Here is a 72089-nt window from a genome sequence, read left to right as displayed (position 1 = left end):
CCTGAATCAACGTAACAGTTTTGACTAGTTGTTTTATAACATGCTGCTTTGCCACAAAACAAGACAACTCCTTTGCCAAATAGGAGTGAGTGTAACAGTTGTTACCTTTCAACAACTCTTCATTTCTGATCAAAAGATAAGGAGGTAATTTTTTGAAATCTGTTAATCCAAAAAAGCTTAGCTGCTAATAGTTCCCAGAATCCTTTCTATGTGTATGCCATGTTCAGTTTTTGCAATGATCAAAAGTAAGGGAACTCTCCTGATCAAAAATAAAGGAACATGTTATTTTGACACTTTGAGATAAACTTTGCTTTCTGCGCTGATGAGAATTCAGAAATTGTACATCACCCTACTACAATTCAGTAACTGTATTAAAGAATGCAAATCTTCAACCTTGTAAAACATCCACAGGGAGAGAGGACTTTGCATTCTCCTTCAGGAGGAGAACAGGATTTCAAATCCTGTAAATTATGTATGGCTAGATAGTATGTAAGGAAAATATTTAATGTTTACACTTAATGTGAAAAAAAAAAATAGAAATGTGAGTCTCGCCTCAGGTAAATAGTAGCTCTTGACAGAATTAATTCTGTCACAGGCAGAGTTCATATTTGCCTTTTAATTTTTGGTGGGGAGTGAGGTAGATTGAAATTATCACTGAAGAATGACTACATGTGGCCAGAAAATAGGATTTCTCTCCAGCCATTTCGAGGAGAGCAGTAGGTCTATATCTACTGTAGCTGGAGTTTGTTCAGTGCGGTATAAGCCAAAGACATACTCAGTTACCACCTCTGCTCACATACAACTTTGTAGTAAGATTTTTCTGCATATATCTATACAGCCCTACCACAAAAGCCACTCTATGCTTATATAGTTACATTCATACACATCATAGCAGAGATTAAACTCATTTTTAAAAATTCTCACAAAACCATTAGAAATATCTGACAGAAAACGCCTGCATGAAAAAAGCCTGTGACATTTCGGGCATATGAGAAACCAGTCCTGACCTTTCCCTATGTATTGGTCGATCAAGGTGAATAGCAGCTCCATTTATACAAGATCTCTGGTAGGATACTAACTGTATATTATCCTATGTAGCTTCTAAGGTAAAAGACCAGTTAATTATTTGGTCAAATTTCTGAAGCTAGTCTGGCACCAGCTGATATTGGTTTCTGTTCACCTTCAGATTTATTTAGCTGTCTTGGAGGAAAGAATAAAGGTCTCATAACTTGATGATTACTATCATGAGCTTGGTGGTGGACTTTCAGCTTCTAATCACTGAAATGGGTTTCTTCTCATTTGTTCAGATAGTTAGATGGATCTGACAGACCACAGAAAGATTTTTTTTTCTTTTTAGTGTAATTTTTTTTTTCCAAATCAGCAAGTGGAACTGGCAAAATGTTTATGTCAAAGTTTTTATTTCTAGGAAACTGCATGTGTGGGCTGACCAGAGCTGCTCATGAAATTACATTTATTTCATACATCTATTTCTACTTATGCCTTCTTCTCTATGTTTGAATTATCTGTCACTTACCTCATCGTGGAAACTCTTCTAAATTAAACTGTCCTCATTCCTGCTCTTAGGAATTGCTGTTGTGGATATTTTGCTAACATCCAGTGGAGCTACGCTTACAAGTGACTGCCGAGCTGTGTGTAATTTTGCCTCCAGTAGCTCAGCACTATCATGTTCCCTCCTGCCTCTTGTCCCTCTGCTCTTCCCAATCCTGTAAACACATTCTCTTGATTTTCAGCCGTGTGTGCCTGGAACGATCCCTGTGATCTCATATGCAGACACCCTCTCTCTTCCTTTGAATTCCTTGCTGAAACATTTCTTCAGACAATTATTTCTACCCGTTATTTATAATCAGTGATCTCTGCTGAACTGTTGCTTCTTGTCTTGTCTTGTTTTTGTCTCATATCAGATTATAAGATCTTTGAGTAAGGGAATATGTCTTGCTATGTCTTTGTAAAATGCTTTATAAACTTACAGTGACAGCAGTGGTAATTCACGGTATATTTCCACTCAGATCAAGGAATTACTACTTACTTATTCTGGGCAGCACACGTTCCAGTGGGCTAGTGAATTCAGGTTTATCAGGACACTAGACTGTCCTGATAATTAAAATTTGCTGTTGTGATCATCAGAAGTTGTGCAACTCTTTGTTGCATTAATTCACCAAAGTTCCTCCTGACCTAAATACGTCTGTCAGTGGCACTGATTCAGCTGATGCAGGGTACGCTAGCTTGCTGCTCTCATAGGGGTGGGGGGGGAAGTAGACAGGAGAAAAGGGAGGCAGCTACTGCCTCTGCATGATTGTTAAACATGCCTTTACTTTTTTTTTATTGTACTTGAAATATAATTTCTGTCAGATGTTAAGAAAGGCAAGGCTAGCTTTTGCCTTCCCTCTCCAGCTCCATGGCAGGGGCGCTGCATGGAAGCGACTAGAACTTCCTTCTAAGGCATCATTTTCTTAACGAAAATACAGAAAGGCCAATTGTTCTCTGGGAATGAAAAGTTGAAGAGATATCCTGCTGTACAGTTTTAATGGCTGTATATGCTATTTGTTTTATGTTATTTATCAGAAATTCAGAGCTCATGCCAAGACATTTCTGTGCCTTGCCAGAGTTTCACTACAATTCCAAAGAGGGAGGCTAATAAATTACAATAAAACATTATATTGTACCTCCAAGTTGTCAGTGACTGAATGTTTAAATTGCAGTAACTAGCAAGTGATATTTTTCTTTGTGGAAAACAACAGAATTTCTCTCCTCGGTATTACAGTATGATGTTTATAGCAAATCATGGGGTACATTGAGTACTATAAATATAATCTGCTAGTAATACATATTAAAGTCCTCATTAAACATTTAAGAATACCTACAATATTTGCTGTGGAAACAGCTCTCTTCCCTCTAACCTGTTTCATCTTTTATCCATCAGCAGAAAGCCGAGTTGAATCTCTTCATAAAAAGAATATACCCATTCCCCTCTCCCTCCCTTGTCCCCAATTCTTCATTTGCTACTCAGAAATGGAGCAACCTAAGAAACCTAATCTAAGGTCCCTAATCTAAGAAACTCTGCATATACTACTGTTTTCCAAATGGCCTTGTAAAGTGTAACAGAGACAAGGGTACCTTCTCAGCCACATTTTGTCCCAGTAGAAACCCATATCAAGTATTTCATTGCAAACCCATTAGTAGTGATTTGCAATAGTCCAATTTAGAGGTCACTTAAGCATGAAAACAGTGTACAAGAAAATGTATAATGAAACAATATCAGTAATAGCATATTTAAATGAACAATATCAGTAATAGCATATTTTAAATGTTTCATTAAGTCTGAATTGTTATATTGTAGTACTGCTGTGAAATAACTACTACTTTCTGTAACAAGATTTCTTTTATATATGTATGAGAGCATGCATTTGCACAGAAACCAAAGGATTATAAAAGTCAAAATATTTTTATTAATCATGTGGTTTAGAACATTTGTATACCGGATTACTTATTTTATATGTCTTTATATAGTCAATAATCCTAGATTAGATCCAATTAATATAAATTCGGTGTCTTTTTTTATGGAGGCAGTGTGAACATTTTGTAGTCTCACATATTAAATTAAAACAATTAAAATACTTTTTTAATGCTTTCAGAAAACTATTATCACAGGAACATAGATTTTCAGTGTCCTGATCTAAAGGAACGAAATAAACAAAAAAACCCATTATAATGTATATATTCATTTTATTCTTGCTAAGCAAGGATGTCCAATTTACTGGTGCTGTGCTTTCAGTATCGCTGAACAGCACCAGGCAAAATGTCACTCCCTGGAGAAAACTCCTGAGTGGGACATGGTGAAGACACATTGCTTTCCTTAATGCATACGTTGTGGTGGAAGAGAAGCAAAGTATTGATTTGGAACGCTTCTTCCAAATTTGTTCTGCAGAGGCCTTTGGTTCTTTCCAACTTCGTTTTACCCTTCATGAGCTAGTAAAACAGAATCAAGCCCATAGCCGAAACCAAAATTTTATGAAATGGCGTGGGTGGCACTCCCTCATTTATAGCAATACCCAAGTTAACAGTATATTAGCTGGATTGAATTGTTGAACAGCATAAACTGATCTGATTCCATTAATACAGTATAGTTATGTAAGATTCTACTAGTTTAGGATCTGGTCTAGTAAATCTTACATTCTGAAGACTTAATCATACTGTTATTCAAGAATACTGCAGTACTGAGAACTGGTTAAAAATTGTGTGGGTGTTTTTCTTTTCTCCGGAAAAGTCCAGTGCAACAAACCCCCATAAACTGATTTGGCTTTTGGAAGCAGTAGTTTTTAATCTATGAGCTGCTGAAAACTGGCATGGTTTCGGCTGAAAACTGCTTCAAAAGAAAAAAAAAGTCTAAAGCCCTGGACTACATATATTTCTATTTTTAGCTTATATGTAATAAAACCAGGGTAGATAGGAAGACATGCACTTTCAGAACTAGCAGAGAGGCTGGAACTTGTTCTGGTTACCTATGCTGATTCTAGATCCAAAGTAATGTTTGTGTGGCTCCTCACTAGGTGTTGACCTACTAACTCAGGTCAGTGGTGGTTTAGGCAATTCTGTACTCGCTCCACTGTATAATGACATAGCTTTATAGAGAGAACAGAAACTGACAGAAAACCTACATGAAGTGATGGAGATTTTACTGTATCATCTAATAAAAATACTTGTATTGTGTTGTCAGTTTACCCTTTGCTGGCTCCAAATTCCACATCATCAAATCAATTTTGCTTTCTGCTTCCGGGACAGAGCAATCTCGTAAGCACTGTCTCAACCGCATGACAAGTGCATGCTGAGTTTTCTTGTCTTCTGATCATCTATTGCAGGCAATCAATCAATTCAATTTGCTTGAATTGCTCTGATTTCATTTTGGTCTGGAGCTCCACATTTCCTTCCCAAGGAAACCAGGGGAATGAAATGCCAGGAGGTTTACATGTGAAGCCAGAATGTTTCTGCTCAGCCTTTAGTCTCACCAGTTAGAGATAACTGTAATTGCGCTTTGCTTCTTATATAGTCAATTAAGCTATACAATACTAGCATGGTTCCATCAAGAAAAATAAATAAATAAATTAGCTGATGTCTATCAATATACATTTCAACAGTCATTTCAGATTGCAAGATTCATTTTGTCCTTAAATTAGTATTTGTGTGAAATAAGAGCTTTCTAGAGGGCCTAAATCAAATAGGAGTATCATCTGCCCAGTGTCTTTAATTTTTCAGTAATTAACTTCTGTGGTTATGTGGCTGAAATGTAATGTTAAAAAACATTAACATGGATTTTTCTTGTGTGTTTTAGCCCACGTGATTGATTGGCATGGGAGAAAAAAAAATTAAAAAAAAAAAATCAAACAATACAGCATTTTGGAATTGTTAATTTTGTTGGACGTGTTTTATCATGCATCTCTGACAAGCAAGGTTAAAAAAAAAAAAGCAATATTGAAACTGCAAAACATTTCTGCTCTTATCCACACCTAATTATACTATCTTTTCACTGTACTACATATCTGAAAGGACCATGGATATTATTGGTGATTTATCATCACCACATTGACGGTGCCACGGCATTACTGCAGGAAAAAAAACCCCAAATTCAACCTTTAGGTTATACCTCTTAAAATTGTGTGCTGGTTAGAATCACTCTAATGGCCTTGTTTATGATACAATAATTCCTGTCCATTTGGGCTGCATCTGCTAGACTTACCAAATACTTTTTAAGGAATTAGTGCTTTATGTGTTTCAGTCCCCAGGAGCAGAAGCACATAACAGCAGTGCCAACTGAAGATTACCACAGGGATCTACTCAAAAAATAGGATGTTTTTCTCTTCCGAGGGTGAAAGGAAATAACGACAGTGACAGGCTGGAAGAGGATGGATATATTTGTAAACTGTGACAATAAAAGTTAACACTGTAGCAGGAACAAATCAAGCATTCAAGCAGCAACTCTGGCAAATGCACTCTAGCAATACTGCACTAGTAGAGTTTGCTTTCATATGACAATATCCAGTGCCAGATTTGCAGGCTAAGAATCCTTTTGTTCCACCTGCCTGTACAAGACCAAAACATAATATTTATTACTTGTATTGAACTGCTTCTACACATCTCCAGTATGAAACTTCCAAATCCACTTTTGTAAATAATTGATTGTCTAAATAGGCACAACAGAGGTAGAAGGGATGCTATTAAAATGTATACTTTACAGATGGATAAATGAAGTTAAAATTTTAAGGAAAGCTGGCACAAAATAACTGCCACAGACTACAGCTAAAATAAACCTTGTTTTTTCTAGAATATCTGGGGTTTGTATCCAGAAATTCTGTTTGGGTGAAGTTTGAAGATGGTGCACAATTTTCTAAGATTTCAGAGCACCTGGCCTGGCTCCTAACAGTCCAGAAATCCCAGACAGATTTCCAGTGACTCTGTACAGCACAACTCTAAGGCACTTACGTAGCAAGTCTGAAACTTCTGAAAGCAAGCATCATGGTTTTGTGTACATGCTGCACAGATGGTCTGCATGTTTCTGCTAAATCTGATGGATTCGGAATGCATCAGGCTGAGTGCGCATGCACAGGCCATCTGTGCGGTGCAACAGTAGTACATCTGACACTTTCCAGGAACATTGGACTCAATATGCATACACGTGTAGAGCACAAGGGCGTATTCTGCTAGGAAAATCCTGTACAGAAAGATGTTTTGAGTATCTAAGTGAGGAAATGTGTTTTACTGAAGTTAGAGGCAGAGAAATGAAGCCAAAATCTCAGTCCACCAAAGCCACCACACACACAATTTCTAACACAACTGCAGCATGATTCCCAAGGTCAGCATGGATTTAATCTTCTCCCTTACATCAGACCTTTCCCTCACCATTCTTATGCCTCCTGCTCTGCCACTTGCATATTTACAAAACCATATTGGTTTATTTGTTTCTTTTTCTCTCTGACCTGCCATGCTTTCTTTGATTTGACCCCTCCTGAATGATGCCTGGGTGTCCTTTTTAATCAGACCTTAGAAAGCCTCATGCAGCTTGGCTGAGACTTCACACTATTGCTCAAGGCCCTTCACCTCAAAATACTGGAAGAGACCAAATAGCAATGAGGCAACACATGCTAGATATGTATGTCCTGCCACTAATGATGGTGGGTAGCTATTATATGGAGGGTATACTTTCTGATGCCCTTGATACATATACGGTAGGAGTCATTTTCACTGCCAGCTTATCTTTACAGTGTCAGACTTTCAGCTTTAATAGGCTCATTAATCATCGGTGTCACTCACTTTCCATTCCTTCCCTGAAGCTGCTCAGCAAAAGTTCTGCTGCTGTATTTTGCCAATACCTTGGTGTTTTGACAAGGGAATGTAAATTCCACTATCTAGCAGTTGCTGAACCAGAGAAAGGTTTAATTGGGTTCAATAAGCATCAGTCTTTGGATGCTTATGAAGAGCAATAATGTGTTTGTCTCTAAGATGGACCCAAGGGAAAGCAGGTTCTGTTTATCATCTAAACTTCCCCATTCTGAACATGCAGTGTTGGATCAGGCCTTGTTTTGGCCTGTCTGCTTGGGATATTTCACCCTGAGCACCTTTCATTTCCTTTTGAGTTAGCTGCCTGCACTATTTCATCCCAGTTTGACTAGTCTCATATATGGTAGGGTCTGACTCTCTCAAGATTGATGTTCTCAGATTTCTACCTTTAATTTTCATTCCTGTCTTCACATTTGACCTAATAAAAATATATTTACTGGTTCTCAGTTTTCCTTTCACATTTGTAATCAATCATACCTGATGTATTACTTAATCCTAAGTCTAGTATTACTCACTCACTTTGCAGCAGACCCGTGTACTAATAGTCTTATGTTAGAGCAGAAATCCAATCAGCAATGTTAGCATTTCCAGTGTACCTCAATCAACATTTTTAGGAGATTTTACAAATACCAATACTTTTACCCCTCTGTTGAACTATTTCCATCTCATGTATCTTGTTTTCCATCTTAGCGGTATACAATTTCACTGTTTGATTCTTTTTTATTAATATTCTGTTCTACCTTTATTTTTCAATGAATAAAAGCTGCTGGAGGAGGCTTTCACCATAGGAAAAGCTACCTTCTGATCTTAACAGTCACCTTTACAATTCTTCTTCCAACCCTCCTTCCTGTCTTAAGCACGAAGCCTCAAAAAGACCCAGTATTTTATTGAAAATTGCCACACAAGAAATCACCAATTGATTTTACAACATTGAGTCTCTTGAATTAGTGCCCACAGATACTGAAATCAGGATGAGGACTGAAGGTCCTTTAAGTCAGGCCTTGCAATACCTACATTTTAGTTACCGATCCCAGGACTGGAGTGCAGATTTAAATGCCTCAGTTCACAGGCATATCCTCACATAGGACACAGGATGACAGAAAACTTAGGGTACCATCCAAGACAGCCGGAACAAACTATGGGTACCCAGAGAAACCTACAGGATAACCCTGAGCACAGAGGGTTTATTAAAGGTTTTAGGGAGTTGCCTTAATCTATCTAGGATCCAAAGCCCAAAAATTGCTCCTGAATAAAGGCACCAGTATCTCCTTCCCTATAGTCCTCCTCCCTCCCCAGAGGGATAACAGTAGGAGGAGCCTTCCCACACACTTCCTTAATTGCAAAATCAGCAAGATAAAGATACTGCTGACCTGGGAGAGGTCATTCAAAGCTCTTACTTGTAAGAGAGTGCCCCAGCTACCAACTCAGGGTGGTGACATCCTGTCAAAAATACCTATCTGAACAGAAAATACTTCACAATTCAGCAGCTTAAGGACACAGAAGAGGAATACTTGACAGTGCATCATAGCTTTTAGAGCATTTCTTTAGAAGTACAGAAATCCCCATTAAATTTCTAGTTAAGGTTAAGCCTCAGTTGAATAGATGAAGAGAACCAGAGCAGCCATAATCCATCTCAGTAGCTCTTAGATCCTTGTACTAAACAAAGATCTAGGTCTTCCCAGCTCCGGGTTTAAGCTCTGATGGCAGTAAGATCAGCATAAAGAAACCCGTCTTAACTAATTGATCTGTTCTAACTAGATACCTAGTTATGAAGCTTTTGGAAACCAGCATCGACCTACTTCACTTAGTCTTGAAAGCAGAGCTGACTTCTATGCTATATGAGCTCATTCATCTTCCACAGGATTTTTAATGCATGGCTTCTAAAGATATCATTTGGTTCTGTCAAAAACATTCTAAACTCAACGCATTTTAAGTGGGTTTGAAGTTTCTGCTGGATCTGATGAATTTTTGAAAATTTAATAAATGTCTCACTTTCTATACACATATTCAAATAAATGTTTGTAGCAGTGGAAAACTGAAGTGTCAAACACTTCTAAGCAGTGAATGCTTCATTTCAGCCATAAACATATGTTGCCAAAGGTCATTAACTTCCCTATTGTAATAGATTAGGCAGTTTTTCCTACACTCTGTGAGCTAACAGCATCTGTTTAATCTATGCTGGACAGTGAAGTCCTCATAGGAAGATTTAAGCAAGTACTGAAGGAATGAGGTGGTCCACAGTCACTTCATTCTTTAGTCCAGGGTTTCCATACTTCATTTTAAATAAAGTGCTTCATCACCTTGAGGTGGAAGAGCTGTGGAATGCTATTTCTCAGCATTCTCCAGTTTTCAAACACTTAAAACTCCCTTCCCATTCATCTTTCTTTCTTTTTATGCCTGTTGACAAGTTTAAGAACTATCACTTTTCCCAAAAGTTGAAAGATAAGTGACTTTGTTCAGTGCCCAGAAGTCATCTCACTGTGGATAAGGGTTCGCTGAGGAAACGTATGACAAAAGACGCTCAGGGATAAGCAAGGCCACTGAAAAGCATGATGAATTTAAACAGATCTGTTAAAGAAAACAGAGTACATGCACAAGACACCATATTGATAATAGGTGTTTGTAATAACCATGAGTTATAATGGCATTGGTTCAACACACAAGAAAGCAAATATAAAGTAAAAGCTAATTAAAAAAAAAAAAAGATAATTTAAAACAAACCAGGAAGATCCAGCTTCTTCTCATCAGCCCTCAGTCTTTTCCCAAACCAGCACTAATTCAAGGATTCCTTGGGGAGGGCTGGGGGTTTAAAGTATTCAAGACAAATTCCCTCTTCTAATGCGTTCCTGTGTTCAGAAAGAATTGGGATTCTCAAGAAGTACACTGCACAGAATATATTTTTCACTAGCAAGTGAAGTTAGAGGCACTAAAAAAGAGCCAGTGACTATTCAATGGACAGTCAAGAATGAAAAGTAGTCTAGGGGGAAAAAAATCCAGATTAGGTCAGGTTTTGTATTATTGGTGAAAGAGCAGCAGGAAGAATAAGATTAATATCTTCTAGAATGTGTTCTAATAGATATTCTTTTGATTTATTTTTTAATTTAAACTCACTGTTTTACAGTTGCAGGAACTATTTTGTTTGACTGAGCTTGACATGGTCTGTGGTTAATGATGTACATTTTCATGAAAGGTGTAACTTAATATGTGCTGTGATTGAAGGAACTGAGAAAGTACTGCTTATGTTTTCCGCAAAGTCTTAAGTAGGAGGGATGTGAGCTTCCCATAAATGGCTCCTGACTCATTCCATATGTTTTACAAGGCATTTAAAGTAGCCAATAAATGCCTGCCTTGGTGGGAACGTAGCACTTGGCCATTTTTTAATACTTTACACCAAAAGGCCCCTTACTATATCAATATCCTCGGTGAGGGGTAGTAGGACTGCGCAACATCAAGATGGAATAATCCACCTTTTTTAATTACACTGTAAGCATAAAGTTAAGTTGAAAGGAAAGATGGTGTCTTAACTTTGACAGGACAAACTTAAAAGGCCCAGCAGATGCTCATGTCAGGGTGGGTTTCCAGTAAATTAAAACCAATCCTTAAAGTAGGGGGAACTTGATTTAGCACACATTTCCTCCTTTCTTTTTATTATCATTTTAATTTCAAATGAAACGGTTAGTGAGATAAGTGGCATACCAGTTTCCTCCCATTCTGAAATGACAAACATTTAGTCATTTCTGTTAAAGGCAGGATTTAAAAAAAGAGTGGTATTCTTTCAGCTGCCCACTCCTGATAGGTCCCTCCCCAGAGGAGAGCTGTGATGCTAATCAGATAATCTTTGGGAATAACTGGAGCAATGTGTCAGCCATGAGAGGAAATGAAAGGAAGAGCTGCGATTGGATTATGCATTCTTCTCATTACCCAGATTCAAATGCCTGATGAACGCTGTATGTGCAATGAAAGGAATGTCAATGTTGCATATAAAGTAGCAACTCAAAGTGTCTGCAATTCAGATAATGCTCGACTGTGCCTTCAGGCACAGCCCCAAGCAAGGGGTGCTCAGGAAGCTGCCCCGTCCCTCAAGAAGCCCAGAGAGACATTGCCTCTCCAAGCCATACTCCTCCCAGGTCTGCTCTGCTCCTCTCCCGCTCCAGGGAAGGAAATAAATGATTGCAGCTGACATTCCTCTTCATGCCTGGCCAGCTATTCTGATCATTAGTAAGCAGTGGTGTGGAGCCAATTCTATGCCCATTCTCTGCCAATTCCTTCACAGGGGGAAGTATCTGGAAAGCAGAGTCTGAATGTTACACTGCTGCTGAATCCAAGATTGGGCAGGCATTAGCCAGTCGAGGAGAAACTCTGCTTGACTGAATAAAGCAATAATATCTAGAGAAGCTGATAGTAGAGGGCATGTCATTGCCAGCTGAATTGTCATTTATATCTCGATAGAGTTACATATCTCGGTGAAGTGACAACAACACGATAGTGCTGTTGCCCAGGATGACTAGGAGAATATTATAATTTATCTACCGAGATGATCATCTTTGTATCAATGTGGGTAATCCAGACTTCTGAGGAGGATTTTATTCAATCTGCCTTCCCTTAGGGTGCAGCTGGGAACTTGAATCTGGTTGTACTTGACAGAGAGATATCATTCCGACATTCTTGTCATTGAGAAGATTCTTGATGAGTATTTACTAGGACTGAACAACACTCCTGAGAAAAGAACAAATTCTGTTCTTACCTTAGGAGTAATTTATTTGTAAAGGCAACCAGCTGTTGTTGCAAAACTCAACTTCTTTTATATTTGAAAAAAAAATTACAAACCCCCTCAGCAACAATAAGTGGGCAAGGAATAAAACCTCTCTGGTCTGCTGTGTTAGTTTAACATAGAGAAAGACAGCATGTGCCATAAAGCAGGTTTCTGCTACAGTAGCATGTAACTTCTAGTACTATTTCTATCTAGCTGAATATATTGACACATATAGAAACAAATAGCTGTTTTCCCTCTTTTGTTCTGCAGGTAAGTGCTGAAGCTTCAGGGGTGTTTTGTCCTGAGACTAGAAGCAATACACACAAAATTTCAACTTTGGGATCTCACCAGCCACGACTGAAATTGAACTCCAATATGCAAAAGTGGCCACAGAGGTACTCTCAATACAGTTTAGAACACACTGCAGCCAACAGAAGTCTTTTCTTTCGTATTAGAAGCTCTAGGTGAGAGACTAATAATGTGTGTGGAGAGAAAAACAAATACCCTAAACATTAGGACATAAAAATTAAGTAACATTAACTGACCTTACCACAACAGCATCTGAGACTTTTGCACACGTACATGGTGCACAAGTTCAATAGGTCACATGAAAAATGTCATCTAGTTATCAAAAAACTGCTCCTCCTTCAAAAAAACTCAAGAAAGTGACCTTACATTATGAGCAAGAAATAAATAGAAATTTCCTAATAAATGCATAGATTTTCTATTGCTGGATTATTTGAGAATTACTAGCTCTTACTGGCACGTTTATAACATCGAAGGCTACGCTACGCTATCAGTTTACTTGTTACTAATTGCTATTGGTCATCCTTTCAAGAAATAGTAAATTTCTGTAATTTCTTTAGCACACAAATCCTTGCAGTGGAGGGGAGTAAAGCATGTGCCACCGCATGAGGTAGAAGCCAGCTGACATGGAGCCCTTCCTGTGAAACATTGTAATTCTGCTCTACCTTGCTTACTCTTTTCTGGTATTCAGTTAGAAGAGGCAGCCAGCCAGAAAGTACTTATTTGTTCTTTGCTTGTTAAATGGGGTCCCATCAGATCTTTTATATTCTTCTCAATATGCAGATCAATATACAGATAATGCTGTCTTCCCTGTTTTGGGCTGTTTTTTAAAGCCAAGCTAAGTAGCTTAAAACTTTGTTACCAAGTGACAAACAACTTGCAAGAGGGAGAAGATTGTGTAGTTTGACTGATCAGTGAACTTATTAAATAAGAATACCTCTCTTACAGCATTCATTTCTTGCTAAGACATACAGTATTTCTTTGCTTTAATTCTTTTCCTCAAAGGCTGTTATCAGCTGACTGACTGATGTCTCAGGCGCAATTTTTCCGCTATATACATACATTACTGCAGTCAGATGTGTTGAGCCTGTCTTGGATTTTTGGACTGATCAAATATTTGGTAACTTAAGTTAATAATAAAAAAGCTGTTCTGGATTGAGCTCAATATCAAACATGCAGACATTTTGGGGGAGAAGTCTCTCCACAGGATGAAATAAGAAACATTTTTCTGTACTGATGCTGATTATAATCCTGATGTACTTAGAAAATGGCGTTAAGTGAATAAACTTTCAAAATTTGTGGAGATTTACCTAGATAAATACCCACATGCAATAATTATTCTCTTTATGAGGCTCAAGAGACCCACCTTTTTATGTAAGCATCCTGCAAGCAAATTGCTAGCTAGTTTATACAGGTGCACATAAAAAAAAAGAGAATTGTTTTATGGAACCAAAACAGAGATGTTGAAATCACGCCAAACAAGGAAGGGGCAGCCCCATCCAGCAGACTAAGCAAGTGATGCTATAGATTCAGAAGCAAGTAACTAAGCCACCCACACTGCTGCATAGTCTGCCAAGAAGACAGATGGTGCTACTTGTGAAATATCTTCAGATGTTCTTCATAGTTTACAGCATACATTTTATGGTAGAAATAAATGGAAAAAGTAGTCTTTGAATCCTTACATTTTATTGGCTACAAATGTTAGGTTATGCCCTTTTAAATCAGCCTACAGAAAGATCTGCACTTAATTAAACCCTTTAAATAACTGGTAGATTTTAACTTGCCTGTGGAGATTTGATGTCCATACTTGCAATTTAATCTCAAAGGCTCAATCCACATTTAGTTTAGTTAATCGTTTTTATAGGCAAATGCCCAATTAGGAACTCTCCATACCTTTTGGGCCTCCTCAGGCTCAAAATACCTGTGCTAAATAAACGCACTTGAAAAAAAAAAAAAACCAAACAAAAAAGAGTGGGGACTGGCCTACTTTAATGGTGTTTGACATTCTGCCTCTAAAAGGTGATAGTTTGACAATTATATTATAGATTTCAATGGATCGGCTACCTGTGCTTGCATTCATAGTTTTGGGATGAGAGTAAATAGCACAGTGAGGTCTGCAGATCACTTTGAACTTGGAAGATTTAGGGTATCATCTCAACTATAATGAACTGAGTTTCTCTATTTCTAATAGCTTATGCTGTACACTTTTCTTCAAAATAATTTAGTTTAAATATCAGGTCATTGGCACTCATATGATTAAGCTTTATAAGCACAAGAGAAAATAAGTGAATTTTTTTATATCTTCTGGTTTTTTTCAAGAATATATAATACTTATCAAGTGTACGATACAAAAGGATTTTAAACAGAGAGATTCTCGGGTTCAACAGAAGTGATAAATTTCATGGAAGACAACCAGTGAAAACTTAACAGAATCCCACAACGCAACAAGTACCAAACTGAAGGTGCGATAACTCTTACCTCCTGCCTCATGGCCTCAATGCGAGTAATGGCCCTGCTTCCTCTCCAGAGAGAGGCAGCCATTGAACTTGGATTCAGGGTGTGATGGCTGCCAGTAACTGCAGGTGAGAAGCCAGTGTATTAATTCAGCGACAAATGCTGTGTGACCCACAGCTCAATTACAGAATCGCTGACTCCGCTAACTAAGTCGTTAGGACTCCATTACCAGAACACAGAAAGGGCTGTGCTGCAGCTCTCACAGCACATCATCGCTTTTGTAGGTGATGTGAAGGACCGGTCAGATCTGACAATAAACCAATATGGATTCAAAATGCTTTTAAAATTGTTTTTCCTGTTTTCATTCACATTTTTCACATTATAATCTCTTCCCATCCCTCCTTTTGTCAGCACTGAATTCAAGTTATTAGCAGCATTCAGTAGAGAAAAAAAGGGCATGTGGCTCATCACTTAACTTCATCCTAGCATTATCATTATATACAAGTAATTTTGTTTTAGAAATCCATACACATTTATCACAATCACACTCATTTTTTCCACCAAAGATGAGGTATAGAGGTAGTTCCTATTTTTCAGTCTGTTTTTAGTAATGGGTTTTCATCTCATAAACACTGGTGAGTAGTTTGCAAGCTTTATGTCAAAGACTTGCATGAAATATCTCCATATAGAGAAAGATACTGTTCTTTTACTTTAGTGCGTTTTGTTGATGTTACTTTTAATATCAGTTCAAGATCTCTTACATCCCCCATACTGAATAGTTATAGATGTATTTAAGAGCTGAAAACCAAAATTTCAAAGCTCAGCTTAGTCACCTTTTAAGCTATTCAAAGAACATTATTTTCTCATTTTCCCATTTTGAGGAGGTTGGGTAGTTTTTTTCAAACAGTACTTTTTTACAAAAAAAGGTATTGCAATTTGAAAACCAATTTTCAATTGGTGAATATTATTCTACTCCTTATGTTTCTAGGAAGATTGACATGAAAGGAGCTATGTGACACAATCTGCTTTTGTGTTTTCATACCAGCAGAGCTCACTGAAGTCCCCTCCTTCAGAGTCTCCAGCAATCACAAATCACACCATCCAGCACAAGGGTATCCTAGCCTTCCTTCTCGTTCTTTATTTCCACTTCTCCTGAGCAATCAAAGTTCAAAAATAAGAATAAACAAACAAGCAAAAGAATTATAATTACAGTCATCCAGCAAATATTTTTAAAGGACTAGTCCCAAGGCCTATTTTCTATTTAATGGTTATTTAGCCTATCTCCCCAGAGCTCAGCTGTCTGATGGGAGCCTCACGGAACCATCCAGCTGTTTCCAGTCCCCAGCTACCATGGAGATTTCTTTCTTTGTCCTCCCTTTCAGCGGGCAGCTGAGCTAAACTCTCACTAGACTTAATGCCTGTAGCAAGACAGGGTTAATTGGCCCTTGTTAACCTGCTCTGAGCCCATATGGCATTTGTAGGACCTCATCTCTGTATGCGTTTGTCTGTCTCACCACCAAAAAGTCTGTGCAAGTTTCACCTTTTTAATGAAAGCCTTGATACAAATTTCTTCACAGTGCTTGCACCTCCCCTGTCACAATCAGCCAGCCATAAAAGTGCTAATCAGATGTTACAAATAAGACTCATTAGAATATTGGGTGCTGGTTATATCTACTTCAAAAGAGGGAAAATTGCTGGAGATTCAGGATTCATATTGAGTCCCTGCTTAATAATTTATCTTCATAAAAGACAGGTATTAGGAAGCACTTACTCTGCTGGGTTATAAATCCACTGTCCTGAGCACTCATGGGCATCCATTACGCTATTTCACTTTTCATAAGAGAACGTATTCAAACTGCGAGGCAGATTTAGACACATTTCAACTTACTTTCATTCTCTCTCCCCCTATTGCAATTCAGTTAGCTGTATCTTATATATCCTTGTACATCTTCTCTTCTGAATAGCATATGGAACTATACCCACCAGCCTGTGTATGATCCTACTTTGTTTGTCACGTGCTTCAGTTTAAACTAGCCTTGAATAATCCCTTACTCTCTAGGTGCAATGATTAGAACTGTGTATAAGCTCTGCCAAACAGTGTAATACAAAGGCAGAGTCCCTCTCTCCCAATGCAAGGTCACATATGTACATGAAGGGACTGCCACAATTTGCCTCTGTGAATTCTTCCAATATGTTAGCTACCGAAACATTTCAGCTAATTAATTCAGACATAATAGCTTGGAAAAATCAAACATTCCTTATTGCAGAAGAGTGGCTCTATGGAGCTATAGATGTTGGCAAATCAAAATAATGTTATATGTTTAAATGCTACTGGAAAACGCAAATTGACAGCCTGGAGATGAAAAACCTCAATTCATCTACAGAAGGAGATGCAACAGATCCCCTCTTATTTGACTTACACCAGAACAAGCATAAAAGCACACTTAGTCACTATATTTTTCAAGGTAGGAACAAATCAGCTGCATTCTGCTTACATTTATTATCTATCTACATGTTTTGAAGCCTTCTCAGAACTGTGCTTGCTTTTGCTCTCTTTTGCCATTGCCTTTAATTCATTTGCTCACTTATGTTGCCCCTCCCATTTGACATTCTTTCTCCTACTTCCTTAGAAAAATTATTGGCTAATTACTGCTAAATGACTGTACTGATTTCAGGAACTGCCCGAGTGAAAACCAAACAAGCAGCCTCAGGAACATGGAATTTCCTTGATCCCCTGATTCTTCAGACAGTGTTTCCTCAGCCTTTTTCTTCTAAGAAGACACTCTTGATGAAACCTGTTACCTCTGATATATTTGGAGGTAGGAGTGATACCACCTGTTTTCAATCCAGCTCCTACAATGCACGATGGAGGAAGCGACTACCAGTAGTAACCACTCTGATGTCACATCACTTCAGCTGAAATCAAAACTGTAAATTCAGAAAAAGGAAACTGGCTATTACCTGTAAACCGTACCAAGGCCTGCATTTGCCAGTCTACTGTGCCTTCATTAGACCACTGAAATAAGTGGCATGCGGAATGGAGAGTGAGCTCTCTCCTCAGAGCAGTAAAAAGCACTCAAAAACTTGCAGAAAAAATGAGGCTTGTCAAAGCTTTTAAGAAATAAAAACTACTCCATACGTTCTAAAAGGCCAAATGCTGTTTCCATGAAGAATCTTAGCTAATTTTCACATAAAACAGCTCCAAATATTTAAAAGTAGGGAAAGAATATCTGTTTCAGCAGATACATACTTCTAGTAGATTAATTCTGTCTGTCTCAGAGATATAACTCTTATTTTGCCAAAGCCTTGTAACGCATGGTGATGAAAAATAATTTCACCTTTCAATTTTAGTCACAGAGTATTATAACTGTCTTACGATAATTTTGAAACATAATGTCTTTTTTCAGGCCTTTGGTAACACAAGTAACAAAGATTTGTATTTGGAATTTATTTTATTATATTTCATGATTATGCAAATAAGGTTGTACATCAGCATTAATCACACTAAATGAAGCTATCTGTTTCAGTTTGAAATACTGAATAATTATTCATTAACAATGACTGGCGAAGAAGCTTAAATCAAATAAACTTGCACTTTAGAGAAGCAGTTTTGCAAAAAAATACTCTTTGGGAGGGTTGCTTTTATTTATTTTGGGGAAGTGTGTAGGCACAAATATTTAAAACCAGATATTATTTCTGAGAAATGTTAAATTCATTCATATTTATAAATCCAGTATCTGAAGTTACAAGGAGGAAGCTAAAGTGTAAATATCACTTATTTTCTTTATATTTCAAAAAAGAAGATGAATTGGCATCTGTCTCTTCCTAGTAAATAAGCTATTTCTAATTAACTCACCTATGAAGGAAATTTCTAAATGAGCATTCTCAAGAGCAGACCAGTTACAAAATGAGATTGGTTCCTGCCACTGAAGCTCTTAAGTGCATCACAGCCTCAGAGCTCCGCTCTTGCCGAGTACAGCTCATCAGGTCACTCTGATCTGAGGCGCTTGCTGTGCAAGCGCTGGTTTGTATGTCTTTCTCAAAATGAACTCTGTCGCTCAGTTCAAATGGTTCAGCAGCAAATTGATCTCTCCAAGTTCATACAAACCCAAACTCCTAGAAGAATTTCCTCCTTTCCTTAAACCCTGTGCCTTCTTCATTAACTTTGATATAGGCTCCCTGCCTCACTTCTGCTGTTTCTTGTGCTTATCTTTTTACAGGGTAGTCGGCAGCTTCACCCTTTTAGCTGGCTTAGCCAAGCTCACTCTCTAAAAGCTCTTCTCATCCCCAACTAGGAAGAATCACTCTGTATCAAAGGTGAGGCACGATGCAGTCAACTCCCACTGGCCAGTCAGGCACAGGGAGCTGGCAACTAGTGCTCTTAATGGGGATGTGGACCTTGTCTAGGCTAGAAAGAATTCCTCTCTGCTAGTCTCTTCCAGACAACATGCATTTCATTTTGACAAATGAAGGGGTTTTTTTGCAATAAGGGTTCTAATCGCTATGTTATTCCTTGAATAAGATAAGTCACATCATCAGTGGGATGGGGTTTCTTTGCCCTTTAGAGTTTATTTGCTTTAGGGAGGAATTCGCTCTTTTGCTAGGTCATGTTAGTCACTTTGGCTAACAGTTACAGGTCTAACAGAAGGATTATTTTGTAGTCAGTAACACAAGAGAGGACCCTCCAAAATCTGGTTCATCTCATTCAAACATAGATGGCCAACGCTGGTGTAAGTGAATTCACCTCCGGAATGCCATTCCCTTTCACCAGACTGAAGGGCACAGATGTCTAACTTTGGTTAGACAGGTAAAGTTAGCTCAGGCAATTTGTATCCAATTATTTTGCCGGTATTGTGAGAGGCCTAACATAGCCATGCTCCCACACTTCTGAGCGTGCCATCCTCTGAATAAACTTCAGGTAGGCTGCTTCACGTGCCTCTCGGCATGGTAGCCAGCAGAGCTCAAATATGAGCCATGTTTAGATCTAGATCAAAACCACTCTGTCATTTAAGCTCGCTGCTTTGACTTTGTGCTGAAATGGAGCAGAGGAGCCGGGCTTAAACTGCTGTGAATAGGAAAGCAGCAAGCAGCAGAATAGCCTTTGTGCTGCACACAGGAGCCAGCTCTTCTCTGGGATATTGTTCCGCTATCGTTTTCCAGACTTAGCTGGGGCAGCTGGAGGAAACTTCCAGATCCTGTTATTTCCTACCTGTATTACAAATTGTGGGTCAGGGCAAAGTTCTCCCTCATGATGTACAAACACACACCAAAAAGTATCACTAAACATCTTGGAACTTGATGAGTCTGGGGATGCTGCAAGGGAAACTAAGCAATGGGAATGTCTCTCTGGCCAAGAAACATAAGACAGATGAAAGTTGGAGGGAAAAGGAAGCAACAGAGATGAAAAATGATCAGAGTCCTTGGTAACAAACATCCTGTGAACTCTGTTTCTGTTCTAATCATCTGGCTTGTGGCTGTCTCAGGGGTTCTTTCTTCTTTTCTCCCTCTGCCCACATCAACCTTTCCTGTGGACAGGTTTCTTTTTCTGGTTTTGTTTTGAGTTTTTTTTATTATTATTTGACAGAAACTGGGTTTTCTGTTTGTAGACTTTGGGGACCCTACACCATTTATCTATGCTAAATGATTCAGGACACTATAGGATTTTTGGTTATTTGACTTCTATTTTAATATTAGAAATAAATGTTATTAAATAATAAATTTGGTTGTCTATTTAGATGTGTTTGTCTCCTCAAGCCTAATGTTTATGTCTTGCTTTCTTAAATCTTTCTTGCTAATAATATGACATGTATCATTGGAAATTGCTCACTACACCAGAAGCAGATTTAATGAAAATCTTTGCACACACTCAACGACAACTGCTATGCGAGGAAAAATTAAGAGCTCTCATTCAGACTTGTGTTTTCAAATACGTAAGGGAGTTTTCTTAAAGAAGTTTCCTGCTTTTAAACATACACAGAATGTAGTTTTCTGTTTCACTACCTGGGTTTCAGAAGTAATAGGATTTCGATACAGCGAAGTTAGTACAAGGATTACAAAAACATTTTCAGTGCTAATACAAGGGGTTTATTTCTGGTATTTTGTGAAAAAAAAATCGATCAATAAAAGCCTTTAAATGCATTACTGTGAGGAAAAATAATTTGTATAGAAGTTACTGTGAGCTTTAGACTAATGGTCATAACTGTAAATGATATTGAAAAACAGATAAAATTAAATAAAGACCTGTGAAGTATAAATTTGCTGCTGGCAATCTAAAAAGGATTTTCTTGTTACTCACCCATGGGATTTGGGGTTCTATCAAGGAAGCTTTCCTACTTGTCATACATCATTTCAAAGAGACATATATAGCCTGGAAACTGCTTTAAGGCAGCTGCAAGCAAGTGTCACTTTGAGTTAAATGCATTATTAAACTGTTGGGAAATTTCACATCATGGGTCATTTATCTATGCTAAATGGGTCAAAAGCCTCTACACATGCCTAGATAAATGAGAGAGAAGAGCAAAATTCTCCCTTGGGAAGTAATACGTTGACAACCTCTTAGAGTTCATGTTGTTATTTTTAGTAGATATGAGGAAAAATGACTTGCTAAGTATACTAATTCATAAAACCAGGTGCCAAATACCCACAAGAAAAGGTTACCAAATATCCCCGTATTTTGACATTGCTTCATGAAAGGTGTCAGCAAAATGAAATATAATACGCTTTGGTTCTCTGTCTTTAATGGCTGATTACCTGGTCCCAAAAGATGCACACTGAATAATGTGTATATTACTAGCTGGGTTTCTTTGGGAAGAAACAGTGTGTGCGCTTTGAAGAAGGTGTATGGGTAATGAAAACAGAGCAACACAAAGTTACTCTAACTTTGACGTATTGTTGATATGCGATTTCATTTAGTTACAGAAAATTCTTTGGTTTAGTAAATCCTATAATGCCTCTGGCATGTTGCTGGGCGTTCCCAGGTACCATGACATGCATCATCAAACAACTTAGAAGCTAACCTGGTAGCCAATTTTAGGAAATTAGCAGCAACGTGAATCCACATGAGAGAAGTGAGCTAGAAACAGTTCTTCACAGTGCATTGGAATTCTTTCATGTTGAAAGATTAAGTTTTCCATCTCCTTGCACATTTGCCTATCGAGCAGACCAGTCAGAAAAATAGTTGAGCCAACAATTGCAAAGGGAAGGCCGTCCTTTTGATTAAAAGCAATTTTACTTTCTTGGTAGCTGACAGAGGGAAAAAAATCTTTGTTATTGGTATCAGTTCATAGCTCTGAGCCAGCTGAGCGTACATGAAACTCAGTGTGTGCTTCTGGATGAGAGGCACCGAAAGCACAGACCCCTCTTCTGCTAGGCGACCTCTACAGGTGGATGGTTTCAGATAAGGTCAGATAAGTCTCTTTCTCAGCCAGAAGATTATGGGATATTTTATTAAATACATTTGAGATAATGGGGAAGAATTCGTCACTTTAACACAAGAAGCAGATTTACACAAGTGCTGATGTTAATGACTAGATCTGTGAAAATAGCATAAAGCCGGTTTGGTTAGTCCCATCTGTGGAAGTGACATTTCTATCAGTACACTGGCCCCAGCCACCAGTGTAGTCAATCCCGTGGCCTGGGCAGCTGATTATTTTCATATCCTCTATTCTTTTACCACTATGGCCAAATCAGAGCAACCTGAGAGCATCAGCAATCCAACAAATTCAAGGGGTGATTTTCCTGTCAAGCTCCATGAGAGCAGCATGATGATGAAGTCATCAGAGTTATTTAATTATTCTACACAGCATGGTGAATAATGGAAGTTTTCAGTGTATTTCTGGCTCTAAAAATCTGTGCACTTTCTTGGCAGTCGAGAACATTTCAAAATACACATAATCCATGGTGTAAGAACTACTTTGTCAGCGTTCATCATCAAAAAGATCTCTGTTTGACTGAGACACCTACAAGGTTCTTATTTGCCATAGCCCAACACAACAGCAAAATTCAGAAAGAGCTGATCCAAGAACTGAATTTAGTTGTATTCTAGTTCTTTAGGACATACTCTGTAGCAGAAATTCCTGGAGGACCAACATCAAAATTTTGAGAGAAAATCTGATGGCAGCTTTTGCAACCATGTTTCTCTCTTAATTCACGAATCATACTACATTTCGTTCTGAATGAGCCCATAAAACTCATTTCTGGATAGAACTCTGATGCTTTTGCATAAAATCTTTCCACATCTCGTTCTGGCAAAAATTGAGTACAATGTCCATTGTCTGTGTAACGTTATGGGACATTGACTGTCACGCGCATTCATAAAAGGCTGACCAACATTCTAACTGATTATACTAACCTTTCTATCAGATCTAACATGTCATACTTGTAATAGCAATGCAATAGGAATTCTCAAACTAGTTGAAAATCTAAAAAAAAAAAACCAATTTGAAAACCTTTAATAGAAGGACAATGGCACAATTAAAATATATTTGATAGTCTTCATATCATTATATTGGCTCAACTCTTCATGAGCTTTGCTCTGAAACCTCCAAAGATAAAGTGTATGTCCTTAAGAGCTGCCAAAATTCATCTGACTTCATTTCAGCGGGAAACTATCTGCTTTCATATGATTTTTTACCATCAAGCACAATTATTTAAACTACTAGCTGTAATACCAGTCATTTTTGTTAACTTTCCCTAAATCAGGGTTCATGATGAGATCATCACTGAAGTTCTGTAGAGCTCAGAGGGCTGATTTTTAATCACATTTGACAAATTTAATACCCATCAGTGTAAATGGAGTTAGTCAAGATATATATATAGGCACAAAGTCAAATCCTTGCTTAAGTGATCCTCTAGTTACCATTAGTCCCTTCATTTTGTGTATCATTCTAAGTTTCTGCTTAAAACACTGAATATTTCTCAGATTGTGACTTCCTAACCTCAATCCTCTAACCAGCAGGGTCAGAAATTCTCCAAAAGATGCCTTGAATCTTAAAATAGTCTTAAAATCTGAAACCAGCTCTGAGAAAGTCGGTTTAGATGATTCCTGAAGTTTCAAGACCCCACCCCTAAATTTCTTTCAGTATCCAAAACATGCCTTATTTTTAAAATGGTTTTACTTTTCAGTGAAGAATGGTTTACCTCTTTTGAATTTTAGCTGATTTACGTTTGAAAAACTTTTAAAAAATTAAAATGCTTGAAAAACATCAAAGATCAAAAATTACTACTTATTTTAGTTGACACCACATGTAAAAAAGAACTTAGCCTCACAAAAATCACTGAGAATTTCAGCTTTTACTAATCAAGCTTGATGCAGGACAAAGGCAAACTATTTTATTGCACTGCTCACCTAGACAACTTTCAGTCTATAGCATTTATAATTGTAAAATCAAATGCAAATTAAAGTTACATGAAGGTAAGTTTTCTCTTTAACTATTTTTCATATTTATTATTTCGTAAATTATTTTCATACAAGGAAGACCTATTAAAACTTCAACGTGTTAAAAAATTGATGAACCAAGAAAGCAAAATGTAGCAAGATGTTTGGCTGATGAACCAAGCAAAGCAAAGCTGATCTGCTTAAGCCAGCTGACGCTGCTGGCATCATACCAAAATGTACAAACATAGAACCTGACCTATCATTGCATTTTATTAAGATGTCACTGAGAACAAAATTAAAACATCTCATTAAAAATTTTCTCAGACATAAAATTAATGTATATATCAAAGCCATGACACAGGTTTTCAATTAATTAATTAACCTACTTCAAAGTACAAAATCTCTGTGCTCAGGTATTCTGTCTATTGAAAGTTTCTGACAAGGTCCCCAGCCATCCTGATAGTCTTTTAAGCTAAATTGTGTTAATAAGGTAAGAATAACCTATATCACTATTAATTTCTTACTTTACTCCTCTTTATAGATTTACCAGGATGAAATGAGACACAGATATCATAAAACAGCTTCATCGCTTGGAAAATATTCCCGATGGTGTTCACCATGCAATGTGAGTAAGATTTCCTTATAGAGATGCTTTTAATGTCGTCGTCTTCTTTCACCCACAGCTATTTTTTGTTTGTGTACAACACTTGTTGTCATAACCTGCATCAGGCCATTTACAGTATAAACAATGGCTCTAAATTAAATAAGCTGAATTTACTTAATTTGCTCAGTAATAACAATATTACATTATTTTAGCCAAACGTCGATGTCAAACTGAACAGAAATAAGAGGAAAGCAGTAATTAGTCTAGGTTAAAATATATCCTCAAAGGATATTAAATATGCAAGAGCTCATCCATGAAAATTAGACTGCAAGAGGTTACACCATGTATTGGCTTATTTTGTTACATACCAAATTATCTCTCATGAATAAATATATCTAATAATGTTTAACTCTATAATTTAATAGTGCCCTATTAAAAATACTTTCTGAATCAACCAAGCTGTGTATTTGATTTTCTACGATTATCAGATTTTAAGTACACAATAATTAAATGTGCAATTCATACTGACTTCTGCAAGCACAATTAAAAGGACTATGCTCTTTAATCCCTGTAGCAGATAACTTCAATAAATATGAATACTAGGACCTAAGACTTCCGTTGGATAATAGTATAAGTTAAAGAACACAACAAGATGTGAAGTTTGCTAATAGGAGAAAAAGGATAGTTTAGATCTCTTTGTTTATTTAAAGCAAAAGAAACAATTCCTGAACTATTAAATTAGAGTTTGATGTGCTTTACAAGACGAGCATTGCTGTAGTCCCTCTTCCACAGCTCCCAAGACCACAGCTTGCTTAAAGGACTTGAAACTGCATCTCATCTCGTGTGAAATCCTCTCCTTGCTTGTCACTAGGCAGTGACACAATTTCCCTGTCAAACAGCTCTGAACTTGACTGACCCTCAAAACCTTCCCAGAGTTACCCAGGGCTGAAACGGCGGTGATGGGTGTAACCTCACTGCCATTTGCTGCCACAAAGCACTGAGGGATACTTTGAAAAATGAACTTGGTTAATAGGTGTTGAGGAAGTGCAGGTGAGTTACAAGTCCCCGCGTGCAGCATTAACCCAGAATCATCACTGCTCTCTCCTGACGAGAAATGATAGGAGGGACTGCGCCAGTTGCCATGGTGAACTCTACTCAAAGATCCTATCTCTCTCTCTCACTCTCTCCCCTTTTCCCCAGAGAGGATGAAGATCTTGGAGGTTTTGTTCCCTTTTTCATTGGTTCCTGCCCCAGCATCAAGCCCAAGCCATGATGCTGGGCCGGACAAAGATTTGGTGGTATTTACTAATTCTAAAAATTCATGAAGATAAATTAGTCTCCTCCCTACCATATTCCCTCCACCTTAAGAAATGAAAATGAAGAGTGGAGCAATCAGCTAATTAACCCTCTTTTCCACGCACAAAGAGCTGCATTACAATGTGACATTGCTCTGCCCTTTTCTTTTTGAGATGTTTTCATGGCCTATCAGAGTCTGCTCTATGAAAAGACCCTCTGCATCTGCTCTTGCAACCTGCTAATTACAATACTGTAATTAAACGCACACGGAAGCAATTACCTTCATATATCACCGTGTCTGACAAGCAGAGAGCTACTTTCAGTTAAGATATGCTGAGCTCCACTCTCAGGAAGGTGGAGATTTGGTTTGGGCTCACCTGGTTTGACTGAGGATATTGAAAATCCTTATTGTTGTCTGAGCTGCAGCTCTGTAAAAAACATGTGAGTGCACACCCACGCACAGGAACGGGCCAAAGTCTCTATAAATAGGTGGTAAAGCCCCACTGAAGTTCCTGGAACTGGGTATAGATCAGAGAGACCAAAGTGTCTCCCATGTAGTGGTTGTCCCAACTTCCCCTGCAAAGAGATTGCTTGTTTCTCAACCGCTGTTTCGGGTTCCTGAGTCTCTGCAAAGATACAAAGTCACAACAATATCCTGGAGTTTCATTGATTTGATTCTTCATGGTTCCAGTGTTCCCAACCTCCTTTTCTCTCTGACAACAATAGTACTCAGGGTTTTTTCTAGTAGCACTTCAGCCTCAAGGAGAGCAGAGCTTAAGATTTTATTTTCCTTGGAAAGGAACAAATAAATACCTTTTTTTTAATGAGTAGGCCCTTCGGTTTTGATTCAGACCTTGTTGTTTGCTCTGCAGTTCACTTTGAGCTTGCAGCTGAGCTCAACTTGCTTGAGGTCCACACCTAGAGCATTTAGAGCTGTGCTCAACTGTGGGATCCAAAGAAAGCTCTGCAAATCAGAGCTTGGCACAGTAAGAAATGACACAAAAAAGTCCAGACAATGAGGGGAACACTACCTTACCATTGCCAGCGGGCATCTGAGGGAAAGCAAGGGACACTGAAGAGAAATTAGAGGACTTGACAGTCACCCCCAGACACCACCACATTCTGCTTCTGTATTCTGCCTTGATGGTGTCACATCATTATCTGAGGGGAAAGAAAAAGAAAAAAAGCTGCTGTAAAATGTCAGTGCCTTTGAAGTATAGACAAAACGCAGACACATCAAAATGTATTTTCCTTTTCTATACCTTTTCTTAAATGAAATATAATGGTCAGCTTTAGGCTAGGTGCTGCCATGCATTGCCAAGGGGAAGTGAGAAACAACAGCAACAAATCCATCTTTCTTCCCAAAGTACTGCTTGCAGCATGAGGCAGCACTAATCAAAGAGAAATCACAAAGGTTTGGATTGTGGCTGTTCGGTACTAATACCTCGGGACAAGGTGGAGAAGAGAACCGTTTGATAGTGAGCAGCCATACTCCCTACACTCTTCACCAACCAATTTAATGAAAGCTCAACAGGTTTACTCTCCAAGAGATTAGGAATGGTATTAAATCATACCAAACCCTATTATTTGATGGTGCTTCTGCAGCAGCACACAAGAGTCGGAAGAGTTTAAAGCCAGTACTACTGATATGTACAAAAGGCGGGGTTTTTTCCCACCCCTGAAACAAAGGGAGTTACACCTATGAGTAAGTGGCTGCAGGACCGGGGCCGGTGATGCTGAGAACAAAATAAGAGGCAACAAACAGTGGGGATGCCATGAGAACAGAGCAGCCTGCACACAGCATCTCTTTGAAGTATAATTACAGCCCCACTGAAGCATGAATGTAGCCTACTGTATTTGCAACCACTGTAATCAGCGTAATCATGCTGCCATTTCATTTACTTTCACACATTCTGTTAAGGCATTAGGACTGCTGTGGAGACTGCTGGAATGATACAGTTAATACTGTCCATTTATTTTGTTCATGCTGATAAATCGTGTTGTTATTCTGGTATACTTGTACTTCTTTTCTATGACTTTAAGGCTAAAGCAGCCCATTTCATAGTAGTATAAGAATTCTGTTTGTAGAATAAGAATAGAAGGTAAAAACAGATTTTGTTAGATTTTTAACACCTTTACAGGACCTTTCATATTTGCTGTTAATTAGCAGTATTGGGACCAAATAACAATAACAGATAACTCCCTCTTGTAAAATTATTCCTTCCAGTAGTTATTATTTAGTCACAGTGAAGGAAGTGGAAAAAAAGGAAAAAGACAGGACACCAAGAAGTCTAATCTTGCTGCCATTTTACCCTTTCCTGAGTGCCCCACTTAGAGTTTTCTTTCTTTGAGCAGGTGCATTAGAAAAATAAAATAATATAATGGGAATTGCCTTGAAGGTATAGAAGGTAATTAAAACTACACATAGCTACAAGAAGCAAGGGTAGGTGAAGGTAATGTGCAAGGTTTCACATCTGCTCTGTCATATAAAGCCCTTGGAAAAGAAGCCACAAACTGACTTAGAATAGATGATGTTGCTGATTTTTCTTAATAATTATAAACTCCTTTCTTTCAGATGGTTCTTCAATCCACTTTGCATAAGCAATAGAATGAAGTCTAGGAAAAGGGCAATGATTTTCCTGCTGATAAAGGTGCTGGTGTCCCTGTTTTTTTCATTTATTTATCTTAACTATTTATGAATGTTGTATTTGCCTGTTTTTGAAGGAGCCATTTTCTGTGATTCTTCCTAAATCAGGCCACTTAAAGAAGTAGTGGAAAATGGGAGAGTGAGTGTTTAATGAAAATTCTGCACCTTGATGTCTATCTAGGAATTTAAACAACTATTTAATAAGCAGACTCATAAGAATGAAATCTATATAACAATTAAAATAATAATAATGCTCTTCTAATCACTTAAGCGCCTAGAGTGTGTATCGAGGTAATCACATTCATTGTAAATTTATATGCTATGCATATCCTTGTAAGCATTTTGAAAGAAAGTGGTGCAGGAGACACAGGTGCCTAAATTAATAAACATTAGAAAATCAGCAAGAGATTTAACTACACTGGTTATTGTTTTCAATTATTAAATAATTAGTTTGAACATCTTTGTACACCTGGTCCCAAATCACGGGATTCAATTACCTTGAATGGCTCTGGGCTGCTATTTGATCACTTAATACTAAATCTGCAAAGTACTGGGCATTAGGAAGAAAATCTGGTGGAGGACGCTGAGATTTCCCAGAAGTTTTATGAAAAAGTTCACTAGTCAGAACATTTTGGTTTGCAGACTATAATTAATAATGAAAAAGCTTTATTAAGAATTTTTTTTAAATAAGAGACCTAAGGAAACAGGTGGCAGGCAAAGGGCTGAATAACGTCAATTAAGTATTCTCACAAAAAAGTATTTATCTTTCCAGAATATGTACATTCAATAAAATACTTGAAGAAACGTCACGTGCTCCTCCAACTTTCCTGCCTTCTTGCTCTACGTACCGATCAGCTCAAGTAGCCCACTTCCTTCAGCTTCTAGAGTACCGAATTTATCTTTTACTCTGTCTCCACTAGCTGCCTTCTGAGAATTTCTATGCAATAGAAAATTCGGAAAAGCTTTGTTTGAATGAAAGCCCTCCAACAGGCTGCTAAACAATGCATCTCAGACTACTAGTGAGATCTTTGAATTCTCTTACTCATTTAAGCAACAAACTAAAACAGTTTGGTATAAAATTTCAGATTTAAAAAAAAAAAAAAAGGATTTAATTAAAACTCTTAGGAAAAGTTTAACATTAAATGTCAATGTGTTTTGCATGAGGTTTATGACATTTAATTATTTTCCTGTAGAATTTGAGGAATGAAAAAAATATTCCTAGAATATACTCTTTTAATGGCTCCAGTAGTATATATAGGAGCTAAACAAATCTAGACTTAGAAGAAGCAAGAGTTCAGCATTTCACTTACTTTTTCAGAAAGACATCAGATAGCCAAGAACCACTTCTACACATATACCTAAATAATGTATATAATTCCACCAAAAGTTTCAATAAGTCAAAGCATTCTTTTCCTTTCCAGTTTTTGTACATTCATGGATTGCAAAACCCTGTAATTTCACCAGCAGAATACAGAACAAGATTTCTTTTTTCCTCCACCTAAAAACTTACTCAAGGCAAGCCACTGTCACTAAGTATGAAGGGGGACGACATGGGTGGAGAGTATTTTCCAAATCTTGAAAAGGCCTAATTGATGTGTAACTTATTTTCCAGGTCAGAACACAGCAACGTAGCCAAGACTGACAAAGGAGTGATTCCAGTCTTTGCCCGTGTCACTATAACTTTGTTTCTTCTGGCTCTCAGTGACACAAAAGCAGGGACAATATTGGTTGACAGTCACTGACATTCTCAGATAATCCAACTAAGGTAAACTTCTAGAACCACAATACACATTCTAATGTATTTGTTGTGGCATCACTTTAAGAAGAGTTACAGCAGCAAAGGATATTTCATATCTAAAATTTCTATAGCATGTATTTCTGTATGTGACTGTTCACATTGACCGAGAACAGTCATGCTGTTCATATTCATTAGATGTTAATTTTTGTGAAGGATATGATCCGTTTCCTGGTTAAGTATTACATGTATTTTGATTTCCAAGTTGATTATTTGAATTAATTTAACAAGAATTTTCACTCTCCTGAAGAAAGAATGATACTTCCCTGATGTTAAAATTTTAAACCAATAAACCATCTGCAGAACTGTTGTATCTGCAGCACTAAATGATTTTAAGTGAGGAAAGTCTACAATTGCCTAGAAATAATCTGGATGGCTGAGCCAGTTTGTCACAATAAATATTGCACTGCAAAAATCAGAGATCATCGTTTGTATTTACACCGAGGTCTTCAGCTTTTCTCAGATTCTCAGCCATTGGCCACTGATGTCCAAAGTCAGTCACCCAAGCACAGGCAACGTCCTCAGGGCTCAAATGTTTGTAACAACATTCAGGGGATTACTAGGATAATTCCCTTCAGCTGCCAAACTGAGAAGCACATGGCAGCATGACACTTCCATGCACATTAGGTCAGACTCAGAACGGTTCAAGTTGTGCTTCTTTCCCCTGAAGTTTATTCCAAGTTTTCAAAAGCAACTTGCTTGTTTGGGTAAGAATGGAAGAAGAAGGGGTGAGGATTGGTTAACCCCACTGTCTTCCATGGGGTTAATACGAGGCTGTATCAACCCTAGTCCTTCGAGGCCAACACCAGAAACACCAAGCTGACCTGATTTTACAGTGAATTCTAGATAGATCTAATTAAAATGTGCATGAAGAGGTGCCAAAGAAATTCCAAGCCTTAATATTTTAGTGTAGAAAATGTGATATAAAGATTAAATGTTGGTAAGGTTAAAATGAAATACAACCATAATCTAGTAATGATCCTTTTTTATTCATGACATTTTCATTTTGCGGGTTATTCCATTTATTTCTGTTCTTTTTGTTCCTTTGCATTTAGGATACAATATCATCTGATGCAATCTCCCAATTAAAGGGCTTCTCCTGTAGTTATAATCATCTCAAAGGTACTCTGATAAATGACTCCATCTCTTAAAATGCTTTGAGATACAGTAACTGCCTCAGAATAGGCAACCGTAACAAAATGATCAGTCAGCTACACAGACAGCGTGCCGTAAATTTTGTCTCAAACATGGATCATCTGTGAAGATTTAGTGGAACAGACTGGAATCCTGTCCATTTTCATGTGGAAATCCTATAAGAGAATCTGAACACCATGAAAGTTTACAGTATGTGCAAATCCAGACTGCGAGAGTCAAAAATCAAGATAAAAGTGTAAGAAGTAAATTGGTTCATTCTTGGAGCTTCCAGGTTTGGTTAATGTAGTCCTGCCTCTTCTGAGATTAATAAACCAGGTAACTTTTTTTTTTTCCATCTTCTATCACAAATTGACTTCCTGGTTTGGTTTGCAACATCAGCAGAATCAAATACAAACCAATTTTCTCAGTGCAAGGGGGGTTGTACCAGTCAGAGAGCGGGGCTGATATATTAGTATTCTCCCCTATCACCTGCCTCCAGTATTTTCCTGAATGAGACTTTGCCTCCTCCATTTCCACAGCAACCCTTCTCACTGCAGGTTAGCAATGAGAGCCAGGACAGAGAGGAGCTTTAGGACTTCTCTGTCTTGATTTTGGTCTGCCTGCCTCAAGCTGCACCTTAAGTGTAAGAAAGGCAGATGTGACACGAGAGCTGTTATGGTAAATACCAGAAACTGCTGGAGTAATAGACGATACCAGTGTGTCAGAATGTAGCCTACAGGTAAAAGGCTTGGGAAATTGCATCTAAAACCAGTAGTGATTCCTTCAGTACTAGGGTGCTGTCAGCATCTGCTGGCAGAAAATGTTGAAACTAAGATGTGGAAAGGAAACAGCAGTCCCTCTTCTTTATATACAGTCCTGCCAGATATTTGAGGCTTCCTACAGATTAAGGGGAAGAATGTAAGTGTGGGACTCTGTGATGCTTCTAGGACTAAAATAAACTCTTCATGTGTCTCTGCACTTGTAAAATGAGGCTAGTGGCTCTGCCACTTTGAACTTTCAAGTCAAAGAAGCAGTGACCATGGGCTAGAAAAACTGGGAATCTGTGAGTAACTGGAATAAAACAAAAGAATCAGGGATTGCTTGTCACCCCATCATGGGCAAAGTCACCTCACCAAGACAAAAATTCTTTTGGGTAACAGTGGGCATTAACATCACTGGGAACTCCTGTGTAGCTTCTGACGATAACTTCCTTAAAAAGATTTCCTCACTCTTTGAAGTGTCTGCTTTTCCTGTAGAGCAGACAGCTTGCTTTCCGACTACTGTCTTGCCTGTCTGCTCCCCTATGTGCTTCTCTGTTGAAACACCCTGTATTATTACAGTCACTCTCAGCACCTGGCTACAGGAGTGAATCAAAGCGTTGTGGAGGCAACATATCAATTTGGGTTTGTGCCATGGTAATAGTTACTTGACGGTTAAGTGGGATCATTTCAAAGACACTTTTTCTTCCTTTTCCCTATTTCTCTGTGCCCAGATCACTGCTTGAGCTGCCTTCCCCCTAAACACTACGTGCTCACCTTTTGTGACTGTCTCAAATAGAAAACCTCTGCTCTTGTCAAAAGGATAAACTGAAGCAGTCACTTATCTGGCTGAGGAATTGCACACCAGAGAGCTCCATCACCGCTTCCCAGCTGCCCACAGCCCCTCGCCCAGCTGGGCCAGCCACAGCTACCAGTGGCACACTGCATACTCACCTGAGACCATCCCAGTGCAGAGGGTGAAGAGGCCGACCACGAAGCTGGGAGAATCCCAGAGAAACAGGTGAACACAAAATGGATTATTTCATTATTTGAATTGTTAGTACTTCCTGAATCCCCCTAAAAAAAAAAAAAAAAAGACTGGATTATGTCAGCTGACTTCATGCTGCTGTACAAAGAGGTATTTTCCTTTCTTCCTTTCTCTTTCCCCTACTATTAGCTCATTAGTGAGTTACCAACTTGCACACACACACACACCCTGAGATGTGAAACATGCAGGTTCTCACAGTCCATGATTCTGCAGGTTCTCCATGTAGGTACTCACAAGTACAGCTGTGCAGACTCTCCTGGAAGTTAACAAGATTTTAGTAAATTCAGAAGATTGGAATTTCCCCAAATGCAGGCCAAATTAATTCATATGTAAAAGATTTCTGTCTACAATAACAGGAGTAAATGCCATATAAACCCCAGTCCTGCTCCCATCAGAGACAATGGGAATTAAGCCACTAACTTCAAAGAGCAGTGCTCTCCCTGTAGAGTATATTTCATGCTTCTGCAGTCTTGGCTAGATTAGTGGAAATTAAACATTGGGTTAAGTTGCCAGAGCCCATAAGCGCTCCATTAGGCTCTGGAGGATTTGGCTAATTTTAGTCAAATACTTACCTATTTTACAGAATACATGCAAAATTCATCCATGGGATAAGCTCACTGAACTCTATAGAATGCCACTAATGAATTTGGCCTTACAGCTCCACTGTCTCTACCTTTATGCAGTGCTTAAAATGCATCGCAGGTTTATGCACCTTATCAAATCTTAAGAAACAAACATTTTATACCAGAGCATACAAAATAATTTAATAAGAGCTGTAAACAAGTGGCTTTCACAAGTGCTAAAGGATCTAATCATCAAATCATATTCCAAGTACACACAAGCCTTTTCTTGCCCGCGGGCCATCACGGAGAGGGCTGCCTGCGACATCTCCTTCCTGTACTGCTCACTTTCCTATATCTTCTGAACGGCAAACTGCCCCAGGGAGCTACAAGCTACATTTTTCAATCATCTCTGCTTTATGTTAAATACACTTACAAGCAGCCAAGTAGCATCCCCAGAGGGTCTTGCTACGACAGAGGGATGTTAACAATATACTTCTGCCTTTTTTTGTTCCTTTTTTTTTTTTCCCAAATATGCTTCAGTTATAGCCATTCCTGAATAGTGTCCTAATTAGTGAGGAGGCCTTGAGTTTAGATTCATGGACTGCAGAGATAGAGACCTGAGGTGTCTTTTCCAAGCTCCACGCCATAGGATTTGGGGGCCAGCATGGACAAAGCCTCACTGGATTTTCAAGCCTTATTTCTTCCCTGGCTGATGGCAGCCTCCTGGCTGGCCACGGGGAATCCCAGCACCGCTGTGTCCCTCGGTCCCTGAACACACAACATGGGCCAGCACTGACAGTAAAGTGTTGTGACATCTGATGAAAAGCACTAGAGGAGCTCATTACCAAGTGCTTGTACCATGTCTGGAACCACTGCTTTTGCAACCTCTGTCAGCAGATTCTGGATGTTACAACAGATAAAAACATCAGACTAATTAGTCATTTTTTAACTTCTGATTCGGGCATTTACAAAAAGCATGGGTTCAGATATAGGTAATACAACGCAAAAAATAATACAGCAACATCCTCTGGGAAGGCAGAAAAGGTCAAATGCAGTGCTGCTCTTCTCTGAAGACATAATATGCAGAATTTGTATATGGAAACTTGACCACTCAAGCAGCTAATTGACAGTGGGAAGTCTTGCTGTACACATCTTCCGAGGTGCTTTAATTATGCAAAGACACCTTGTTGTCACACAGATATTATAAATAATGTTTAACGCTCATGTTTGTTTGAAGTGCTATGGGGATTTTTTTTTTTTTCAGAATTATGATTCCCCTTTGGCGAGAATACCATGTTATAAACAACATGGCACTTCAGCACAGGGTTTTGTTGCTGTCAGGTTTTCCCCTCCTCAAATTATTTTAAAAAAGCTTCTGGCTCTGTTCCTGACTGTTGTTGCAAAATTGGGTACTTCAGCAAATTGCCTGGTTGACAAAAGGGAAAAAAAAAAATGTTGCTTCAAAACAAACAATTATGATGACTTTCAAGCATAACATAAAATGTCTCATTGATTTTGTCCCAAAGGACTGGTGTAAAGAATGAATAACCAAAGATGCAATAGAGCGTGTAATATTAGTGCACGCAACATTACTTGTGCGGTACTGTTTAAATCCATTTGCCCACCTTTGCCCTCTGTGATCACCTGCCATCAATAGGGGAAACACGCACAAGTAATCTAAATACGTGATCATTTGTGAGAAAAAAAAAATGTCTTCCTATTCAAAGATAAAGTGGCTGAGTAGTGGCAGGAAAATGTACTATTCCTTTTCCACAGACTTGAAGTGGAGCATTAGAGAAAAAGATGATAATTTCGACCTGTGGTGCTTGGATTCCTGGCCACTAGAATTTGGCATTTATTTTCTTCTGGTAAATAAATTGTACATTTAAACTCCGATTACACTGTACAACCTACTAAGAAGCATTTTTTCCCCTTCCTGCTCTCTGTATTCATAATGCCAAGTGCCCTCTGAAGGGACACTGTACAAAAGGGAATGGCAAAACCTAGTTCTGGAGACAACCATTCACTTGGGTGCATTTTGTTCACACAACCCAGTGTTCCAGAAGTAGGACGTTAGAGTGTTAAAGCCAGAAAAGGGAGCAGTAAATGATCAATTGTAGCAAATGTTCTGCAGTCATTTCTTCCAACACAAGTGATGCAGTATTTTGTCCCTGGGCTGGAATAGATTCAATTCCCTATTAGGCTAGAAAAAACTTACTACAGCTGTTCTGCTACCTTTGGACATGGCTCCTCTCTAATAGATCATCTTATCTTCAGCCAAGGTATTTGCTTCTGTGATGGAGAATCTGTGTCCTGGAAGTTTCCATTCAGCAAAGAACATTTAAATTGCTTTAAAAAAATGACATTAATCAGGTGTTAAAAAATAATTGAAAACAATCAAACAGTGGCTGTCAGTCTGAAAGTTTGATTCCTAATAGACTTGAAACTGAAATTCTGTTAATCATATTTATCTCTCTAGATATGCCTGAAATCAGTTTCCATCACTGGAGTGGAACAGATTATTTATTGTCATGGGTTTCTCAGCATCTATTCAGCGCTCAAATAATTCTACACATCTTTCCACTTAGCTTCACTGGTTTGGGATTATCATCCCTCTGTGAGTCAAGCCTCAGTCTCTTGGATGTAGTGATCAGATCCATATTTTCACTAGAAGGATGCTGTCGAGAAGCTGCAGGTATTCCTTTACTACAAAGATACAGCCATACTGTGCTACGACCTCTACTAGACACAGTGAGAAATAGTATGTTTGCATTGCAACTACATATGAATGTAACACAGCCAAGATCTTCCTATTAGGGAAATCTATGGGATTTTGTTGCCTAAATACATTGGAAGATTTTAGCCTCTGCCTTTTTATGATCCTGGATTCCTAGTTTTTCTGTACAACTGCATTAACTGTGCAGGGAAAATAACCATTTACTGTGGGAGTGACTTGACAATTTTGTTCTCAGAGTTGTAGACTGACAGCAGATGTATCTATTGGGCTCTGCTGGGCAGCAGTGCTCAGCAGTGAGCTAAATTAGCCCACAACATGTTATTCAACCCAGACTTTGCAACAACCAAAGCAGCTTGCTTTAAGGCTGGCATCCACAGTCACATAGAGCATTCAAAGGAGAAAGGTAACATTTCAGCATGGTTTTCTTCCTGGATTGATTATTTCTCCAATACTTAGACCATAGTACTTCATTCCATGCACAGATCTACCTGTCCTTGCCTCCACAGGTTTACTTTAGCTTCTATAATGAATGAGAATGAAAAAGAAATAATAAATATGACTGTGTAGCTAGGGAATACGCAAGACTGATATTCAAAATAACTGTAATAAGTATTTGTAAAAATGTAATAAGTCAAGTGTATAAATGGAGGGAATTAAATGTCATGGTAAATTTACATAAAACAATGTTTAAAGCAGAAACTGGAATAAATATAATATAGATAAGTAGTAATCCTCTGCCTGCTTAACTAGGCCATTAATAACAATTTTCAAGGACAGACCACAAAGTATCTTTAAAAGTGGAGGGTCTAGAGACTAGAAAAGACCAATCCAGGAAAAACAAAGAACTGAGCCCAGCTTTGCGTCCAGTTCTGCATCCAATGCACAATGGTTCCTACTGGAACTGTACTTATACTGGAAGTCACTGTACTCTGAGACATAAGGGCAATACCCATTTACTCTGGTCATTTTTCTTACAGCGTTCACTGTGCAACGGCATAAAATATTTGGCCAAATCTTTGGTTTTGTTTTTTTGGGGGTTTTTTTTGTTTGTTTTTTTGTTTTTTTTTTTTAAGAGTGTAGCAAAAAAGGTTTTAGAAATAGAAAGAAACTATGCTATTCTGTTTGGTCCTTTGAAATTAAGCCACTTGCACTTTACAAGGCAGCTATTGGAGATGACAAACCTGACATTTTTTGCCTTGTATAATGCCGCAAAGGCAGCTGCTTTACAAAGACAATCACTCCTAAGAGTGTAAGCATTATTAGGATTTCCCTGCTGATCTTCAAGGTGTAAATGACAGGTAACTTAAATGCCCTGCCAAATGCTAAATTTCTTTGCAAAACATCTCAAAAAATATGATTTCCTGTTTTACATAAGACTTCACAATCCATATTATGTCTAATCCTCTAACACATATTCTTCTGTTTTCTCTTTACCTGCAGGATTTCTTGTGAGCAGTGCATATGGCTTTAAGTATTAGAAAAGTAAATGGTGTCTTGAATAGCAGAATTAAATTCAGAAGCATCCTGCACTGATAGGAAATCACCTCTAAAATATATTCCTACAGGCAGTTGTTCTACTAATTCCTGGATACAGACAAATATCGATCTAATCCCAAAAGTAACAACTGTCAGTATAGCGAGTTTTCTGTGACCCATATCGTGTCTCTGTTAACTCTGACAAGATAGAAAAAGAATTCTCCAGCTGGGAACAGAATTATGCTACTGTTTTCTGACACTCTCTTTGATTTTTCCCTGCCAGCCTAGGTGATCAGTAAGTGATGTATTAATATAAGCCACCCAGCTGAAAGAGGTTCAGAATCTGAACGCCATAAAGACAGAAGATGAGGGAAGAGAGAGACAGTGGGTGAGATGGACCTAAATGTGGGGGTTCTTTTCCCCCTATGGGAAATCTATTCAGGCATAAATGATGACTTCATGTTCTCTCTCTGTCCACACTGACAGATTTCAGGCAACATCAAACCACACATTTATCAAACAAGCCCTTTGCCAGGGCAGTAATCTGGGGTGGGAATTGAGTGATCAGCTAGAGGTAGGGCAGTTAGTAAGAACTAGGACATGGCACTTCCAGGATGGCTAAGCAGGGATTAGAGCACCTTCCCAGGGCAACCAAAGCAGTCCTGAGAGTCCTAAGATGCCATCACAAGTATATGGTCTGAAAAAGAGACTGATTGGCCAGCTGAGGTATCCCAAATCTGAAGAATCGGCCTCTCAGAGCATCTGAAAGCATATCTGAATCTGTCCGAAAGGAAAAATCTTGCTGGAGGAAAATGAGATGAGGAGAAAGGAGGTTCCACACCATGCATTTCACATAGTTGTGAAGGTAGGACCTCAAGCTTCCTTTGCAGCCAGTGGAGATTCCAGAAGAAGCCATTCTGGAAGCTCAGTGACACCTATCAAGCAATCTCAGGCACTAACCCAGGCACCTGCAGGCTGAGACTAAACTGGGTAAATACAGCTCTTTCCTCCAACAACGCTGAAATATCCAATTTTGCATCAAATCTGGGAAAGTTGTCTATGTTCTTTGAAGTTTACCAGACAGATGGGAGTTCAAACGGAGTCAAGCATTGAGCAGTATCACTCATTTTGGAAGTAAGTATGAGGTGAAATTGAATCTTTCACATGGTAACGCTTTTAATCAAACCGGGAACCTTCTCTGCGGACTGGAGCACTGACGGGACATTAGGTCAACAGCACCTGTCACTGGTAAGGGGTCTAGTATCTTTTCAGAGGAACTGTTAGATCCAGGCTTTCTTATTATTTTTCAGTCAATGAGATGTACTGATTTACAAGGAGGTTTAGGACTTGAGGGAGAGAGATCAATAGCTTTTTAGTGAATACTAAGTGCTATTTTTGACAATTCAGAATATAAAAGAGCCCCATGCTGTCCAGCTCTCATAGCTAGAGTGAGAGGAGCAAGACTCATTGCCTCAAAGGATGAGAAACTGATGCCAGAATTACTTTTTTACCTTTGACTCAGTGGTTAGACTGGGTGACTATGTCCCCCTGGACACAATGCAGAATACAGGGAGACTGGACTTTCTGCTGGAGAAGCCATAGCTTAATTTAGGTCTGCCATTTATGTTCCTAGGATTACTGAGGTAGACTCAGCTAAGATATGCACAGTAAGTTAAGTTATGCACAATCAGACTGAAGCTTCTGGGAAGAAGCTTATTGCCCAAGCACAAACTCACTGCCTTTGCACAGTACAGCCAGGTTGTGTGTGCAAGGGAAGTTTTTGAGACTGATCAGATTGTTCGTGTGCACAGGAACAGACTGTTACAGCCCAGCCACACAATTGCACAGTTGCTAGACAGAAATCAGGGTTTCTGCAGCCATACTCTATATTTCAATTATGCACTGAATCGGTCCGATGCTCCTCTGAAGTATATGATCTACTTTGCAAGTAGAGAGCACTCTACAGCAAACGCATGGTAGTCCAACAGGCTTCGGACGATGTGAATCGGAGCATAGATTTGATTTATGAATGAGTTGTAGAAATGCTGTACCGAATGCTTGTTGTTAATAGAGAGTAGATCTGTTTAAAAACAACTTTGTTTGGTTCAAAAGGGCTAAGTCCTCCTTACATATACAGAATTCATATTCCCCAAAGGAATAAAGGAAGGAAGCAAACTCAGGTTTTCACTTCCTGGGTACAGAGATATTAATTAAAATGGATTAATTTAACAAAAGCCACATCTTCTTTAGGACGATTTGAGCAGCACTCCCAAGTAGCTTGCGATTCACTGAAAACACATTTGGCAAATAAAAAAATTGAATTGCAGTGATAGATATTAAAAAGTGAAAAAAAAGCTTGTTATAAAAAAGAGAATGATTTGCACTTAAGCCCATCTGTTTCTTGTGCTCGTGTAGTTTAGATTAAAGTACTTTATTTCTGTCTACTAATTAGGACTATTTATTACTGACTTCTCATATTTATACAAGAGCTTGAATTAAAATTCTTACAATACTTATTTTAATATAGTATCAGTGCAAATAAAGGATGACTCTTGAGAATCTCTGGAAAACACTGAATAACGTCAAATCCTAATGAAATTGGTGGTAGTTATCATGCTTGGGAGAAACCCTCAGCAAGTTGCAGGATCAGTCTGTGTCAGCTGAATTTTTGTTTCTCAGAAAACTGCAAAGCACAGTGCACTGGGGAAAGCTAATCAAGAGATCAGAACTGGGACATCGGCTGAAATGGAAATCTGAAAATTCTGTAAAGTTTGTTGCAAAAGCATTAACAGTGAATGCAGAAGTATTTATCCCTGAAATCTAATTAGAAATTAACAATTCAGCTCAAGACTATGCAGAATTGACAAAGATGATCAAATACTCACCAAATTACAATAATAGACAAGTGTTTCTTTATGGTTTCTTTCAAAACCACAATGCATTATGTGTGGAAAGCAGAGAGGAAGGCAAATACTTCACTGGCATCAATCTTTTAGCAGCATCACAGGTATTTCAGTTATGTCTGCCCTGTGGTGCTTCTCATAATTGTGACATTCTAATTGATGGATAAAGATAATAATCTCAAAAGTCACACTTTTATCAGGAGTCTTGATACAGCAAGTTACGTGGAAGTGACATCACCAGATGTAAGTATACAAACAGAAAAATTATAAAATAATCTCAGGCCTTTTAAGTAATTTTTCCCAACTCTTTCTGACTCCTGATGCACAACGAAAAGGTATCTCAGCTCAGAGGGAGGCGCACCAAGGGAAGGCAAGAAATATGACACAGCTTTCAAAGTAGAACATGAACTCCAGCCTGAGAAAAATAGAGATGCAGTTGAAAAAAACACTAAATGAGCTGAGATACAAAAAATCATACACAAGAAATACGTTAGAACAAAGATACTTGTGAACCTAAGTGTTATTTATCATATTACGTATTATGTCCCGTGACTAATACTAATTGCCCAGTCTCCGGGTGAGGACCAAATTTCCTGATACCTGTTAGGTTTTAGGTGAAGTAAAATCTTTAAGCTTTTAAAAATAAGTAAAGGAGCTGTAAATAATGTAGATGCTCATTATTAATATTTTTTGTCAATACTTGTGTTTTGTAAAAATTCTAGTTCTGTCCATTTGGCCCATTTCCATATGGCACTTTAATGAGGCATTTGCTACTGGTAATAAGTCATTAACATCATCCTAATCATTCTCATCTAATTCTCTAAGGATTTTTTCCTCTGGAGCAATTGCAAATTTCATTCCACCAAGTGGAAATACTTTAAAATTAATCAGGATAGGCTGTTACCCTACAGCCCTCCAAATAACTCTTGCATCATTTCTTTCTTAATTAGGCTTAACTTGAATAAATATCCCTTTTAATAGAAATGCATGTCCACAATCTAAGAGAAACCTCTACAAATTACTGAAGAAGATGCTTATTAGACGCACAATTCCAATTATTAAAATAAACAGCTATTTTCTGTGATGTCCCACATCAAATGCCGGGGGCATTTGCCACCAAACCCATTATACCCTCAAAAGTATTAATTTACCATTGTTTTTGAACTCAAATAGAACCCGTAATCTGCATTTATTAATCCCAATGTTCAAAAGCATCACTCTGCAGTGTAAGCAATACACAAATTGGCAGAAAAATGCATTTTGGCCAGATGGCAAGTATGTAAGGTATGTCAAGTATGATGGAAAGCATTGGGGTTGCTGTTACCCGACTTTCCTTACCCTTTAGGTAGTAAGGGTTCCTAACCAGCCACACAGGGTGGATAATCAGCATTTACAAACACCAGAAAATCCCACAGAAATTCAGGGAGTGAGGAGGCCTTGGGAGCAGAGTGGGTTAGATTAGAACCTGAAAGGAATCTCAGAGCAACCCCAAGGGAAATTTAGATCTGCAAGCTGACTTGGTAAGGGGCCCTTCAGAAAGTGTAACATCCATCACAGGATACACAGCAGAGGAGATACTATTTTCACATTTCACACATAAGCACTTCATATACACCTGTCTGTCTTACCTTGTGCTGAGAGTGGTGTCAGGATCCCTGAAGAAACCCAGGCATCTCAGACATAAGGCTGTAGCCATCCTCAGAGCAGGTGTCATGAAACACTTAACAACAATAAGCTTCCTGATACAAAACTTGTTCATGTATTGTTTCAAACAGTAACACCAGACATGCCATCACTGAGTAAGGCAAGCTGGGCAGGGAGCTGGCAGCCCAGGGCTTCTTATAGAACCGGGATCTTCTGCTGAAAAGCACTGCTTGGTGCTAACAAGGTGCTCCTTGTTAGCAAAGTAGTAGGGAAAAGGTGTGAGCTTTTATGGTAAAAAACCTGTTCCTTACCACATGCAAGATTTATCCAAGGACAGACTAACATGAAAAGCATTCTTGTACGGTTTCCACACCGTGCTATCTAGGTTAACTGAAAATTTTGTTAGAATGATTTCAGTGTAACTTAAGTCAACCAAAACTAACAGTATGAGCTCCCAAGCACTCTCTCAAGCGTACTTCCAAACCAGTCTGTACTCAGTAGTTTGCTGATTCAAGCAGTGAGCCTGTTACTTTGTAGGTGAGGCACAACAAGAAGTGAAAAAAAGATTAATTGATCAGCTCCAGTAAGAATCCCATATGCCTTTAAAGAGCTTGTCAATGTAGTGACTGGCTTCTCCCTTGTGAACTTTGCTGGAGCTCTGATCAGAAGAAGCCCTTTCCCATTGTGACCCAGAGACTTCATCTGAACCTACTTTGTGCAAATCACGGACATGAGGACGCAGTTTTCTGACTGCAGGTTGGCATGGTCTCCATACTGAATTTCTCCAAAACACTTCCCAACTATAAAGTCAGCAATCCCTTCTCTCCTGACATCCTGCTGAACATCTGTTTTCAAGTCTGGACAGAGGCAGTCAAATCCCTGTTCATTTGCTTTGGGGCTGTTCTTGTCCAGGCTCTCCACATAGGATGAATAACCTTCACTCAGCTACTTCAGCTATGAAACACATGCCAGAGACCCCTTTGATTTCACAGTACATCTCAAAATTTCCACTTTATGGATAAGAGGCCTTGAATTTATAGTATAATTTTCTTGCCTCGGGAAGAACTTGTTCTGCCACGGTTTTGACTATGAGACAAGTCCTATTACCAGAGAAGATAGATTTCCCAGGCAGAGTCTGCAGAAGGAGCAGGGACAGCACCCTTGTGGTTAACTTGAGTGATTTGATACTTGTCCCATGCCAGGAATGCAAAGAAGGGTCTGCGTGCACTACCCTTGGCAAGTCTGCACCTGAGAGCACTTTTATCCAATGCTTTAGATATTTCTATGCACGTGAGCTGACGTGGCAAAGTGGAAGAAGTGTTTTAAAACTGATTTGTGTAAGTACAAATAGGGACTTAAGCTCCTCTCCCATTCAGGAACAGATCTTTCAGCTCACTCATGAAGTAACTTGCCAAAGACCATGCATTGGTTCAGCTGCAGAACCTGCCAGTCCAACAGCAAAGCCAACCTTTATCCTCTGCTCGAATTGTACTGACTACAAAACTGTCTTGAACCTAAAGAACCAGACCATCCACAAGCTAACTGCAAAAACTGGTATGCCCAGAGCACACATGCAGGGAGCCTCCTTATAATTAAAATACAAGATGCATATAAATCACTTATTAGTCTGTAAAGCTATTGCCTCCTACTTCTTCAATGATTTTTTTACCCCTAGAATATGACATTCAGGAAATACAGTACAAGAATATTGGCGGTGCTCAGCATAAATACTTAAGACACCTCTGAATCACATTGCTACTGCAAATACTATAACGGGAAGGATGAAAAAACAAGAATGTGATGGCGCAATGGTGATACACTTTTTCCTAAGCAGGCAGATGTGCTGATAGTCCCACCTTTCAGTGGCCAGGAGTGGTTTTAACAACATCCTTGTCTCTGCTCCTTTTAGCAAAAGCACTACAGATTGGGCGCAAGCAGCACTTTATGTTCATTTGCTTCCTAGGAGCAGAAGAGTGGCTGTACGGGGTCAACAGTACATCTAACCCAGGATTCCAGCTTTGAGGGATATATAAGAAAAACATACAGTGATATTCCTCCAATATACTTCCTCAGCTATCAGGAAATTATAACTTGTCTTAATAGTCCTAACAGATCTTTCATCAGACAGTTTGTCTAGGTACTCTTTTAACCCACGTACAATTCTGATCTCTATACTGTCTTGCAGCAATGAGTTCCAGAGTTTAATTACCTGCTTTTGTGACAAAGTGGGTTTTTTTTTTCTTTTTAATTCCTACCGTTGGATAATTCCATTTGATATTGCCTTACTCTTTTACCATGAGAAAGTGAATACCAGTTTCCTGTTCCCTCCCAATATTACTCACAATTTTATCACATTGTATTCTTGTGTCAATGTGGTTTTATGTGCTGAAAATAATAATCTATTTCATCTCCCCTCGGACACGGGGCATTCTGTGCTTTGTCACCCATCTCTGTACCTCTAAGTCTATTTTAGCCTTTCTGAGATGGGTGAACAGTAATACAAGGTCTGCTGAAGATGGAAACACACCTTTCCTCTTAATCAACTGGAGAGTGTTTTTTTTCTTAACTGAAAACTTGTAAAGGTAGAATAGAAGTCAACCTGGCTGTTTAATTTGAATACCTTGAAAAGGATAGATTTGATCAACATTTTGAAAACGTGTTTGCTAAGCTTTAAGAAAACTGCTAAGAAACCTTGAACAGCATTACCTTGAGAAAATCCAGCATCTCACAGGATCAGGCTGTAAAATGTTATCTACAACTGGTTCCAATGACCCTTTTATTACACTGCCTTTAGATTTAGTAGAAAACAAAATAGAACCCTGGAGGGTTAATATTTTCAAAACCAGCCCTACTTGAAGACAATCAGCGCAGCTTTTGATAAAACTGATCAAAGGGCAATTCTTGACAGCCTGGAAACATGAAATGCTGTTACTTACCCTCTTTTAGTTTTGCTGTTTCTTCTCAGAAGACCAGTGTTTGTTTTGCATAGTAGCAAACATTATTCCTGTGTTGCTTAACTTTTGCACATGAGCCCTCATTTCATTACACCAGAGTAAAAGTAGTGGCAGATTAGAAAGAGTTTCTTTGTCTTCTGTTATATTAAAACCTTTTTTTTGCAATTTAGCTTTCTTTTCGTTCTCTCTCTTTTACCTCTTGGCCACAATTTACACATCAGCGTCTTCTGCTATTGTCTTTATATTGGATGAGAATCCGCTTGAAATATTCCCACAGAGTTGCTATTTCTCCTCTTTTCATTACTTAAAATTGAAAGTGTTTAAGATAATGTATTTGGCATCAGACTTACAAAGAAAAGGAAAAAAAAAAAGAAAAGGCATGAGGTGAATTGCTATGATCGTCTCAAGGACGGTTTGTGTTAGGGCACCAAGGCCAGGGGGAGAGGGCAAATTCATGATCCCTTTCAAATCGTGGCACTGATCAAGGGATGTACAGATCCCCCGCTGACAAGTAACTAGAAACACCTTAAAACTGCTTCCCTTTAGGCTTAGTACAAAAGCTGCAGGGTGTGCATCTCAACTCCGTGCCCTCTCACAGGAGAGCATGTGTCATTTGGGCATTTAACTGTTTAGAAAGGCCCACAGGATTTTAATCTCTCTTTCATAATCTTTAATTAGTCACCTCTCCCGGCACCTTCACAGTTTTCTTTCATGCCATTTGAAATCAGGGCACTTTGCAGATACTGGCATACAGATTAAAACAAGCATGTAGTTGGTAGCAGTCCACAGCCAGTTTAAAAAGCCTTTTGGGCACAGTGTCTGCTCTCTTACGCTGGTGGAAAACTACAGGAAATCTAAAGATCTCAGTGTCAAACCTTCTTCCATATTCAAGAATGCTGAGGCTGTAAAACACAATTCAGTCCTTATAATTCCTTTGAACCAAAGGTTGACATAACTAATACAGAAATGCTTAACGGAGGAACCAGCTAACAGAGATAATGTCTGTGCTATCAGATCCTTATATTAGTTATCACCCTCAGTTAAGTTTGGAATTGCTTTTTAAGCTTCTCCATTTAAGCAGCAGCTTTAAAATGCAAGTCTCTGCATTCTCAATTTATTGCTGCTTATTGAGCATTTTGGGCATAAAGAAGCAGCATCATCTCCTGATTTTAGTCTAGAATAGGGAGGTAAAAACCCTTACAGATTCACCATAGGTCTTCACAGTGAGGACCTGAAAAAGACAGGAAGACCAGTTTCCCCATTCATATAATGGAGTTAAAAGATCTACCTTACTTACCTGGGATACTGTGTATAAACCAGCTGGGGCTTGGTAGGGGGTTCAAGAGGAAAAATATTTTCCAAATGCCAAACATAATTATTCCTGAATATTAATTCCCTGGGCAACACATCTGTGAAAGCTCTTTAAGTAACGCCCTGCCTCTGAAGATGTTTACAGAGGACTTTAATGGGCACATTTCCTAACCAAACGCGATGTATTTTTTTATTTTTTGGCAAGTGGGTATTTCTGCTGGATGTAAGACACAGTTCTGACAGGGACTGGGGGGAAAACCATCAGTGGCAGTGACATCCCCGAGAAAAACGTCTTCCCTTTCACAGGAAAAGGGCAAGTTGACCTAAGAGGGACTGTGTTCTCCACAGTGCCAAGCATGTGGATAACTGTGCTTCATTTTCACTTTTCATTTTTCTTAAAAACTGAACCAAAAGAAAAAAAAAAAACTTCCAATGTTTTTAAATGATTTTTTTCCTATTTGGAAAAAAATGGAACCGGCATTTTTCATTAAAAATGCTTTTTGGCAGCAGTGTATCTTTCAATTGGAAAGCTTTCCACATGAAAAATCTCAGACAACTATAACGTAACAAATGTTGCAACGGTATCTTCATGTGAGAGACGGGGCGATTTCATGACTAACAATACAGGGACCTTGGTTTTCTCACAAGAGGGTATTCACATTTTTTATAATGTTCATGACTAAGCTGTGTGCTTGAGCGGAGCTGACTTTGGGCATGGAGGGAAGGGTGGGCTCAATGTGCTCACTCTCTCTACATCGTGCCCAAAGAAATACCATGCTTAGGAGCAAATAATGAACCAGCTCTTTGGAGATCTCTCGGGAATAGCCAAAAAGGGCCATTCCAAACTAGGACCGAGCCTGTAGCTGAGTTTAGCTCTACTGATATTAGACCTTTTGTACATTTGAGGCAGCTGAAAAATATAAACCAAGGAAGGTGCCCTAGACCCCAAAAGGACTTATTCAAATATATGACAATAGGTTTAGGTTCTGTGCCCATATGCTGGAAAACCATGTAGTGTCGCAGGGTAATGAGCAACTTCTCTGACTCCAAGTTTCAAAAAAAAACCCAAATGTATTTTTCAGGTCATTTCCACAACTTCCTTCCCACAAAGTCACAGACTTTGGTGGGACCTTGATCAGAATCTGTGTCATTCCTTTGCAATGAGTTTGTCGTTCCAAGGCAATTAATTTCCAAAATGAATGGATTTAGATGTAATTTCCCTCTTTTCTGCCTCCTTCTTAAAATAGAGTAATCCTACGGACCTATGTGTTTTTATTTCCAACCAGAATCACCACAATGGATTAGACTCTATTTGCCTTCTACTGTACACGGCATTTGAACAAATCCCATCTAAATTCCTTTCTTACTTTAATAGTGGCTTTGGCAATTAGATTTCTAGGCCATCTCTGCTCTGGCATTTAAAGGCCCTTAGTATGAAAAAAAAATAAAATACAACTCCTTAGGATCAAATCTTCCTTCCTTCTTCTTTGTCATTCAATAACCTTAATGACATAATACAGAAATGTTTATCCAAACAGCAACATTTCATTCTGCAGAAACTAAATAAAACAGAGATAGTGAGAAAGCAATTTAATTACATAAAAGTCAACATACTTCTAATGCCGTGCTTAAAACCTCACGGTGTCTTCATTTTTCACATGCATATATTTATACATACTGTAGGCTATACATTATTCTAATTATTCTGTTTACTACAAACACTGCCTATACATCACATTATATTCTCTGATGACTTAGCTTAGGAAGCAAGGACTTAAATTTACCTGTTACGATTTTCAGGGAGGCTTAAGATACTTTCAATTTATCTTTATGACCAAAAACCAGATAGTTCTTCCATTTCTTTCCCTCCACCGCAACGTCCTCTTGACAGTGTCTCTGTCTCACCAGCTGCCAACCTCATTCCTAACTCTTTATGTGTAGCGGTCTCTCCTGACGATGTAAAAACCCCAAAGCTCCTCCCCAGCTCCCCTCGTGTTGCTGCCCTTTAGCACTCGCCTTCTTCATGTTTGCTCCTTTACTGCCCTTCCTTCACCCTCCATCATTTAGAAGACTGTTTCTAAGTGGCAGTGCCATTTTAGTGTAATCATTGTTTTAAACCCTTTAAGAGTCTGTGATCTCTTCACTGGATAGGTATTGAACATCTCCTTGAAAAAGTAAGATTTTTAGATCTGCTTTCACTCTCTAATCTATAGCTGTTAAAAACATTCACTGCTTTGCTTTTTAGCCTCGTGCTTTTCTCAGACCAGAAATTGATGGAAGTGGCCTATTCTATTTTTACTTCTCTTGAGCATTGACTTTTTCTGATAACGTCAGCTCTCCTCACTGCGCCGGGAGGTTGCATAGTCCCGTCACCCAGGCAAAGCCTAATCCTTCCCTTTTTGTGCAGCCCAGACCATTAGATTTTTATCTGATGTAAACCCACATATTTCCATTGAAGGTGAGTCCATGCGCTGGGAAGGTGTCTGTTTCACTATTGTCAAGAGGAGTTTGGGGGGACAAGGCTTGGGGGAAAAAACAGTATACAGGCCCATCCTTTAGGTATTTTAATAATCAGGCCAAGAATTCACTTGCTCAAATGCTTGTGACAGGAAGTGAGGAAAGACTTGAAAAAGCTGTGCTGAGACTGACTTTCAGAAGTCATTTTTGTTTCACTTTGTTTATTGGTTTTTTGGACTCACTTCAACACGCCAAGTGCATGAGCTTTACTTAATGCTGGTACTAATAAAACGTGATATTAACTTCAAATATTCACATTCCCCCAAAGCAAAACCTAGGCTGTACATCTGATCACGGTATATACAATACTAGATGATTTGTTAAATCACTGGTCTAGAAGCAGAACCTGAACCCTGTGCTTAATGTAATCAGGCCCACATTGTCCGACCGTACTCACATTAAATTCTGTTCTAAACTACCAGGATATTTATTTTAGTGGAACTTTTGCATAATATGGTATTATACCCAGTAAATAACAGCAGTACCTCATAAGGCAGCGCTAATCAGCTTTGCCAGAAACATTTCTTCGTTGAAAGAGGCCAGTGCAGTTTTCTGCCAGGGTAGTGGACTGTGATGGCTCACTAAAATATCAGACAATTCCCAAACTTAGAGCAAGACTAATCCGTTTAGTAACAGCCACCTGAAATATTGGCCCGGTCATTTCATCAAAGTTCTTCTTCAAGTCTAGGAAAGTTTGGGGTCTTCTCCCCCAAACTCTCCCATCTTTAAATGACTCTGATCAAGTTGCTTTAGCTCTGTTACCTCTCGAGTTCCTTCTCTGTTGAGTATCAGAGAGCACGTAGTGAATCAGGAGCCATCCAGAACCCCATAAAAACTTGCTCGCCAGTGTAACCCAGGGATGTCTTTGTTCACTGTTATAAATTCAAAGACGTTATGTAAGTTACTTCCAATATAGATCTTTGAGACTAAAATCAGGTTAGAAGTATGTAATTAATCAATCTTTTATAGATCCAGTTTTAAATACCCACAATGCGCTATTTATAGATAGCAAAGCACAAAATATGATGAGAAATCCACTGGCATGTCTATCGGGTGCTCATAGAGATTTCAAACAAAATAGGGGTAAAAGTGATTATGCCCAATGACTTATTTGATAGCTAATTTTGGTTCAATTCCTCTCATAAATCATAAGGACTTTGCTGGATAATTTTTCTAAGGAGAATGAATTACTGGCATGACATAGTCCTTCTATGACATTTGCTAATACACTTCTCTGTCAAACTGTGAAGTTAAGTGTTTTCATTGTCGAGCTAAAGAGGCTTAACATTAAAAACTTATGGAAATGGCTTTAATACTGAGATTTACTTCTAGAATACTTTTGAAATGCAATATCCCCAGGTACTTTATAAAAAAGCTAGACTTCATTTTCAATAGCTTTTGCTGAGTTTTTATCTGTATTCATAATCCAGAATGTGCCATTATAAATAATTAATCATTCAGCATCTGCTACACGCACAAAACAGTTATATCTCAAAATTGACGGTTGGCCTGATTCTGCACCTCTGAAGTGGCTGAGAACTTTGCTCCTACCTTTTAGCAGAAGAGGGTAAAGCACATGGCATCAACCCCACCACAGCCTTTGGGTCTGCGTGTAGTTACACACATCCATAGTCCAACCCAAATCAATGCAATCACTTTGCCGGCTGGTACTTAAATGAAAATGTCAATTTAAGAGGTGCATTTTTAAGATGTGTGTAATATAAGTATCAGGGAAACGGGTTGAGGAGTATTTCAGATTAATCTCAGGTTGAGACCTCTCGTTACGACCTCAAGCTGTCCTTTCCCAGTCCTGCCCAGCCAGGGGCAATCCAGCGTTATCCCTGTGGTGCTGCTGGCCCTGTGTTTGGCAGGGATGGTAGCCATAGAGTCACCTCTTCATTGAGGGCCACCATGCCCAGGGTGACCACTAACCACACACCTGACTCCTTTGCCATTGATGGAACGCAGCTGAAGTTAGCAGAGCACAGCTATCGAGTTACCACGAGCCAATAAACAGTAATAAACTGCTCTGTATCAGATCTTACCTCTTTCAAATCTGTCTTTGATGCCTTTTCAGCCTCACGCATTCATTTAGACATTCTGTCTTTACACTCCAAGTGAAGTTAAACATCCTCTAAAACACAGATGGTTATTGCAGTCTGTCGTCAAAAAAAAAAAAAAAAGAAAATCCAGTGGAAACTCTGGATGCATTTGATGAGCTGATACAGTAAAAACCAGCACTGCTTTTGGACAGACCAGCTGCCCTGGACACGTAAAGGCCAGAAGAAAGCCACGTTTACATTAGTTATCTGCTGTACGTGTTTGTGTAACAGTGTATATGGTAGTACGTACCAGAGATGGCTCAAGGCCCTCAGCTGTAGCTCTTTGATGAGCTCGCTCTTATCGACCTTCTGTTTCTAAACCAATCTTGAAAGAGTTTTCTATGAAGAAGATAACAAAACCTGAAGAAAAGGAGAGCAGCTACTTTATTGCCATTTTTCCCACAGTTACACAGTTTCCTTAAAATAGGTTTTGTCACATTTCAATGGTCTTCCAACCCATAACCACCATACTGTCATCACTCTTCTGCAAGCTTTTTTACTTGTTTTTGCAAAATTCATATAATTTCCTTTCAAGAAAACACCAGCATTGCATTGACCTGGTTATAAGATAGACTGTGTCCTGGTGAGCCACAGAACATCATCTCTCATAGGATTCTTTAATACAGAGTATGGACGTGGAAGGCTAAGATTTTGCTTGAAGATGTTTTTGATAGACTAAAGATGCTGTGGCTGGTTTTACATAAATAAGAAGAAACAAAGATTCCTTTCTTAACTCCTTATATAATACAGATAAATCTGGGAAATCAAAGCCACAGCTCGTGTGCTCTCTCTTTGTCACCTGCCAAAGCCTTGTTCTGGGCTACATTAGGAACTAATACTTAGCTTTGAATAGCTTGGCTTTTACCACTGTACAATCTTGCCACTTTTCTGTTGTTTGTTATTGTCCAAAAACCTTACTTTGACAGTGAACCCAAGGAATTCTGTGTTTTAAATGGTTCCACTTTCAAAAAACCTTGCTACTTTCTCTACTTACTCAGCAACAGCTAATACACAAATATGGAATTTATATAGGCAAGAGCATTGGAACTAAAACTACTGCAAAGGCATTGCACATTTCTTATAGTTATGCCCTTCATTTTGCTAGTTAGTCACATATTTAATGGCAGCAGGGATCTCTTCAGAATTGGCTTTGCTTATTTTGCTTTGTGCAAGATACTGCATGATCATTATTCAGGGTTGTAAATAATTCTTAATTACATCTCAAGGGGTCCATTTTGCCTACCTAATTCTCGAAGAAACTACTCTCTTCTGTTTATACAAGCTTGAGCCGTATATTTAAGCTGTGATGGTGCAAGCGTTTACCTGGGCAGGAACATCTCATAGTGGGACTGCTCCCATTTTTGCATGACTCACCTGCGCAAGAATAAATAGAGGGAATGAAGGTGTGGGTATGAGGGTTTCTATCCTTTGCAAAAAAAAAAAAAAAAGAGTCCAAAAATGATTTTGCCTTGAGCACATAATACTCACAACCAAGAACATGTGGTTAATGAACAAAAGCCTTTTACTTTTTCCCTTTAACTCAGGCTGTCACTATTTTCATGTTTATTTGCCAGATGCATCCCAGCTGCTAATTAAGCTTGAACGAATTAAGGTGAATTGAATCTTGCCTGAGCATCTGCTGTTCTCCTATTAGCATGGCAGGCAATGAAAGGAAGATGATGCTACATCTTTAAAAAGGCCATTTATACTTAGAATTACTTCTTGCAATACACTAATATAAAAATTTTTTCTCATCACAAATACTTTGTAAGTAACAATAAATTGTGTTGTAGAATATGCCAATGAATTGACCCGTTTTATAAATCTAGCAGTTTTCTTGGTAGATTCTCATAATAAGCAAAATTAGGACTAAAGTTTTAGATGATATTGAAAGAGGAAGAGAGAGACAGGTTTCAAACAATTTACAGGCTGAGAGGCTTTATCAGGAGTGACGAAGGTGTAGCTTCAATTCCTCTCTGGTTTTGGCAAATTTCCTAACAAACAAAAACCAGAAGGTAGTGGTGGGCAGTATTCTGTGGGGTCTTCTTTCCTAGAGAAAGGAAAGGGCTTTGTGACACCTGTGACAAAACAGTCCCCTGTGCGGACCTTAAAAGGGGAGGCAGAAGATGTTTGAGCAGGTCTGTCTGCGCCAAACACAGTTACTGCTCAAGGAGCTTAAGAGTCTTGGTTCCTGTAAAACTGCAGTTAATATAGTATTAAAAAAAAAGAACACAATATTAAAAATAGTTATGAAAGGGAAGCAAAAAGTAAGTCATTTTGATCCTGGAGACACTTTTAGGTTATTTTAGATGCAAAGAAAATCTCTTCATAAAAGAAATATAAAAATGATTAAAACTCTGTGCCTTGAGAAGGTGCAGAGTTTGCTTTTACACAATTTGCAGTAAGTCTTTAAAGTGATAAAATCTTGAATATTAGATGTGCATCCCTTAGGGCTTTCATTTCATTTTTATACTGAAAAAAGGCTAATACAAGTTCATAGTAATCAAAAATGGTGATAATTGCCACTACTAAAATTCTCTGTAAAAAGTTTGTGCTGTCTTACAGAAAAGTGAGTGAAAATTAACCGAAGCTGGTCCAAGTTAATAAATTTACTTATTGCTCAGGAGACAGTTGGAAAGTGAAGTTTATAAATGCAAATGTCTAGAAGTTAGAAACACAGTTCCTCAGCTGTAAGCATGATAAATTTAAGTTCTATAAATGGTGTATGGTGGCAATTAAAGCTAAGGATGCACAATGGTAAAACTGCTGAAGAAATGTTTCTCGCTACCTGCCTTCCCATAGGAATATACCATTGAAGGAAAATCTAACGGACTTTACATCCAATAATGAATGTTCTTTTGCTTAAAGACAAAGGAGAGTCATAGTACCATTTCCTGACTAAAGATGATTAAGTATTAATGCCCATTGGGCTAAAGAACAAAACAAGAGCTATTGATCCAAAATAGGACAAATGTAGTTGTTTTATTAAGCCTAACTGAATTTTGCCAGTTCGTAATGGTAAACTCAGCACCACGAGAAGAGTAGTTAATGATAAGACTCTGGAGATCTTAATGATGCTTGGCTTGTCGTGAGCATTACCTGAAACACATTGGATAAATTAATCTTCATCACTAAATTCTGTCTGAGCAAAATAAACCCAGGAAATAGCTCTAATGTGCACAGTGACGGACTCTGAAATCTAGTCTGCAAGACTTAAATTTTTCACCTGTACTTGAATAAAATCCGAATAGTCCATCAAATCTGAATCCTCCTTTTTTTTCCCAGCAGATAAAATGCAGTTAAAAGCTGGTTGTTTTTCCTCTTCATGAGCATATACTGAATTAAAATAAGCATGAGAAAGAATATCAAGTGGAAAATTATTCCCATTTGTTGTTAAGTCAAGGTTCATGAACTTTTTTTACTAATTTATTTTAAAAGTGTATCCAGGATGAATCTGACCCTCTTCCACTAAGCCATGCAGCATTCCTGAGGAAGCCTTCGGGATCCTTTCTTGGGAATATTTGTGTTGAACCACACAAATGACAAAGCAAAAAGCAGCAAGACATTAGTGTGACAATCAGGAGACAAACGATAGTACAGAATCCAGAGGACTCAGAGTTGCAAATGAGCAACACAGAATGCATTTTGGATGTTAAATTTCAAATTTTAAGCTATTCATTAATTCATGAATAATTCACAATTCACACTTCATAACTATGATGAATAGTAATTACACATAAAATGGAAAGTGCGAGCAAAGAGATTACGATATTGAAGAGATAACAATTGATATTGAGTTGATGAGAGATGAGAAATATTCAACATCTCCTTCTTATAGAGCAGCTAATCTCTAAATTATAACTTTTTAATGTCTTTCTCAAAAACAAAGCACATTTTCTACTTACACTTCATCATTTTAATAAGAAGACACAGACTGTTCATGCCTGCCTTCTTTATGGACCGGTCCTGCTTAAAGGAAGGCGGCGTTTGTGGGTGAAATCAAAGCTAGAAAAGAAAGAATTTAAATTCACAACAGAATAAAAGACATTGTTACCATAGAAGCTTTGTTGTCAGATGAAAGAAAGAAGATAGGACAGTGTAGGAGAGAAAAACCTTGTGCAGTTAAATTTATATATATATATATGGAACCGTAACAGGGCAAAGATACCTAGAAGTTCTGTACAACGGAGTTCAAGAAAACAGAGACATTTCTTGAAGAATGAGTAAGAGCTGGGGAATCTACAGACAAATCTGCATGAGACTCCAATAAGTGAAGAATAATTTGTCATACTCCTTTTTACAGTAACAGAAAATAAGAGGGGACGTCTTAGCCCCCACCAAGGTAAAGCTGGACTGAAGCCATGCCCGACTTGTTCTAAAAGTCAGCAGTAATACAGGTTTTCCCACCTCAGCCAATTCCAGTGCTTAACCACCCTTATCCTAAGTCTAACTTCAGTTTTACTCTAAATGGAAGTGTTCACAGATAATGTAGTTTATTCCCAAGAGCTCTATATGTCATCTCAGATTAAAAAAAAATAATGGATTAGGTATGACATCCAAAAAAAACTACATAGGGAGTTAAAAAGGGCAGGCAGTATGGATGACTATGGCATTGCAGAGGTGATCCTGGGAAAGAAGCATACAAGATCCCTTGACATATGCTATCCCTCACATCAATTACAACAGGCTCACGGCCCCTCTGACTTTTCCTGTAAAACTTCATTTGAAAATAAAGATATAGTTCTCTATTGCTATTTCTCAATAGCCTTATTTGTATCTTATTCTTAAATTCTCTGTCAGTTTTAATCACATACATTTAGCAGTTCGAGCCTTGTATCCAACTGTTCTACTCTTTTTTTGCCTCTGTTTTAATGTTCTACAAAACAAGCAAAGAGATCCAATAAACAACGTGAAGTGAGGTAAAGTTAAGACCAGCAGTAACTTGTAGGAACAAAAACTTATTTATTCTTCCATTTTTTTCAGCACTGGGAAAATGTGTATTTCAGTAATCAGAGATGGATGAGATTCAGGACTTGCGCATTCAATGTCTGAGTGTCACTTATCCCCTTGTGACTGTGGAGCGGCAACTGACAGCCACCTGTAAAACTGGAAAATAATGTTCCTTAGCATATTTTGAGGTCTAATAGAAGTTCGTAAAGCATTTTGATACACTTCAATGAAGGATGACATATTAAGGTGACGAATGACTGTTAAATATCATCACCAATTCCAAGACTCCAGGCAGCTCTCTAGTTACATCCCTCAAATTCAGCAATGGGATTTTAACGTGTCCACTCCTTGGTGAACTCCAGGGAAAAGTCTCCTTGGCACTACCACTGCCACTATGTCGAAGTCCTTTGTCTGAGTGCCTTCATCCCTTGTGACAGCTGGACTGGAAGGTTGTGACTCCTTTGACCAGCCCTGCTTATGGCACTAACGGGAACACCAGCGTGAACCTCCCAGACTTCCTCCCAGTGGCAGCACAGAGAGCTCAGTTGTCAAATGTTGTCATTTCTGGAGCTATCAATCTTTGCTGGGCAGAAGATGCAGAAAGCAGCTAAAGGAGGAAGAGAATCATTTCATTGGCTCTCCTTCCAATTAACGTCCTCTCAGGTTGGACCTGGGGGTGAATAAAGACACTAAGAAGGAGGCACGTCTTTCCTTCCACTTACACACTGAGTCACACAACTGCTACTTAATTTAGTTGACCTGGGGATTGTTTTTTTCCTTACTTTTCCCTAAAGGCTTGGCCCTAAGGAAATGTTGTGGGTTTCTTTCCTTGAAACTGGCCTTAAGTGTAGGCAAAGTTGCAGTTTGGTCTAAGAAATACGTGCATGGTTTAGTGATGAGAAAATATTCATCACCACCATCACCAAAGATGTCTTCGTGGTGGTTTATTTACGCCTAAAGGCAATTTTTTCAATAGCCATCCGTGTTGCACAGGTCCAGAGTAATACCAAGATGCTCCATCTCAGGAGCTTCCCAAACTGATGCGAGCCAGTGGTCTTCAGTGAATATTAACCAGATTTTAAAATGGCTGCTCGGATAGAAGCGTCAGTGAGGAGAAAGGTATTGGATTGAAACACAATTTCCCATCGGCATCCTACAATGATAGATATTCTCGTTACCCTGTTTCTGCTTTTAAACGTGGGGATTTGCAGATGAGTGAAAAAACAAAGGAAGCGTAGCATTCACACAGCACTTTGCTGTGCAGCTTTGTAGGTAAAAATTTAATTGAGTGCTTTACAAATAAGTTAATCTGAAAATGAAGGTCTATGCCTGTTTTGTTATTTAAATAATAATAACATCTTGGAAAACAATTAAGCAGTCGGGTCCAAATCACACAAGCAGTTACTTTTTGGTTTACCATTCAGTAATAAAATGTTATTGATCTCTATATTAGTAAATAACTGAAAGCCAATAACAATCAAAAATATATATTGGCATGAATAGGCATTTTATTTAGACATGAGAAGTTTTTATTTCATTTTTTCTAGTTAAGTTTCAATGTATCTGTGAATATGTCAAGATGACAGAATCTCATTTAAAAGCTGTGAAGACAGCTGACAGAAAGTGCATTAAAAATTAGATTTTGAATTCAAAGAATGAAAGCTTTAAATCACTACAGGCATGTCTGTAGGACAAGATTGATACCAGATGCTATTTAGTACATGTTATTAACAAACCATTCAAGCCTTGAAGGGACCTTGTCACTACATAACTTTTGTCTATGTAAATAAGATTGAAGCAAGGATTTATATTGCTAGCGATATCGAGCATCCAGTACATCAAAGAAACAGGACAGAAAGTACTGCTCAAGTTAAAGAAAGTACTAGAGAATACTAAAATCTATGACTTTCCCCTGACTTTGCTTACACACATAAATCACTTCACAGTGCCACACAAAATCTATCTCATGAAAGCACTGGCTTGCAGAACAAGAACAGGCACCTACAACTGTCTCTGTGCTAAGAAGAAAGGATTGCATTAACCAAATATTATTGTGATATTACAAAGTAGCATACATTAACAGATTAAGTTAAGTTTTAAACTGAAAATATATATATACACTACAGAACCCCTCATAAATCCTTTCTTTTCTCTATTTCAAAGGTCTTCCTGTTCTTCTTAATGCTGTTCACTAATAAGCAGCAACATTTTGGTTTCGAACACTCAGTGCTTGGGGAGTATTGTGAGAGCAGTGTAAGCAGCTAAAGTCTGGTCTTCCCTGAACCTCTGGTCCATACCCTCCGCTGACATGCCATGTTAATTTGACGCTTCTGCCTTTTCCTGTGGTCTCCCCAATTTATCAAACCAAGTTCTCCCTTGCCTTCCAGCTTAGCCGTTGCAAACATACCTATACACAAGTCACTTCAAAGGCACTGCATGTCTTACCAAAAGAACAATATGTTTTATACCAATTCTATAAATATTTTCTCAGATTCGTAATTTTTAAGACTGAAGAAACCACCAGGAGATCAGTCTGACCTTCTGACTCAACACTTCTGGTTGAATTACAAAAGTTTTCAGAAACATCCAGTCTGGATCTTAAGACTCAGTGAAAGAGAACACACTGTATTTTTACACAAATTTCTGAATACAGTTACCCACAGTCTGGCTGGTTTTTTCTTTGCTTTCTGGACTTGATTTGTCTGACATAACATTTTAAGCACTTATTTGCTCTAGATATTTGCTCTAAAAACTAGAGAAATCTTGATCATCAGAAGACTTGAAATCAGAATTTTGATGGGTTGGGGTTTGATCTTTAAGGCCTTACGTGATTTTTTGTGTCTGAAACGCTGCTTTCCTTGTGCTGACCTACAACCACGGGAATTACAGGCAGAGACCTGAGCTGCAACCCCACTTCTACCAGATGACATGGCAGTGGCGGGTCGTTCTCTGGAAGAGAAAACTTTGGAAGTTACTTGTCCAGAAAAATCCTGATTTTTATCTTCGTTCATTATCAGGATACTTTGCTGGGGTTGTTTGCATTCCACAAGCAGAACTGCATCAGGAAAATGATGCATTTTGGAAAGCATTAAACTGATGGCAATCTCTGAAAACAGATTATTACGACTCCAGGCGATACTGCCTTTTCCAGGTGACTTTTCACCTTGACAGTTCTATCAGAAATCAAGATGAGATACACTGGAGTCATCCTGCCCGAGCAGGGGGCAGCCTGTTTTGGCAAGAGCAGCAACGGAAAGACCTGGATCATCTGCAGGAGCTTTCCATTTCATGGCCGGGCTCAAGGGTCCCATCTTGACTTCTGAAGGAGGGATTAGAAGGGACTCTGCAAACGGGTCCTCACTGAGGTTTACTCCTCCAAGCTCCTCATGCTTTTTAATGAGGTTATCTGGCCTATGTTAATTAGTGCTGGAAATATTCAGCATTTATCTGCCTCTCCACATGACAAATAAGGATACTGTTCTTTCATTGAAATGCAAAGCTGCCAGAAACTCCACTTGCTATCTCTTTGATGAATCCAGCCCAGAGACTTTACCTTAACGTGATGCCTACAATCGGGATTTGGTGCAATTCCATAATGTCTCCCTTTTAAAATTTTTTTATTATTATTTTATTTTAGCCTCCTACTGATCTGTCAATTTGGAATTACAATGTTACTGGATTTACACATATTATTGAAATACAGGGGTTTATTCAGTGCTCTGTTAGAAAGGGTGTCAAAACACAGGAAACTAACTTGCCGCTGTAGATGTGTATATATACATGACGTGTCTTTTTCTGGTTGCTTTTTAAATTAATCACCTTCTCTTTGTTAGTCTATTCATTGTAACATCATCCCCTAATGTGAACATTACAGTCTCATCCCAGGCTTTACTGAAATCTGTATAAATGCCCTTGATTTGAACAACATCCAGCAGATTTAAATTCTGCAATAAATTTCAAACGGCAGAATTTATTAGCACTTCAAGTTCTTGTGAATTACTGAGATTGCAAAGCGCAACTGTATTTCATCTCCTCAGCCCACAGGCCATGTTCTTAGTCACTGTTGGTAACCGCATTGAGAGGGAGAGGATTTTCCTGTTTGTTTTCCAAGTACTGAAAATACTAATTTAGCTTTACTAGAGTAAGAGAGCTTTGGTTTGATTTTTAGGACTGTCACAAAACAAAGATGCCCTTTCTAGGAGCATCGTTTTTTATAAAACCGTACCGTCTGAATGCTGGTGCAGAAGTGCTTCCTCCGCCCTGCTCTGGTTATGAATGGTTATACGGTCGTACGGCTGGTGTTAAAATCCACTAAAGTGCTCTCTGGCATTTTCCCGTCGCTGGCAGGACCACGGGGCTGAACCTGTTCAGATTGCAGATCCGTTCTGGTCTCATTGACATTCCCCACATGGCATGGCTGGCTTGAGACAACACAACAGCCTTAACTGTTTCTCTTCATCACAAGAGGTGAGCCTTGTCCTGGGTAATTCACACACTGCTTTTTAGCGGTGGAGCATAAAGTGGCTTCTGCACACCACTGGCTTAATAAAAACCTGACAATTTGTAGCATTTCCTGGAGTTTCGATCAGTACAGAGATGGCCTGCACAGTTGAATTACTGTTGCAACAAATAATGAATTGAAAGCATCAACTTCTGGGCTTAAGTCGTCTCACATGATTCATGCAAAAATTAGAATCGGTGAAACGAAAATATATAAACCCAGACCTCCTCCCTTCAGTGACTGTTATTAAGCAGAGATTTACGGCCAAAGCCCAATCACGTTAAGGTTGAGTGCACTTTTCAACTAACAAATATTTCAGCCATTAAGTGACATATTTTACAACCCATTGAAAGATTGCTCTAATATGCTGGTAATATATATTTCACTGAGAAGGAATAAGTTTCTTTTTGATGGAAGAAGTAAATTCTAACCTTCTGAAATGAAAGTTTGATCTTTGAATACTGTGGTCTCGTCTTTATTGACGCCGGCTCCTTTGATAAGATAGTATGGTTATTATTATTTTCTATAAAACAATGAGGATCTCGTTGCCTGTGAAACTTTCAAAACAAAGTTGAATCTAAATTATGTAACATCAACTTGAAATTGGCCCACAGCCTTTTCTATATGATCGGGGACAATTAAATCGGAGATAATGGAAGGAATAAACTAATCCAAGCACAAATCACTAGAGAAATTACTGAAGAAATGTAGCATACCAAAACAGGTGAGAATGAGCAAATAAATATTATAACTTCAATTAAAAAATAGAGTATTTAATGGACTGGAAAGGGATGTGGGAATTAACGTTGGCTGATATATTTCAAACCACTGAATTAAATCCATAATATCTGTTTGTGTTGCTATATTTTAATGTCTGTGGTTGCCTCGAAGTCATCTTCTAGGAAACAACAGCAAAAAAAATATATATAGATGTCAGTACGACTAAAATACTGCTATTTACTGCCACCAGAATCTAATTGGAACCATTCTGTGCAGCCACTCATGTCAGGAAGAACACTTGTGCTTTTAGAAGAGTAATACTGGTTAAAAATCCTGCTGATCTTGGGAACAAAGCTGTTGCACTCTGGACTTTGCACATGGGGAGGAATAAGCAGCCTCAGAAAAATTCACAGGTTTCTTCAGCAGATGTTGCAGTTCAAAATGGAGGTGTTGGAAGGAGCTGCTAAAGAACCCGGCCGCATTTGTGAAGGCTCGTCGTTATCACGAAGGATTCTGCGCGCAGACTTGCCGTTTGGAGAAGATTTGTGCAGCCTCTATTGGAGCGGACCGGCCTTCTCAGCTGGAAGTTCTTTCCTTGAAATTTTTTCAACAACAACAACAAAATCCCTTTCCATCTAAATAAAACCATCCGCAGAAATATTTGACTAGCAAAGGGATTTGACTCCATCTCAAATTGATAGAAAATATTCAGTGCTGAATACCAGGCCCTGGCGTGCTGCCTCACAGGTGGAGAAGCGATGACAGCGTTTATTTTGTATCATTTATTCAGATTGCTAAAATATTCCCTAGGTGCGCATCCTGTGCATTGGGTGCCTTTGCCTCTGCTTAAAGTGCAGACACAAAGCAATACAAAATAAATGACTGTACCGCCTGTCTTTAGGGTATCATTGAACAATTTTAATTTCCACGCCCCCCCCCCCCCCCCCCAAGACCACAGTACTGAGCCCAGCGGAGAGCAACAGCAAACGCTGTGAGCTGTCGAATTCCATCATGGGAGCCTAAATTCCGTATTTCAAATGCATTGTGTAGCTTTGTAGTACGCTGATGTTTGATGGTTATACGTACTGCTTTTGTTTAAAACAGCCAAATTTACATTCTTTCTGAGGGTTTTATACAGTAATGGAATAGCCATAAAACTGTTTTTCAGTGCCTCCATGTATTGTTCATTACTGATAATCTAAAGTTTATTTTTTTTCTAATTTTTGAGTGACTCCCAGGCATTACTGACTGTTCTCAGATGTCAAGGGTGCGGAAGCATTCAGCAACATTTAACAACATGCCGGAACGCACTCTGTGGGTAATGAGGAATTTAGATGTTATTTGAATACCACTTCCTCTTCTTTAAGGCGCCTGATACATATAAGCAGAACAAACCTACTCAAAAAGAAAATAAACCCATTCAAGAAGAGATCATTTGGAACCACGTTTGCTCTGGTTGCCTTCCCTAGTAAAAAGGAAAAAAAAAATCATTACCTCTCACCAGGGAAAGCCTTCATAGCACATCAGTTTTCCTTAGATTCATGTTAGATTTACACTGATCAGCAAACCTGGAAAATATACGTTGCCTTTCACATTCAGCACACTTCCCTTTTTGCTGGCAAGTACCTTTTTCCCTCCCCCTTTGTTTTTTAAGACTTGCTTACTGAACACAAACAATGTATTCTCGTGCCGCTTTTTGGTATTTTAACTTGTCTTGAAAAAAACCAGCAGTTGAGTGTAACTTGAATATTCACTTTCCAAAGCTTGACCAAATTACATTGCACATTCAATTTCTTCTACCTTCCGGAATAAGCAAATTGAATGTGATGTGTTGTAAGAGCAATAGGCTCAGCACTTCTATAAACTTCAATATTTTTCTGTTACCAACCACCAACTTGTTAATTAGAGAGTGATTGAATCTTATGGACTGGAGCCGTGTAGAGAAGCTCAGCTATTTGTACATGACCTGCTCTGGAATTAAAATAGCAGCAGGGGAAAAGGAGCTGGGGGGAAAGAACGTAGTTCACAATTACTTTTATATATTATTTAGATTTTTTTTTTTCTTGGAAGAGCCCCCTGACACTAAATTTTGTTTGGATTTTGGGGGAAGGAGATTATTTTGTTTTGGATTTGATTCATTGTTGGTAACAAAACTGTAGAATGGTCATTAAAGGTGTTGTGCTTGGGGGTCCTGAGACATTTGAAGGAACGGCATGACATCGGTGTCCAAACTGAATTTCAACTCGTGTGATTGGAATCCAACTACTCAAGCAACCACCTGAAATTTCACCACCTGCCCGTAAATGCTACATAGTTTAAAAAAAAAAACCTATAAAAAGGATATTCTGCTCTGGATGTACCTGCCTACCTTAGGCGCTTATTTGACCCCTATTACTGTACTATCAAAGCACCTCACAATCTTCCTGGCTTTCTCCTGACAAGCCCCCCGTGAGGGTTTGCTATTAGCTCTGCACTCACGCTGACACTTTATGTTTCAAGGAAGTACAAAATCAAACTGATTCAAATGTAATACTTTCCCTTTGGCCTTGGAGGCCCAAGGCAGCTCTTTCTAAACATGGTTTCAATCATGTTTCACAGATTAAATGAATTATTCAGGTCTGTAAATCTACATTTTGCAGAAGATTTTGCTCAGCTTTAAGATCAAGTTATAAAAAGTCGTCATTTCTCTAAACTGCCCCTTAATGGTACAGTTTCGATTAAAAAAAATCATGTAGGAAGTATACATCTTTTTAAACGCAGCATAGTTTTGCAATAGGGGGTAAAACTGGTTTTCTTTAGGAAAAAAAAAATTCACCAGTTCAAAGAAGGACAATCGGTAATTAGAACTGAAATGGGAGACCTAATTTGTACATCTGATGGTAAAAAGCAGGTTACAGGTAGCATTTCCTATTCCCAGTTGCCACACCTCTTTTATAGATTAATTTTATCCAGAGTTAGAAAAGACATTACATACAGATCTTGGTAAACTTGGAAAGAACCCAAAATTCTAGGATAGAAAAGAGAGAAGAGCAGAGGAGAAGGGTCACATTCCAGGAAATGATTCTTACTTTCTGTTGGTTTGTTTTCCAAATAAACCATCGCTTACAGTTTTCCCTTTCATTGTGCTAGGAAAGGGGAGCAAGCGTGAAGAATTAATTGTGGTATCAGAGATGGGAATGTTTGGAGAGAGCAATTCCTCCAAAAGGCATTGGAATGAAACATTCCCTGTTTCCATCAGAATAACGCACTTTCCTTGGTGAAGAGGAATAAACCAATAACCAAGGTGTAAACTGACAGGGAAGTTGAATAAAAATCAGCTGGAGAAGGCTCTAAATTTAAACTCTTCAGTATTACCAATGGTTGCTGTGTTGTCCTTTTCAGGCTGAAGATTGATGAGCATTTTCCTCAGGGAAAGTGCTGACTTTGGCTGTCCCTGGCCTCTCCTCTGCTCTTCCACATTGATTCCTGGCCCCGTGCTGTGCCCTCCGCTGAGCTTGGACAACTGGTTTGGGACTAAATGGACAATTGGATCAGGGAGGTGACAAGGTCAATAATAATAATCATTATTATTTTTATTACAGTTCCCCATTTCACTTTACTGCTCAATCTCAAACCCCTTGTGTGCACCGAAAAAAAGGGTTTAGCCAGCAAAAGGAGAAAAATGGGTGGCTGGATTTGCTTGGAGAGCATCCTCACAGAGCAGCGTTAACGCTGGGAAGGAAGGAGACCCTTCGACCATGAGACCCTGCCCACAGGGACCAAGTCACACTCCAACATGACCGAGTTACTCACAACTTGTCAGACAGTGGGACAAAGCAATTATGAGACACCAACAGCTCTGGAAGATGATTGGAAGCTGCGTGTTACCAACACCAGCCCCACTGAGAATCTGTCACTGGGAAGATTATCTAACAGGGAGGACATTTTTCAGGGAGAAACAGAGAGAGATTTCCTAGCCTGACCCGTCACCATCTGTGAGGGCTGCTGCTTGGATCTCAAGAATTTTATCACATCTAATTGTGCACTATGGTCTTTGTTCCGATAAACAGCTTCCAAGGAGTGGCTCGATCCCCAGTACAGCAATCAGCTGGTACTGGTGTCAGCGGTCATTTCAAACAGCTTCATTCGGGAAGATCTAACCGACAATTGAGCAACAAAACGTGTCAGCTGACAATTTTACTTGCTGTTTGGGGTTTAGCTACTGGTAGAAAAGAAAGAAGAACACATAAACACTTCATTTTTAGTTGTAAAAGCTGGTTTTAGGAATATCTCTGGTCTAGTGTCCTACTAAATAGAGACTGACGGGATAATTCTCTACCTGCAGAACCTGCAATGGGGCAGGAACAGGCAAGCGCTGCTTCCTGTTATTTCTTACTACACAGGAAGAATAAGAACTGCTCGCTGTGCTAAGAGTCTGTTCTTGCCACTCAGTTTGTCACCTCCTATTTCTCTGTGTTTTACCTACAAAATGCCCCAAGATATAATTTTTCCGTGAGCAAGCCTAGGTTGAATATAGTGGTGGAAAAAACACTGTCAGTACAATCCTGAGTAAACTATTTAATATTATGCCTGTTTCTTCTAGCTCTGTTTATGTGCGATATTGTTACCATTTATCCTAAGAGGCAATTAAAGTATTTGTTTCAAATTATAGTCACAAGTGTGACTTCTTTTTAGGTAGTGACTTTGTTATTAACCTGTCAATCCTGATTATTATTAAGCAAACGATTCATTTCATCTGTTCGTTGCCGCTCATGTGCTCCATCCCTGGCCACCAAAGGAACTGGGCGGCCACTGCTGCTCCCGGAGCGGAGATCTGAAAGTTTCCAAATGCGAGACCAGCAAATAATTGACACTAATTGTCAAATTAATTATACTGGATGTCACACAAATATTAGGATTCAGGAACATTTTCATAAACATGCAGCAGTTATCTAAGCACTCCTGAATAGCACAGGCATGTTAATTACAGTAAGCTAAACGCTGCGTTTTATTCATTCAGCAATTCGTGTCAACCGGCTGGTATTTTGTTAATTCTGTTTCTTCAAAAATCAAACCAGCTCTACTCTGTTATTTGTACTGAAACCCTTGTATTGTCGTCTGACAGGCATCACATTTGGGATCCTTTTCATTACTGCGCTGCAAAGTAATCACACAGTATAGTGGAGTGACCCGCTTTTCAACTTGATTTTTCTTCTGCCCAGCTTTTAAAAAGTTATTTTTTGCTCCATTAACAGTGACAATTAAAATATCTTTTTAAAAAAGCAACATAGAAAATGCGTCCACCTGAATAAAACTGCAAACTGGAAATATTTCCTTTAAAGATCCTGACTTTTAAAGAAGTTTGCTGTGTTGTTCCACACATGGCTGTAACACAAGGTTATTAACAACTGCTTGTTCAGATGAGGTATTTTGCACCCAACTGCCTACAATCAGTTAGTTGACTATGAAACTGCCCAATTTCTGTGTGTAATCAAAGTAACTGTGTACACATTTGGCATGTAATTACGTTTCTAAATTGATTAAAATCCAGCCCTGAAACGATTGCAAGCTAAGGCTTGGCTCCAATGATTAGTTCTTAAAACTTCTTTCACAAGCTTGAGCAAATAACACATTTGCCAAAAAATGCTGCCAACTGTGAAAGTTAATTATGATAAATGTAACATAGTTCTCTCATCACCAATGTACACAGAAAGGCTTTTGCCTTTTCTAACTTTATTGTCCATCAAGACAAAGATGGCGCTTCAGGTTTTTTTTCTTTAACAAGGACAGATATGCTCATGAGTGACAGTTAAATTTGTTGGAGGTATTAAATTGCTAATGCTAATGCATTTTACAATCTTCTGAACCGATTTAATATATTAGACTGTCACTCAAATCTTAATAAACAATTCCACACTCTTAGTTTAAAATCATCCTGTCAGATCTGGAGGTTTTCTCAATTGGCCTCCATTGTTAATGTGATAGTAGTTTACAAACAAATGACTTTTTTTTTCTTCGTGGGTTGTATCATACGAGACTTTAATGGGTGTTTCTCTTGTTTCTCTTTTTTATTTATTATGAAACAGCTGTGCCAGAGCTTAATGGTGTGGATTTGTGCTTTAAACCACCTGTGCTTGTAGCTACACTTCTCCCTCTCTTGCAAATAATCCCTCATTTATTCATATTTGAATAGATCTTTCTTCTCATTTTAGGATATTGCAAACTCAGCCTTGTGCAACTTAATACATTTTTGAAGAATGATTTCATTATGTTTATTCTAATATAGTGTAATTCCTCCATGGAGTGCCACTTTTGCTTCAGAGACCCATCAGAAGCTCAACAAGTACTGAAGTTTCATGTTTGCAGATGTGAAAAGCAGAGGTACTCATTATGGCTAATAGACTTTGACAGAAAAGTCATTAAAAATAAAGTATTTTCTCTAATTTTGTAGAAAAAAAAAAAGAGAAATGAGGCATTCATTTTTCTGAAGTGCATTTATGGAGAAAACAACCTGGATATTTTGATTTTGAGGCTCTCAAATGTAAGAAAAGCAGCACTAGCATCAAAGGGTTTAGATTATTGTTTGGATAAGTATCCGGATTTTGATACTTTATCTGTCTGAGTGTTAAATCAATATATTGGATTGCTGCCAAAGAAAAACTTGTAGAGAATTCTACCTTATACTAGTATTAATAAAACCTTCTTATGTTTTGTTTGTTTTTCCGTATCTGTGTGCTGGTGGTAGATTTCTTCCGTGAATAGATGCAGAAATGATTTGTAGCGGGATCTAAAAGCCCTGCAAGAGACAAATACAAATTGTTCTGACAGCTCCTTCCATAACGTGCTGCTACTCGTTTATGAAAGCTTCATTTCCGACTCTCACAATTTTCATTATAGACTTTCTTAACTTAGTTATGCTGAGAGTTAGATAAGTATTCCCTAGGGCAGATATCTCCTCCTTCATGGAGAGCTTTTAGGATTAGGACAAAGGCTGTGAATGAATCCCAGAAGAAATCGGACTAGTCAAGACTACCGAGTCTAAGACTAATGAAGCGTCAGTAAGTCAGCCACCTGAGCATGTGTGCTTTCGTTTTACGGATATCATGAAGCTTTGATTTTGCACATACGTATAACTAACTCAAAGCTATACAGAGAGAGAGAAATGGGGCCAAATCTCAAAAACTACCAGGTCACACAATCAGAGGAGTTAAACTACAATACTTAAACTGAGTTTCTTCCTGGCCTAGAATCCTCAAGGTTTCCAGGGCTCGCCCTACACCTGTCCCACATCCTGCCTTCCAAGGTTTCTGATGGTGTCAGAAAATAGCTTTTCTGAATTTGGTGATTTGCTGTTGAGTACCAAAAGTAATCATTCCCTTTATGTTGTTATTGTTTATTTGCTTACAAATCCAGTAAGAGCAATAATGAAAACATTAAGCAGAAGAAAAAGTGAGGATATTGACCTGGTTTAGACTTTTGTTGTGATAATTCTACATCACTGTATGTGGAGTACAATATTCTATTCTATTGTCTAATAGAATAATTGTCAAATTTTCCCAACAAAAATATTGTAATGAAAAAACGCCATCCCTTCCTGAAACCCTTGTCTTCCATCTTTAGATTATCGTGGCTATAAAAATATTAGAAATATTTGGATCCCTAATCAATGGGTATTGAAAAATGAGGACTGCCTCATCAAGCTTGTGTTTGAGAGCCAGCGTCACTGGCGCTGCGTCAGATTGCAACAACGGAAGATCTGTCTGTCTGTCTATCTGGTTGAATCAGTCACATCATTTTATATTGCCTTATAAAGCAAAACACAGCATTACTGATGTCACTGGGCAAGATATTTTTGTTAAGTGTTGTGGTTTTGGAAGTTGGTGGAATTTTTAGGAAGGGCACTGGTCTATGGGTATCTGACCTCTTCTAATTGACATAATTTCCAGGTTTTTTTCTGATTTATAATATAAATTGTCTCTGATGGCAGAATAGATTCTGTCACCTGATATGTGCGCAACTATGTGGTCCTAGATGAAGGAATATGTGGTTTGGACAAGCAGAGCAGTTGTTGACCACCTAATACATACAGGAATCTTTTTGTGTCTGGATCACTACATTCCAGCCTATTTGCTCCAGATGAGGATTTAAGGGCTTAGTTTCTGTTCAATAAAGCATACTTAAATCCCTGCCTTTCCAGGGGTCAGTAAGCTTTTCTTTGAAAGACTGGCCTGGTTTAGTTAGGAGTCATTTTTGCCTTTACAATCGTAGACTCAGTTTCAGAGATCTGAGAAGTTGTGAGTGACTTTTAAGCACCGTCTGTCACCAGTGTGATTAGATTCAGTGCATCTGGCATGGGCAAGGCTCAGTTCTCACTGCTGACCGGATCCATCACGAGCTGGCACTTCCTAAGTCTCGGCAGAAAGTGTGGGAGATTTTACGTGCTTCAGAGATCAGGATAATTCTATGTTAAAAGATGCAATGCCATAATAGTACATTAGAAAACTTATGAACTTAATACTAAGAATGTGGTTTTGATGAAATAGATATTTGTCTAATGAATATTTTTCAAAAAGCAGTTACAGAAGAGATAGTAGGGCGACAGGCACAAATGTAAAAAATGGGAGAAAACAGGCTGAGACAGAATAGGAAAATTAAATGAAGATACTACCTTCGTATTTCTTTAATGCTGCTCTCCGTTATCCTGGTTCCCATTTTCTTCATTTCAGCATTACAAATAGACTGAATTTTTATTTTTAAAAGAGGATGCCAAGTATTTCTTCTATTAGATTTGCAATTCTATGAACTCCACACAGCGTCTGCAGTAATAAAAGATAATAATTATGAACTGGTATAATTTTCATTACACGGTTGATCTTGCATAAATTTCAAGCTGTAACAGCACTGGTCTGCCATTAGCGTGGGGTGTGGGAGGAGCTGCTGAAAATGAACTCCCCAAACAATAGGTTTGTTGGGACAGTAGCTCTAACGGCTTTCGTCGTTGCCTCATTCCTTGCGGGAACCATTCTGCAGCCGCAGAACTCCCACTGAAGTCTGTGTGCAAGTGTGTAATTGGGCCCCAGTGCACACTTTAACACATTTGTTTTCATTACCATGTTTACTATCTATGTTTTGGAGGTGTCAGTTACACTGTGCTCCATGGCTCTAAAACCGCAATGCGACAGCAATATTTTATATTTCTTTTTTGAAACAATAATTTAGCAATTATTTTTCCCCTTATGTGTATGTTTTTAGAAAGTACCTCTGCGTGTTCCAGAGCAGTTCGCAAAGTCAGCATTTTTGTACAGCATTTTGAACCTCTTATACTTGTAAAGGAGTAAAGATTGGATTCTTTCAGTCTTTGCAGGCAGTTGAAATTAAGAAACATACCTCTTCACAGAGAAGTCTTTTTTTATACAAAATATATCACTAAATTTACTAGAATTTAAGGTTGGCATTTCAGCAGACTTTTATGTTTTTAAACATGGTAACTTTTATCTTTTTTCTTCCTTTAAAGAAAGTGGATACTAAAAATTACATATTGCCATTCTTCATACGCCTTCTGTGCGAAATCTTAAAATATAGTCTTTGAAAATCTCACTATTGAGTTAAAGCGAAGGGATTTATCCCGTATCTTTCTTTCACTGAAGAATAACTAATATACTATTATTATTTTTTGATTGAATCAGTGGTTAATGAGAAATATTTGCAGACGGCACACAGCAAATCAATATCTTTGTTTCTCCTGCTAATCTTCACTCTACAGATAATCAGCCTTTAGAGGACTGAGAATTTGGGACTATTAGAAGATAAGGATGAAGCGCTGACAGCTTACTCATTTCCTCATGCAAAAATATGTTAGGTCATTTTTTGCATGTGAAATATGATAGGGATATATCATCGACATTTGATAAATAGAGAGGTTTTTAAAAATTGCATCTGAAATACTTGACATTCAGTACAGTTTTTGAAAATGATAAAATCACAATTGTAAAAAAGACCTGCAGTATTGCCAATCAGATTCTTGCTGTTATGTGCACCCTGGCACATACATCTTACTGTCCCCCTGCAGAAGAAGGAATGAGCATAAAGAAAAGAGCAATTTTCCTGCCGTAAATTGGAAAGTCTGCCAACCAGCTAAGTGATCTACCATCAATCAGTGTTAAATTCTCCTTAGCTGCAGAAAATTCAAGAACTAACTATTACTGAGAGAT

Source organism: Numenius arquata, chromosome 13 (assembly GCF_964106895.1).
Source record: "Numenius arquata chromosome 13, bNumArq3.hap1.1, whole genome shotgun sequence".
In the NCBI taxonomy this organism is placed as follows: domain Eukaryota; kingdom Metazoa; phylum Chordata; class Aves; order Charadriiformes; family Scolopacidae; genus Numenius; species Numenius arquata.
This window is presented reverse-complemented; position numbering follows the sequence as displayed.